This window comes from Acomys russatus, chromosome 3 (genome assembly GCF_903995435.1).
Source record: "Acomys russatus chromosome 3, mAcoRus1.1, whole genome shotgun sequence".
In the NCBI taxonomy this organism is placed as follows: Eukaryota; Metazoa; Chordata; class Mammalia; order Rodentia; family Muridae; genus Acomys; species Acomys russatus.
This window is the reverse complement of record NC_067139.1, coordinates 42485863-42557951: the sequence shown is the minus strand read 5'-3', so window position 1 is coordinate 42557951 and position 72089 is coordinate 42485863. Positions and strand designations below refer to the sequence as shown.

Genomic DNA, 72089 nt, shown 5'->3' with positions numbered 1-72089 from the left:
AGGGATTATGTTTAAGTCCAAAGCACAGTGGAGGGTATTAAATGGCTTTGTAAACACTGAAAATCTTACTAGAGTTTAAAACTTTCAAATGAATTGGAAGCATTTTCCTTTAATGGGAAAAAACAAATGAGCATAGGGGATACAGACTGCCTTTGGGACATTTTTACACCGGATTAGTTGTTTTGTTGTTTGTTTGTTTGTGTTTTTTCATTGCTGTGACAAAGCAGAGGAAGGCCCTTGTTTTAGGTTGTGGGGTAAGAAGGGACTGGAGCCTTTGTGGAGGAAAAGGTGTGGAGGAGGAGCGTGAGCTGGCTGGTCACATGATGCCACTGGAAGCAGACACTACCGAGCTGGTACCCTGTTCACTGTTTTGTTTTTGTTCAGCTGGGTCCGCAGCCCATGAGATGGTGTCACTCACATAGAGGGTGGTCTCTGCTTCAGCAAAATCTTCCTGGTAACAGCCACACAGAGATGCAGGCCCAGTCAAGCTAGCACTGAAGAGGAAGCACCATAGTGGAAGAGGGATGGAAGATTCCGCACTTATGTGGGATGGGGGCCTACTCTACTTTGCTCTTCTCTCACCAAGCGGTTGGCAGTACCTCTCCTGATTCCAGGACCCCCCCCCCCCCACTCATGCAAAAGTTACTGGAAGCCCTCTCTATTTCTGCCTTCCATTGCAGGCTTTGTCCGTTGTTTAGCTGGGTTCTGCTGGAGAATTAGGGAAAGGGGAATGGGGATGGGAGAGAGAGTGGCGGTGAGGTGCCAGTACCCTTCCAGTAGCTGAAAAAGACACAGGGTTTGAGCTCACCAGTGTATCACCTAAGACAGCCCCTTGAGCTCATAAATGTATCACTGAGGATGGTGTGTCTCCTTGCTAGGCTTTAGGTGTACCACAGCAGTCTTCTATCTCCTCAGACAGAGCAGCTCTAAGGATGCTTGAGAAGAAAATACATACACACTGAAATACTTCTCCATGTATGCTAGTTTATTTCTCATGATTATAATGAAATGCATGAGGCTGGATAACATTCATCCTCTGCGAGGGCTGCCCTGGTGGCCCAGCCACTTTGATGCAGCGTCGAACTGGGAGGCAAATCTGCAAGAGATGAGACTTCACTGTCCACGTCCACAGCACATTCAGTGGAATTTTGAAAAATTTTAAAGGGTTTCTGGGAAGATAAAGTCTGCGCGGGTCCTCTTGTGCTTCCAGAACAACTAACAGACAGCAATGAATGTCAAATTATAGGGTGTACCTTAAGGCGTGTATTCCTCTGTGTGTGTTGAAAAATGATCTTATTTCTCCTAAGTTGGCCATTTTCTTTGGGGGGGGATGTGATTTTGGAATCCATGAGAATCCATGAGGGGGAAAAGCACGAAGTGATTTCTTTTGTGGCCTCCGGCAGCCATATGTCAATACCTTCTCCCCCTGTCCCTAAGTCCCAGAACGTATTGGGGAGCAACAAGAAGGATGCAGAGTCAATGTGATTTCTCTTTGACACCCAAAATAGCTCTGGGCTGAGGTATGGGTCCTTAGACAAAGAGCCTGCCATGTAGGTCTGAGGAGTTGGGCGCAGAGCCCTGGCATCAGCATAAAAAGCCGCATGTGGCTGTATGTGCTTGCAATCCAAGCCCAGTGGAGGAGGAGGAGGAAGAAGCAGGTCCCTCGAACTCATTGGCCAGACAACCTAGTTAAGTCAGTCGCGGACTCTGTCTCAAATAAATAATGTGGAAAGCAATGGAAGTAAGACACATACTTCCACCCGAGCCTCCACATACATGCAAACATGTACATATACACTGTTAGAGAAGAGAAAGCCAGGCTGGATAACTTTTCGTGAAACAAGTGTCTATAGAGTACAACTTACCATGAACCAACATTAAAGCATGCTCAAAGAAATAAAGCATTCTGGAAGAAAATCTTTAGAAAACATGTAACTGCATAAGACAAAAAATGCCATAGAAAAAGGGGTGCAGGGTGTGAGTATGAATCCACAGAGACAAAAAAAAAAAAAAAAAAAAAAAAAAAAAAAAGAAAGAAAGAAAGAAAGAAAAGAGAAGACGGAGAACCTCAAGTATTAGTCTACTGCAGACTCTGTCTTAGCTGCTGTTCTATTGCTGAGACAAAAACCACAACAAAGGCAAGTTGTAAAACAGATAAAGCATTTGATGGATGCTTCTGTTTCTGGAGTGTTAGAGTGCATGGCATGCTTTTTAGCATGTTCCTCAGTTCTGTGAAGTTACTGGAACACAGGACACTGACCACAGCCTCCCTGGAAATTTACTCCTTTGTCCCAGAAACAACAGAGAAATGTGAGGAAACAGAACCTCCATCCTTCCCACTGCTCAGCCCCAAAGGCCTTTGACTGTGTCCTCTTTATCACCTCCAATCCCTTAGCGCACCCTTCACCACACACTCAGGATCCTGCCACTCTTCTTCAAACACCTAAATCAGAACTCATACACTCAACCTCCAACGGCCTCTCAACTAGTCAGCTGGGTTGTGTCAGATGGCCATCTCAAGTTCCACACTTGCTTTCTGTAAATCACACTAAAGGTCAAGAGCCCTACAGTGGCCCAGGGAACTCCATCAAACTGGTACCCATCCACCCCATGATCTGTCTGACCTCATCATCCCCACAGTACCTCAAAATCTCCACAGCACCCCATCATTTCATAGTCCCCCATCATCCCACAGCACACCATCACCCTACAGTGCCCCAACATCCTTGCGGCACCCCATCATCACCACAGCACCCCAGCACCCCTACAGCACCCCATCATCCTCGCAGCACCCCATCATCCACAGCACCCCATCATCCCCACAGCACCGCATCATCCCACAGCACCCCATCATCCCCACAGCACCGCATCATCCACGCAGCACCCCCCCATCCCTGCAACATCCCATTATCCCACAGCCCCCCATCATCCCCGCAGCACCCATCATCCACGCAGCACCCTATCATCCCCACAGCACCCCATAATCCCACAGCACCGCCTCATCCACCAGCACCCCCCCATCCCTGCAACATCCCATTATTCCCACAGCCCCCCATCATCCCCGCAGGCACCCACCATCCCCACACCTTCAGCCTCACTGCTACTCTACCCCATAGCCCTGACCCCCTCTTCTGTCTGCTTTCATCATTTCCTTTTCTTGGCTACCTACTTTCTTTTACAAGCCTGTGAAAGTCACCTTCTCAAGGGACACTGGCCCAGATCTCTTTCTGTGATTTAAAGGTGTTTCCCACCCCCAAATCCATATACTAAAACATCTCCAATTCATATATCCATGGTATTGTAGGTGGAGGCTCAGGAGATAATAAGCTGTGATGAGATCATGGGAGTTGGGCTCCCCAATAGCACGGATGGCTTTTTAAGAAGAAAACAAGGGGCCTGGGGAGGGTTTGTGTTGTCTCAGTGTTAAGGTGCAGGAAGAAGGCCTCCACAGAGCTGAACGGGTTGCAGCACAGCCTCTGACAAGCTAGTGGACACCTCACACTCCAAAACTTAAAGGCAGTTAAAGCGCTCTGTAAATGACTCTGCCTTGGGGCATTTCGTACAGCAACAAATAGTGAGCAAAAACATAAAGTGCAGACTGCTCTCCTGGGATCTCCTTCCATCCTTTCTTTTCCGGTGCAGACTAAAATATAACTCCCTTTCTGTTTTATACTCTACAGCCCCTAGAATTAAGTGGGGACTCCCTGTGCCTTGTTCCCCGGTGTGGACAGTCCAGAGGACTTAGAATAGTGAAAAAAGAAGTGAAAGCCAGAGGGAGAGAGTGAAGACACCATTAACAACGGCAAACTTGTTGAGCGTCTAGGAGCATCGAGAGGCATCAATTAGTACAAATGGAACATGTAATGAAGATCTGATGTTTTTGTAAATATAACAAGCATCTCTAAGGCGGGAGGGCTTGATTTAAGGGCTCCTTTGTTCGTTCAGGTTGACTTCTTGCAGTTCTGAGGTAAATGAACACAATTTCAAACCCTGCTCTTCAGAATGAAGGCAACACTCGGTTCCTGACCCCTTTTCGGACTCGGGTGTTTGTTTATCCAAGCGAATAGATTGGCCCATTAGAAGCAGACATTTGGAATTCCATTTTAAAGTTGCACGTTGGAGTCCATACTGCGTTTAATCACTGCTATGATCACTAAGCAAAGGAGATAACTTGAGAAGGAGGGTGGCCCGTTTCAGCACAGCCTGACGTTGGATTCCGGTGCTTGTAAGATGAGCCTCCATTTTTCTACTTCCCAGCTGTGTTAATCTCAAAGTGCAGCTGGGCATCCTGAGACGTGTGTTCCTACAGCAGAGGTCATTGGCATCCGCTGGAATACTCAGGTTGGCTCCAAAGTGGCGAATCTCAGAACCATGGCAATGGGCCGAGGTTGGGGGTGGGGGTCCCCATCATAAGAGGAGATCAAAACTATGAAGGGAAGGAAAGGTAAAGAAAGAGGGAGATGGTGTTCTAGAAATATAGCCTCGGTTAAAGAGAGAAAAGGCATCTGACAGATGACACAAGCCCTTCCTTCATCCACAGACACTGCCTTGTCCCAGGCTGTGAAACATTTGAAAGCAGAGACCAATGGTGGCCATCTTGAATTTGGATCCACTTACTTCTCATGGCTTCTGTTGATTGTAGTCTGCTTATGGTTTCTATATTTGAGTGTTACACTTGTTTAAAAGCATTTTTACCAATGCTTAGGAGGGGGTTGTACATGTTTTAACAGTGCAATTGCTTTCTCAGTGTAAAATAAATGCATATGATCATTTTAAAGAAGTTGTATTTTAGGGTATAAAGAAACAATGAAATCAACAGTTCATTTCACCACTTCATCAATGTGACATTATTTCTTCTGCCTTGTTTTTCCGTGTGTATTTGCATAGTGACTCTAGGTGACCATCGGAATTATCATCAGGTGGTTTTCCTGGCCTGCCCAGGGGCCTCTGTGCACTTTTGACAGCAATCAAGTTAGTTCCCTTTATTTGTCACCATATTCCAGAGAGACTAACAGAACTTCAACATACATAAACAACCTTCTTTGGAGGAAATTGCTTTTTTCGTGAGGAGTCCAGGAAGCCTGTCCTAAGGGGAAGTTCAGAAGGAAGTCCTGGAAGTAGGAAAAGACATGAGAGCCAGTCAGATGGGATGCTCTGATGGTCTTAGAACATTCACGGCTTTAGGAAATATGAGTTTCCCCCACATTGGTCACTGAGGGTCTCTAGAGGAGGGCTCAGAAGCAAGGAAGCCACTTTGTTGATCTTTTAAAAATATTTTATTAATTTATTCATTTACATCTCAATTGTTTATCCCGTCTTTTATATCCTCCTATTCCTCCCTCCTTCCTGCTTTCCCCCTACTCCCCTCTCCTATGACTGTGACTGAAGGGGACCTCTTCCCCTGTATATGGTCATAGGGTATCAGGTCTCTTCTTAGTAGCTTGCTATCTTTCCTCTGAGTACCACCAGGCCTCCCCTTCCAGGGGATGTGGTCAAATATGGGGCACCAGAGTTCATGTGAAAGTCATACCCCACTCTCCACTCAGCTGTGGAGAATGTCCTGTCCATTGGCTAGATCTGGGTAGGGGTTCGAAGTTTACTGCACGTATTATCCTTGGCTGGTGCCGGAGTTTGAGCAGGACCCTGGGCCCAGATCTGCCCATCATAATGTTCTTCTTGTAGGTTTCTAGGACCCTCTGGATCCTTCTATTTCCCCATTCTCCCATGCTTCTATCACCTAAAGTCCCAATAGAATGTCCTCCCCTCTGTCCCACTTTCCTGGTAAGTGAATACTTTCATGGACATGCCCCTTGGGCTAAGTGTCCAGATATAAGTGAGTATATACCATTTGACTCTTTCTGCTTCTGGGTGAACTCACTCATTATGATCATTTCTAGTTCAATCCATTTGCCCACAAATTTTGGGAATTCCTTGTTTTTAATAGCTGAGTAGTATTCCATAGTGTAAATGTTAGAGGAAAAAGTGGAGAAGAACCTGGAACACATTGGCACAGGAGACAACTTCCTGAACAGGACACCAACAGCCCAGGCCTTCAGGTCAACAATTAACAAATGGGACCTCATGAGGCTGAGAAGCTTCTGTAAGGCAGGAAACGCTGTCAACAGAACAAAGCGACAGCCTACAGACTGGGAAAAGATCTTCACCAACCCTAGATCTGACAAACGTCAAATATCCAAAATATATAAAGAACTCAAGAAATTAAACACCACCACACCAAATAACCCAATTAAGAAATGGGGCTTAGAACCAAACAGAATTCTCAACAGAGGAATGTCGAATGGCCGAGAAACACTTAAAGAAATGCTCAATGTCGTTAGTCATCAGAGAAATGCAAATCTGAAATTTCATCTTACACCATAGAATGGCTAAAATCAAAAATTCAAGTGACACCACATGCTGGCGAGGATGTGGAGAAAGAGGAACACTCCTTTCTTGCTGGTGGGAATGCAAACTGGTACAACCACTTTGGAAATCTATCTGGCACTATCTCAGAAAACTGGGAATAGGGATTACTCAAGACCCAGCTATTCCACTCTTGGAATATACCCAGAAAATGCCCCACCACACAACAGGGACGTATGCTCAACATGTTCATAGTGGCCTTATTCATAATAGCCAGAACCTGGAAACAGCCCAAGTGCCCCTCAGTAGAAGAATGGATAAAGAAACTGTGGTACTCTTTGTTGATCTTAATCCCATAGATTTGAGGAAAAAAAACACTGACTCAAACCATGACCAAATTAATTAAAGCAAGCTTTGTTTGTGTACACTGGCTATCTGTCCCTAAGGTAGGTTACAAGAGACCAGAATTGGGCATGGAGAAGATGAGGGTTTTTATAGCTCATGAGGAGGAGGTTTCCAGATGGAGGATTTGACAGGCAAATAGGCAGGCACAGAAGGACAGCATACATAAGCACAACCACTTACTAAAACAAAGACAGGGTTGCAAGGTGGTCATGACAACTTTTGAAACAACTTTCCGTTCTTTGGAACAGGCAGTACAGAAACCATTTGTAGTTAAGGTTCCAGGTGAGGCATCGCCCGATCCTGGTGTAACAGATTTAATCATAAACAGAAATGAACCTGGTTTTTCTTTACTGTAAGATGACTTTCAAGCCCAAGATGGAGGCAGGTTGGTTTTTCATCCTCCCCAGGAAGGCTTGCTGCTCAGGCCTGGCAACTGGAGCCCTGCTTCCCCTTAGCTGTACATTCCTCTTTTCCAGCTCCCCATGAGCTGCACTTGGTTTCGGGCAAGGGAGCCCTATGAGCTGGAGTAGCTAGGCAAAGAGGGATTGACATCTGCCATGGTTTGTGCCTGGTGGTACACCTGCAGTCTTGACCGGACACCAAGAACAAACAGCATCATCTGCAGAACGTCTGTGCGGGCGCGCGAGACCCTGGAGTACTGGAGAGGCTTCCCCACAGAGGCATCTGAAGATCTCAACACGCAGGGGGTGAACAGCCCTATCCAGAGGGGCGTGTAAGGGGGGAGAGAGGCTGGAGAAAGGGAAGAGGTAGGGAGAGGAAAAGGTGGGGAGGGGAAAGGAGGAGAGTGTGGGGAGGAGAAAAGGGAAGGGAGTGTGGGGAGGGAGGAGAGAGGGCAGGGAGTAAAGGGGAGCGGAAGAGGGCGTCATCAATGTCTAGTAAGTGTTATTGACCCACCCCCCAGTTGTTCGTTTCTTATCCTATCACATCAACCAGTGCCATACTCTCCTTCTTCTCTGAGACAATTCAGATATTGTTAAAAGAGAATTATTTTAAATCATCTTTTCCTCCTTAAAAAAATCATTAAAGATAAAATTATAATGAGACAGCAATTTGAAGAAAAAAAAAAAGTAAGCCATAATGGACTAAACATGTTAGCATTGCTCTACCAGAGCTGACTCTGATGGCACAGACAGGCTGATCAAGCTCTGTTAGGGAAATGTCTTAAAATAAACTAGTTATGCACAGGCATCTACTGTCCAAGCATTTGTACGTAGGAATGGCCCTTTCTTCCTTAATTATTTCATTAAAAGTGTAAAATTGTTTTATTGTATTTCAATTTTATTATTGTTTATTACTAGCTAGAAAGTACAATTAATATAACTAGAAGTTACAATTTGTATAATACAATTATGCAAATATAATTTACCTTTTATTTGTCTCCAAAGTAATGAATTTTATATTTTCTCAAATTTAACCCATGTGTGTGATGATGTATTTGTTACTAAATAGCCATGAATTTAAACTTCATTTTTTTTCTTTCTTTGAATAGTTAGTATGATTTTAAGATATTTAACCCTTAAAACTATAGAAAATAAGGTTGTAGGTGTCTCAGCTATGTCATATGCTAATTAAACTTTAAATAATATATTAAGAATATTTGCATATGTTCTAAAATATTTTAAAATGAAAGGCATAAAATATATACATGTGCACATATATGTGTATATATATATATGTATATATATATATATATATATATGTTTCTGTGAATAGAATATAGATAAGGGCATTGTTGCAGGAAGTCCACGCAAACAGCAACCAATGCCCATGAATAAACAAACAAAATATATACAAGATGTTTACATACATGAAATACATAAGCAGCCAAGTGATGGCAATGGCAGAGTTCAGATCCAAGGTGTCCACATAAGGAAAAGAGCAGAGACAAAGCCTTTTTTGTTCAGAGACTCACTAGTGTTTTGGGAAACCTGTGCAGGAAGAATGAAAGCGGTGGGCAAATGCCATGCGGAGGGAATTACTGGCTTAAAGGTTGTGGGACGACCTGGTCTTGAGAATGAAAAACCACACGGGCACAATCAAACAGCAGCTGACCTGAGAGGAGTGCCATGGCTTACAGTCCCAGGAAGAGCCAGGTTCTCTGCAGAGTAGAATGCTTCGGGTTTCAATCTACACGATTTTTATAGGGTTCCTTTCAGTAGCTTCTCTTCAAATCAAGTTTTTCCAGAAAAAGGAATGCAGTTTCTTTGCTATTAAGGAAAGTTATAAGGATTTTGCCTAGTAACTTCCTTCCCCTGAAGACATTTTTGTCCTGGGAGCTAAAAGGCAGAGGCACCCTGCTGTGAGGTAAGTGCCTTTGCCTGAACAAGTTTGGGGATTCCATGCTGTGATTTCAACCCTAACCCCAATCACAACTCTTTCTTCTCTGTGCTCTTCACCTTTCTTTGGGCCCAGTGAAGATGACCATGAGCAAAGACCTGGAAACTTGGCCTTTCTCCCAGGCTGAATCTTTCTCTCTTCCTTTGCTATCAGAGTCCACTGAGAATGGCCGCCTGACTGGGTTTTATTGGCCCCCAGAGAAACAGAGACACAGCCCTGTGGGGAAGCACCAGCTCCATCTAACTTTGGGAACCTTTTCTGAGACATGTCCATGGTCGGCACCTGGACCCATCCGCTTTCCCTTTGCAAATTTCAGAGCTTTCTTCTGTTGCTGCTGCTTGGGTCTCACTTCCTGCCTTGGGATAGATGAGTTTTCCACCCAGAGACCACATGAAGCTCCGGGGCAGCGCTCTATCCCAGGCTATCTTGCCATTTGTCTACAGTCTTCGGAGGCTTATTTTTCCGTGATCTTGACTCCTGTCTTCTATAGTGCCATTTCCACACGGAGCTTCCTCCCTGTGCTAACCGTGACCTCATTCCGTCTCTCCAGTGTTCACGTTATGCAGAGGGGATCACGTGGTAGAAACATCTGGCAATCTTCGGGCCAAAGCGAAGATTGGATTTCGCTCAGCCCTATCAGTGCATCCCCACATCAGTGGCTTCGACCAACCACAGATACAAACATTTGCAAAGAAACTGCATCTGTCCCAAATGTGTTCAGACTTTTTTTCTTGTCTTTGATCTGGAAACAATACAGCAAAACAACTATTTACCCGGTTACACTAGGCTTTATAAATAGCCTAGGGAGGATGCGTGGAAACGGTGTACTGTGTCGCCTTGGAAGACTGACGTCAGTCTTTGATGTCTGTGGGAGATCCTGGGGTGAGTCCTCTGCGTGATGACTCTTACCCATCTTTTTAGTTTACCATATAGGACAGCTTCGTCTTTACTGGATGCCTGTATTCCATCGCTACACAAAGCAAGCATTATGCAAGTCTGCCTTCTCAGGACTGTCAGTCCTGGAATAAAGAGCTGTCTGGAGACTTGGCTGTTGGTATTCGAGAGCCTGGAGAGGCCGTCGTCCATCCTAGTCCTTAGATGGGACACCACAAGAGATGTATGCCTTTGGGTTATAAGTAATAACATGTCAAACCCTCAAGTTTATGCTAGGAGGCATTGTGAATAGTGCTCAAAAATATAACAACCAAAGAGGAAAAAAGCCCTAGCTTTAAAATATATTTTAAAAATTACTTGAAGTTGTACGCTCCATTAATACTAGTCATCCTTATTAAACGTTTTTGTAAATTTCACTTTAGATGTCAGGTGTTTTTTGTTTTTGTTTGTTTGCTTGTTTTGCTTTTGTTGTTGTCGTTTTGCTTTGTTTTTGGTTAAGGTTGGTTTTTGGTTTTTCAAGACAGGGTTTCTCTGTGGAGCCCTAGTTATCCTGAAACTCTCTTTGTAGACCAGACTGGCCTCTAACTGACAGCGATCTGCCTGCCTCTGCCTCTCTAGTACTGGGATTAAAGGCACCCACCTCCGCGCCCAGCAGGAGTAAGGTGTTTGTCTGTATATATGTGTACCATATGTGTGCAGTGCCTGCAGAGGCCAGAAGAGGGCATCATAATTTCCCTGGAGCTAGAGTCCCAGATATTGGGGTGGGAATTAAACTCTGGTCCTCTGCAAGAGCAGCCGCTGCTCTTAACGCTGAGCTGCCTCACAAGCTTCAGTCACTTACCATATGGGAGCTAGTTTTGTTGTGTGAGGGCTCACTGCTTTCCCACAGGGGCACTATGGGAAAGGCCTTTTATTAACGAAACAAAAACAATTGTGAATCACAGAGCTTTGCCCTCAGCAAACCAGTTTGTGGCAGGATGTACCAACATCTGACACAATGGCCAGACGATCAGGTAGAAGGGAGAATTTACAGTCCATGAAGAAGCCATGCTGTACACAAAAACCAATGCCTTCCCTCGGGATCATAGTCTTCAGAGACGTGAGAGTAATCATTGTTGGCTGTGAGCGGGATGTCCCTGTCTTCCCTCTCCTGTCTCAGCACAGAGTGAACTCATGGCAATCCACCTGCCTCTGCCTTCCAAAAGCTGGCCATCACAGACTTAAAATCACCTCTCTCTCTCTCTCTCTCTCTCTCTCTCTCTCTCTCTCTCTCTCTCTCTCTTTCCCTCTTTCTCTCTCTCTCTCTCCCTCCCTCTCTCTCTCTCCCGCCCCCCCCCCAAAGGCATTTTTCCCTTCAATGGTGTCATTTACTGCTTTGTCTAAGAGGAGACAGTCTTTCATTCTCTTGTGAGAAAAAGAAGCAGGGAGTCTGAAGATGGGAAACCAATTCCGATTCTGAAGGAATGATGGCCGCCGGTCTTACTGGCCCCGCTGGCTGAGGGACTGAGCCTTGGAAATGCTGTTTATTAGATTACGTGTGCCTCTTAAAACTCCAGAGAACTCTTACTTTGATGAAGCATTTTTCCATCATCTGGTTAGAATTTCTGGGCCAGTGAGCTCACATCGACTTTTCCTTGTGCAGCAGTCTGCAAGCCAGTGGGGGGAGAGGCTACAGGAATGAGATGCAATTATGGGGCCTGCACAGGGCAATAGATGATATCTCTCCCAGAGCCAGCAAGCACAGAAGGCTGCTTGTCTGCACTTGGGGGCCACTGATTGGATGTGACCTGTGTGTCTTCCAAGTGACTTATCGGGTGCTCTCTCCGTCTGTCTGTTTATTTAGAAAGAAACCATTGTATGCTGTTGTCCCAACAAGACAGAGCAACTGCCACTCTTGGTGCGAAGAATTTTCCAGGCGCACACAAGACTGCACCTCTCTATGCAGACATGTGCACGTGCACATACATGGGCATGCACACACACACACACACACACACACACACACACACACACACACACACACAGTCCCCCAAGGCCTCCTGCCTAGTGCCAGGGGAAATCCTCTGAGATTTTAGCAGAAGGCTCTGGAGCTAGCTGGAGGATCTACACTGTTGAGTTTCTCCTTAACAGTGGGGACAGAGTGTACCCAGAAACTGCACTGGAATATGGGCAAGGGGGTCTAGTCTCACGTGTGCTTTCTTTGGCCTAAGCTGCTTAATTGAGACCTGCTCTCTGGCTGGGCGCCAGCGTTCACAGTGCATGTGGGCACCAGACTGACTTGCCTCTAGCTCTGTTGCCTGAGTGATGCCATACTTCCCACCCCAGCCTCCTGCCCTGGGGGGGGGGGGGAGTTGTGTGTCCTACCAACTTACCTGGAAATGATTTGAAATGTGTAGTGCATAAAGATAAGGGATTGTGCGCCTGTTTGTATGTGGATCCCTGTGCTCCACTGATGGAGATGTTTTCCTTCACAAAGCATGCTGGGAAAAGGGTGACCAGTAGGTGGTAAACACTGTTTCTCGCTTGCCAGAGAGATTCAAACTCATATTCATCTGGGAGTGACTGCCGTCAACATAGTTCGCAAGTGTATCTGTGATAGAACTATAAGCAACAAGCTCAAGAGAGGGATTCATCTTGAGCTGGGAGGCAAGAAAGGGGGGCCGCGGAAGAAGTCACTTCTACCTGAAAACTCTGTGAAGACTGCCAATGTGCACAGGCACAGGCCTGCTGTGTGCACTTCCTGGGTGAGAACTTGACTTTAAATTGCATATATTAAGCATTCATATGTTCCAATGTGTGTGCCCACAAATATACCTGATCATGGGAATTTAGTTGTCAGCATGTAACAGAACCGCTGAGTAGAGGCAGTGGGGCCTGTCCTCGTACAACTGTCATTGTAACACATTCTTAGAAAAAAAAAAAACACTCTATTTCATTATTCGCCATTGTTGTTAGTCACTTACTGTGACCAATGTACGAGGTAAACCAAACCTGACTGCATATGTCTTTACATAGGGAGATAGACAGCTGTTTAAGGAGTTTGGCACCATCAAGGGCTGCAGACATCCATGGGGAATCTTGAAGCATGCCCCTTGCAGTTCAGTATATGGGGGTGGGGTCGGGGTGGAGGAATGGAAAGGAAGAAGGGGAGGGAGAGGGAGAAAGTTTACAGTCTCTATACAAATATACAGGTATAAGCATGTGTGTTTGTATTTAAGGAGAGAAAATATTAGGATCTCTAAAATTATATTTTTAATTATTAAAGCCATGTGGTAAGTTTACCAACAAAATAAAAACAACTTAGTTGAGCTAATTTTGTTTTGTATGTACGTCCCTATTGGCCAGGTGTTTCAGTGTCTACCAAGAAGAGAGAACGATGTTTCCGTGCACATGAGCTGTGTACACGCCATAAGGGAGATGCTGCCCTTTTGTTGGGGTTCACATTTGCTCCTTTTAACTGCAGTGCTGACCTGTTTTACTTTCAAGGGACAGTGGGAACAGGGCAGCCTCTCCAGCAGACAGCCGTCCCTGTGGTCCATACAGTGTCTCTCCAGCAGACAGCCATGCCTGTGGCCTGTGCAGAGGGCACCTGCAGGCAGAGAGGCTGACTTTTTGCCTTCGAATCCTATCTCCACCCACCCACAGGACCTGGCCTTGTACACTGAACTCGAACACAACATGATGCACCCAACATTTGGGTCTATTTTCCAGAACCTTCTTACCACGGTGCTGAGGTGTCATTAACACTAGACTGAAGACTTCTGTGACTCTGCCTGACGAGTCTTAAAATAAGATCTAGGAGGATCAAACTACCCCCAAGTAATAGAACCACATCCCAAAAAATTTAAAAGAAGGCAACTCTTCCCAGCCCCCACCAAGTTTAAAGCCACACTCACTGGCCAGTGTCTACACAAGTATTACAAGTGTTGCCAGGCGGCTGGTGAGTTAGCTCAGTGGGGGAAGCACCTGCTTTGCAAGGCCAGGAAGCCGGATCTAATGTGCAGAACCCGCATAAGGCTGGGCACAAATGTAATCCCAGCATTCCTGCAGTGAGACAAGACGCAGAACCCAGGACGTTTACCTGCCTGCACGACAGCAAAGCAACAGAGACTTCCTGTGTGCACCTGCACTCACACACAGGACCATGCACACACACACACAAACACACACACACACACACACACACACACACACAGTGGAGGGGAGACTGTTGGGCATGCCAATAAGCAGGAAAACATGAAGTTTAATGAGGAAAAAAAATCAACCAACGGATTAGATTTTACAAAAAGACTGTTGATGTTCTTAAATTTTTATTTTAGAAACCAATTTCTTAGATTAGCAAGTAAATAACTGGCTTAATTACATCATTTACATAAGCATGCATCATTAATTACAGCATTTGCATATGCGTGTATCATTAATCACATCATTTGCATATGCATGTATCATTATACTTTGTGCTCATTTGTTTCCCTCCCCAGTTTTTCCCCCCCATGTTCCCTCCCCGACCTGGCGGATTCCCATCTGCCACTGGGATAGTTTCCCCCTTCTGCTTCCGTATCACACGTTCCATTCCAGTCTCTTCCTCACCTTAAGATCTCTCCCTACAGCCAGGCTCAGTGGTGCACACCTGTAATCCTGGTCTACAGAGAGATGCCAGGACAGCCGAGGCCACAGAGAAAAATCCTGTCTCAGAAAACAAAACAAACAAAACTCTTCCTACTCACCCGACCCCCCCTTCCCGACCTACACACAAATGCGCGCACACACACACACACACACACACACACACACAACTAAGTCTATGTTCTTCATGTGAACCAAAGTGTGCAGTGTTTTCTCTCCCCTAGTCTGGCGTATTATACTTGTTGAAATAACTTATAATTCTATCCCTTTACCTGTAAGCATAATAGTTTTATCTTTCTTGTAGCTGTATAAAATGCAAGACATTTTCTTTATTCATTCATCTGTCAATGGACACCTAGGCTGGTCCCATCTGCTAACAACTGTGAACAGTGCCATAATGACCATGGACAAGCATCTCTGTGGTATGTTGAGATACACGTATATGCAGCCAAACGGGGTGTGAGTGGATCATGCCATAGATTGGTTTCCAGTGGATGCAGAAGAATCTCCATACTGATTTCTGTGTAAGTTTCTATTCCTGCCGCTAGAGGTGAGTTCCTCTCCTCGCTTGCCATTTCCTTGACAGTCAGCATTCTGACTGGAATGCGATGCCATGTCAAGGCAGCCTTCATTTGTATTCCCTGATGGACAGGGATGTTGAACACTTTGAAGTATTTGTTGGCTCAAAAAATACTCAAACAATTGCTCAAAAGTATTTCTGCTTTTGAGAGTGGTGACTCAAGTTTATCAGCCTGTTTACTGATTGGGTTGGCTTTCTGGTGTCTGGTTTTATAGTTCTTTATATGTACATATTAGCCCATGACGGGGAAGCCTTCCTCTACTCCAGAGGCGGTTTCTTCGCTCTGGTGACCTTTCTCTGCCACTGCTGTCCATTCTGCTTCTATTCCTGTGCACTGGAGCCTTGGGCAGAGCAGCCTGGCCTAGGCCTGTCTTGACTGTTTCCCCTGACAGTTTTAAGACCTCCAGGTTCTATATGAAGGTGCTATGTTCAAGAACGGATCAAGCATTATTCTTCCACCCGTGGAAGCCAGTTTTCTGAGCACATCTGTGGTGGTAGCTAACTCTGAGATCGAGGAGACAATCTTTTGTCAAATGTATGTTCTTGACAACATTGTTAAAAAGCAGGTGACTTACGGCTGTGAGGTTATTTCTGGGTCTTCTCCGTTATTTTACTGTGTATGTGGCCGTGTTTCTGCCAGTACCATGCTGATGTTGTTACCATGTCTCTGTGATGCTGATGTTGTTACTATGGCTCTGTGATGCAGTAAAGATCAAGTATTGCAGCATCTCCTGCATCTTCTGCTAAGGGTTATCATGACTTTGGTAAGTCTGTATGGTTCCTTGTGAATTTAGGGCTGTTGTTCTGATATTTCTGTCATTGTGGCATTTATTCTCTTATGAGTTTTAATATTTTTATTTCCTCTGTGGTTTTTTTTCATATCTGACAAATGCCATGAGGATGTTCCTTTCTGGTCATTTTTATTTTGGCTTCTCTATGGCTCTTGTGTTTGCATGACTTTTTCGCCTCTACCCCTTGGGGAATTTTCTGCCAGAATTTCCTTGACTAGCTTCTCTATGCTTTCAGTGTTTATCTCAGCTCCAACCAGCCCATAGGTCTCAAGTCTGGCTTCCTGATATCATCCCAGAGTTCTTGGACATGGTGGCCATGCGTATTTTGTCCTTACTGCTGCTGTTTGCACATAGTATCCTGGCAACGCAGCTCTCCACCCTAATGACCCTCTCTTGGGAAAGCCCTCTGGTACTATTTTCCCTTCACTTTTTATTTGATTCACTATGGGTTATTTGTTTTCTAACATTTCCAGCAGTTCTATATGCTTGTTTTTATCTCAAAACCCCATTTTTCCCTGTAAAACATCCTCCCACGCCGATGACCTTTCGCTCATGCGTTTTGTTCATGTTTCTCATACCTTTTACTAACCTTTCCCTTTATGCTGCAAATTCTCCTCTCCAAGTCCTGGACAGACTTCATCTGCTTCTCAGATCTCCTTTCAGGTCCGTGTACACTTTTTTTTTTTTTTAAATAGCAACACTTTTCTCTATTTTAAAGGTTTATTTACTTTATTTGAATGAATGCTCTATCTGCATATACACCTGCATGTCAGAAGAGGGCACCAGATCTCATTATAGATGGTTGTGAGCCACCATGTGGTTGCTGGGAAGTGAACTCAGGACCTCTGGAAGAGCAAACAATGCTCTGAACCACTGAGCCATCTCTCAGCGCCCCCCATGGACACTTTTTACCAGTTCATTTTTAAAGTATTTTCCTGGCATTGCATGCACGTCAATGTGTTTGAATTCAGGAGTTAAGGATCTTTTGGAGGAGCCAACCAAAGGCAATAACAGTAGTGTATAAAGTTTTGGGAGCCTCTTGGACAACAGTGACCAAAGACTCAAAAAGGGGCTTCTGATGCTTGCTGATGATGTTTTATTAGATGGTCAGTGGCTCTCGGTGGGAACATTACAGCCCAGTTTCTTTTAAACTGTATATGTGTATTATCACTGGCAACCTTTAGGCACAAAGAAAATGACACCAGATAAAATTATGAATCTATACAAGAAGTGAGACTTAGTCATATAACTACATGATAAATATATTTTTCCTACAATTTATTCTTAAATCTCATTGTTTAAACAAAAATTATTTTTAAATTATGTGAGGTTTATAACATGTAATAACAAAATGAACTGGCGCCAAACTACCTTCTAAATATTTACGCTTATACCCAGTGACAAATGCTACTCTCAGCCTCACTCGGGGAGCTTCTGTTTGCAGAGAGTAGTGGCCACTGCAAAATTCATGGCATCTTTCAGTGTTCAGCCTTAAAGATGACAGTTGTACCATCTTCTGTAAGGCTTATCGGGCAACAGAGAAGAGGGAGCAGAAAGAATCTATAGGCTAGCTACAGAGAGAAGGGCTGCAAAGTGTGCTGACTTCTGGGCATTACACATCCATTGCCAACGTGGCCTCGCAGCAGTGGGGTTGCCTGCACAGGACCTGACCCGACAACAGTCAACTACGCATCTGGGAGGGACTTATACATCACACCCCCTCCTGCTGAGCTTCTGGTGGATTCTGGGAGAGCACAGTCATTGCCTGTAGTTGGGCACCCATTGGTCAACCACCAGGTGCCAGCAGACAGCTCCAAACCTGGGATCACACACAGCAAACAAAAGAGTATGAGTGTGTGATTCCGAACTGGGAAATGTGGGGAAGAAGAGGGAAGATGACAGGTGTTGGAGAGAGAGGAAGGGGATGGTGAGAGTCAGCAGGAGGCATTGTATGCATACACGAAAATGTATGGCACAATAGCACAATTATGGAAGGATAAAAGTGCAGCGTGATAATGTCCTTTCGTTACAGGTAAGTGGTACATGTGCTGGTAAGTGGACCATGGTAAGTTAGATACAGACTATATCCTGTAACCAACCGCCCACTTGACAAAGCAAAGATTTCAAGGTAATACGTGAACAAAGGAAACAGTGGAACAGAAGTTCATGCCATACAAAATGGAATGTTAGAGGGATGCTTTGCGTTTGGCTTGGCTTTGCTTTTGGGATAAGCAATAAGGCAAACAAGAGCCAGCTCCCAAGGTGGTAACTTTGAACTTAATCCACAGTAATAACCAAACTGAGCGTAAACAACTGAGGTGTCCCACAATAAAGCGGCAAGGCCCTTGAAGAGCTGAGGGTTCAGTTCAGTGGGAGAACATCTGTCTCACCTGAGCGAGACCCTGGTGTGCGCCTCCGGCACCACGGAAGCAGAACAAGATCTGAAAATATAAGCTGGAGTAAGAAGTGAGGCTCAAGCCAACGATGACATAAGACTCGGGCTTGTGTGTGATATAGATCCAGTGTGTGGTCCAAATGTAAAGATGCGTCAATTAAACAGAGATAGGGGCATATGATCTGCGACACTGACACTACAGAATCTGTAAGCTGATCACACAAATCCAGTGACACGATTAGAAAAAAATACCAGTGATAACTAATATAAATGCGTGACCGAAAAGACTTGACCAACATTGTCAGCATCACCCACGTGATACCGGCCACTCAGTGACAGCAGGGAACACCTTGTAAGGTGTACGGAGAACAATCACCAATGCAGGCTCTACTGTGAACAGACGTCAAAGCTTGGAAGGCACACCAGGAGCTGTCTCTGACTGAAACGAAGCCAAACTAAGAACAGTAGAATATTATCTGGGAGGGAAAGGACAAAAAAAGGGCATCTTAAGAAATAATTTACAACCAGATTGGAAGATGTTAACGAAATCTCTAGAAAGAATAAAACGTGCTTATAGAAGTAGAATAACTGTTTGGAAGAACAGATTCATTATTTAAATAAAACATTTGCAAAGGTATTTAGAAGTGAATGGCTTTACTGTGAGTCCAGCTAGGTATTTAAAGAAAAACTAATTCTCATAATAAAGACATTATTCCAGCTTGAAGACGGGGAGCCTAAAGAGTATAATGTACAGAACGTACGCTTCATTTATGGGGTTCAGTAACAGGCAAGGCCAGACAAGTGGAAACAGAACCAGGAAGGCATTTCACCCGGAATAGAACACATGAATGACTGGTGCAGGGCGGTGGACCCAAAGCCAGCGAGACTCTGTTTCCCACACCTCACATAAGCAAGCAACTCAGAAGCCAGAAAACAGCAAGTATTAGTGAGAAGGACCCTGCCATATAGGTGGGAACTCAGCTTGGTTCAACCATGTTGACAGTAGCCTGAAGTGGGTGCTGGAGAGGTAGCTCGGTGGTTAGCAGCGCAGGCTACTCTTGCAGAGGACTTGGGTTCAAGTCCCAGCACCCACACGGCAGCTCACAATTGTCTACAATTCTAGTGCCAGAGGATCTGGATCTTTCTTCTGGCCTCCACAGGTGCTGCATGTGCACGTGTTGCACAGACATACATGCAGGCAAAACATCAATACCTAAAATACTTTCAAAGTTTAAAAAAAGTCCAAATTTATTATTAACAAAGGGCATCAGAACATTCAAATACCCCATGACATAAACATTCTAAGTATACGTGCCAGAGAAATCCCTTGCTTTAAAAAAAAAAAAAATTTATCATTACTGAGTGTGTGCACGGAGGGCGGGAGTTCAGATGGCGGGGTCTCTCCTTTCACTTTCGTGTGTGTTCCGCAATGAATTCATGCTGTCGGGTTTGAAAGCTAAGCTTTCTCGCTGAGGTGTCTCTCCGGCCTCTGAGAATTTCTTATGTATGTTCAATAGAAACTGTACTAAGAATCTTGTAGTTGCTGCTTTACTCAATGTGGCAACAAATCTATAGTTATTACACATGTGCACCAACAACCACCAAACAGGCCAATGGTCCCACCCTATAGGTCACTGCAAGACAACAAAAAGTTAGTGTACCCCACCCACCACCAGTGGAGAAGCATGGAAGATGTCATGCTAGACACAAAGCAGGACTTCACTGCAGAATCCATCATCCTGGTTTATTGATACATTTTACAGCCAAAGAGTAAAACTAAGCAATTTTCTTAAAAGGCAAGGTTGGCACAGAGCTCAGGGGGGCTGCTGTCCCTGAAGGAGAGAAGAGTGGGTAGGACAGTGGCATCTGAGGCGGGGCGTGCCAGTGCTTTCCACAGAGTCAGGGGACTTGCCCTGGTGGGGTGGGTTCTGTTGTGAGTTTTTATCTCCATCACATCAAGAAAACACAGGCAACTCGCAAAGATTAGCCATGGCTGTGTATCAGTCAAGTACTCCTTACAAAAGCAGAAAGCAAGCAGGAGGCTGGACTGGCCTTTGGCCTATGAATTTCCCGATACATATTAGAACAAATCAGCCATGTATTTACGAGTGCTCAATAATTGATCACTTAAAAGATATACACATATCCATATGTGCATACATACGTGCTATGCTTCAAAGCAAAAACTCTAAAACATGTTATTAGATTATTTAAACTAAACCAATACTTGGTGTATATATTAAATCCCCAAGAGTACCTGGTCAGAGCCACCATCATCAGGTGCTCTGGGATGCCTTAGTGTGGCATCTGCAGTTGGATGCTTCATGTCCATCTGATACTCCACTGTACCATAGTGTCCCCTGAAAAACCTGTCTTCTCATCTGATAGTGGCTGTAGGACATGACTGTAGAGCTGATCTCAGGCTCACATCCAGGTAGGTAATTTAACACGCGTAGAGTTTAGAAACGTTACATGTTGGTTTTAGTTATTGCTTTTATCAACGGATTAAGTTGATTGTGTTATCCTCAAATGTTTAACACTATTGCTTCCACTCCAGAGATACTGCCTCTTAGAAACTGTGACCTCTTTGAAAATTTGAGATCTACCCTAGAATAATTTGATCTTTATTTTCATGAGTGTTGCTCCACTCCCTGACCTCCTCGTCTCTTATTTTTCTATTATTGTTCAGCACAAGTATGATAAAAATTACCCACATCTGTTATTTATCTTTCTGCCCGGGGCAAGGCAAATGTGTATAGTTTCCCTCGAGATAACAGGAACCATATGGACCCAGTGGAATTATATGTATTATCAGTTTACAAATTTGAATTTTTCTAAAGATTGTCCACAGCCTGCCCTGGAGTCTTGGGTGTAAGAGTTTGCTCTGGCGTGTTTATGCTCAGCAAAACATTGGTGTGAAACACGCTTGCAGCCAGCACCTCCCCCAAGTGAGGGGCTTGGCTGTGGTGTGCAGTGGGTTCTTAGACTTTATGCCTTAGCACTGCCTTGCAGGCCTTAAAAAGCCCCAGTTCCCAGGCCATACCTTACCCAACGTAAGGTATAATCTGCAGAGCAGAACCAGGGGGATCAGGTTTTGTTTGTGTGTTTGTTTGTTTTTGTTGTTGTCCCTTCCAGATAATAAATACTATTGGTCAGAAACCCTATGCCAAGAGCTTCAGAAGTCACTGCAGAGGAGATGCAGTGACTTGTGTGGCCTAATTCCATCACGTCTGATAAAAGTTTTACCTTACCCAAATCCCAACTAACCCTAAAATAATGTCCCCCAAGAATATGCTTAGAAACATAAGCATTGATTTGACCAGGCGCAAAGAATTCAATCTTGTCTATGAGAGGTAGGGGGTGTGGGGTGGGGTGGTGGGGAGGGAACTCAATCCATTCATCCAATTTTCAACTCAGTTGCTATTCATTCAACGAGTTCCGTCCTGGACTTAACACAGCTTTCTATCTGTCACCCTTAATCACATGCAGTTGGCCTTCAAACGGAGACCAGAAATGACCCAGGAGTCACGTTCCGGACACCAGCTGGCTCCAATTCCGCATCCGAGAGGGAGCTGAGCCCGACAGTGGGTCACTTTTCAGAGGATGCCCCCGTGGACGCCTCTCTGAGGACAGTCGGCTTTGATCTCCAGTGGGCATTTTTCACCCTTGTGGCAACCTCTGGGGCTATGGCTCCTGACAATGGTCTCAGTGTCTACAAAGCATTTTCCCAAGCTGTCTCTCATTGCGGAGGAACAATGACGTATTTGAAATCTAACCCACAACTTCATTGCCTTCCAAAGTCAGCTTCCTCATCTTGCATTTTTGAAATTTTATTTATTTTTTTAAAGTTTTCATACAAGTATACACTGAGCATATTCCTACTTTTCTTTTCTCACCTCTGTCCCCTTTCATTAGTTTTTCATTCTTTGAGAATTTTATATGTGTATATAATGAAATATGCTTATATCTAAGCTCCATCTCCCCCTCCCCTTCGTCTATATCTCCCAAACACCTCCACCTCCTGAGTCCATGTCTCAGCTTTTATTTTGATAACTCACTACGTTTAGCTGTCCCCAGTATGCATGGGTGTGGAACCCCCAATCGGAGTATAGGAAACTCATCAGTGGCCACATGCTTAGAGAAAGATGGTTAGTGCCTGGGCAGACTGTCAACTGACAGTAGCTCACCAGTGTGCATGGGCCTGGCAGTCAGCTAGCCATGTGTGCTGGCTCCAACTTGTGGGGTCATGTGAAGCTGCTGTGAGCTCAAGAGAGCCAGAGCCACATCATGTGCAGAAGACAGCCTTCCGTGGCCCTCGCCCCATCATCCAGCTATTACTGTCTTTATGTTTCCCCTCCCGTGATGTTCCCTTAGCTTCGGTGCCAGGGAGGGGAACATAGATGTCCCACTTATGGTTGGTCACTCAACATCTTGGCTCAATTCCTGCACAGCTATCTGCAGTCATTCGCCCCCAGCACTTTGACCAGCTGTGACTCCGCACGCAATATCTGCTGCCTGCTGGAGAAAGACACTTCTCCACCCAAGGCCCTTTAACCCATTCAATGGCTGATCTTGTTTGTCAGCTTGACACACCTGGAATGGTTACCTACTTCCCTGTGCTTTAAAAAAGAAATCATATTTGGCCTCTGAATCTCTTGTCCCTGGTCTAAGGCACACAACCGTAACCCTTTGCTCTCATCGACAACCTTTTATTCAGGACTGTCAAGCACTTCAGCAGGATAAATAGTTCTATGACGTCCCCAGGTCCCTCAAGTCTCATCATCATCACAGGGCACTGAGGGTTTTCTGGTGCCTGTGCCAGTTCAGGCTGTACTCTGCGTCATCCTTGACCTTTCATGTTAGATAATGACCTGAGAGCCACGTGCCGCTCATGCCCTTGTGGGAAGCCCTTCCTCCTATTTTTCTTCACCCTCCTCTCTCCTATTTTCTTTCTTTTGGGGCCGGCCGTGATGCACTGCTTTCTCCTTTCAAGCTCAAATGTCTTCGACAACTTAGTTATAATGATGATGATGACAACGACGACGATGATGATGATGACGACGATGAGCTTTGAAGGATTCAGATGTGAATTCCAGCTGCTCCACCAGCAAATAGTGCCCATCTGGGTCTCAGTGGGTTGATATCCAAAGCAGCTGTGACAGTGGGACTGACCACACAGAACTGTCACAAAACAACCACAGTGTATACCTAAAGTCACAACTCAGGGCAGGACGAGCAAGAAGGAGCCTTTGAAGTTAAGCAGCTTGAGCCAGTGTGGCCAAAACCCCAAGACCTCAGATACAAAGAGGTAGATAAGTAAGTAAGTAAGTAAAGGGTGTAGGAGTGATCCTCGCCTTATTTGGGCTTCTTCGTTCCCGAGATTACACTGTTGGGAGACAGCAGGAGCTTTTGCACACACTTGTTGGCACACCATCTCTGCTAGCTTCTCCAAGCCCCATGATCCCAGGGACTGCTTGTTTGACCTTGCTCTCAGCACCCAGCATATGGCCCTACGTGTTGGCTGTATCTGGAGGAACCATGCTTGCTCACAGATTAGTTTTCAGTCTCTTGTCCTCTAGACAACTCATCCACAGACACTACTGAATAAAGGGGAGACTCTATCTCAACGTCCTTTTTCATGGACAGATCTAAAATCCAGCAACTTTAGTCAAGAGAAAAGTTGATGAGCTAAGTCAGGGAAGGGGACAGATGACTGGAAGCCAAAGAGAAGACCCAGATGTGCCCAGAGGATGGTCTCTTTGCTGCTGTTCCCTTCTTAGCTGTGTTGCTAAACTTTAAGGTGTGGGACTTAAGGACCATGGGGACAGTACTTACTTTCCTCCCTGCCATGAGCAAGTGAGACTCTGGATGCATACTGGATGGCAAGTGATTGCTGGGTTCTGTGTGGGTCACCTAGAGTTTCACACGGTTCTGGGGACGGTGACGCCTTTCATCACAGCTAGGAGACTATTTCAGTTCACTAGCAGCTTAAACATTAATTGTTCCATAGAGAAGAAAAGGAAAAGGAACAGCCGAGGTCTCAGCAATTCTGCAACGTCACCCAAGACTCAGGCTCTTTCCCAGCATCCATCCCACCATGATTAGCAAACTGGTCTCCATTCCTGTTCTCATCCATCACCTCACAGATTCCAGATGGCTCTCCAGGTGCCATAAACAAGACATCGAGTGGCTGCTAAACAAGGCCCCAAGTCTCTAAATATAAGCAGATCACTAAATATAAGCTGTCACTAACTTGTAGATCAGAAAAATTAAACTATATCCTTGTCAGTCTGCGAATGGCTCGGGAGCAGGACAGAGATATTATTTTCAATACTACCTCCAAAAAGTACGCAACAATGAAAGACGTAAGGATGAAGTGAAGTAGGGTGGGCATTCTTTAAGATTAGAGGCCAGAGCATTCCAGAGGAAAAAAGGTGAAGAGAAAAAAGGTAATTTTTAAGATTCTCATGCTAACCTAAGACAATATGCTATTTACAGGGTTTAAGACTTAGCAGAACTGACTAGAGAGAGGGTCACAGACAGATGTTAGGTAAGACATGAAGGTCACAGTGAGCCAGCACAGCCATTCCACAGCCTAGCCTTGGCATGCTATTGCTCTCTTTTTTTAAGTGTGCGTGGGCAAAATGTGGAGTTTGGAATTAACACCTAATGCCATGAACTGCCAAGTCCAAAACCAAGTGAGGAGTTCCTGGGCAGAAGAAGGAAGTGAAGCCATAGGTGCCCAAGAATTCCTCCAGGTGTCCAGCTGAAGTGGTCTTTGTCCCTCAAAGACAAGCCTGATACCTCCCCACAAACCTACCACAGTCCAAATTACTACTGAAAATGAGCCACACATCTAAAGTCCCACGAGCAGTGTGTGATTCAGTGGCATGCCAGTGAACAGGTCACCTAGACTCTCTGGATATCTTCACCTTCCACCCTTCATGGTTGGCAGAGAGGGGTGGTCTGGGTTTGAAGGTGGAATTTTGAGTTGAGGCACATTGGTCATTATTTATATCTGCAAAGCTCTTCCTACTGCATGTGGGTGTCCGTTTGGGAATTCTCTATGACAAGGAATGATAGGAGGGATCAGTTTCAAAAAGCAAACATCGAAGTGCTCTCTAGAAGTTTCTATTGACTAAGAATGAAGTTTTGTGGGCCAGTAAAGCTTCAGAGGTAGGAAGCTTTGGTTCGGCATTGCAGCTTTGCACGTCCTGTCAGCTATCAAGGGATGGTTCCCCTCTGTACTCCTTATTTGTTCAAGACATGCCTGCCAACCTGGCATGCTGAGGGTTTGCAGGCAAGGGAAAGTCAGCACACTGGCAGGGTATGGTAGGCACAGGTAGCCACCTTGACTTTCCCTGAATTCTTGTCTTGGCTGGCACAGCTCTGCCCATCAGATCAAAACTGAGGAGCAGACTGTTCCAGACCTCTGAGGTCCTGCCTATGAGTAGAGATGAGTGAAGAAGATGTCTCTGAATGGCAGGAGCACCACACACATCCCCGGGATGCCGCAGGTCAGACCTCTGCACGATGCCTGAAGAACACGGTTGCCTGCAGTGTCTGGTGACTAAGAAAGTATATAGATACTTCTAAAACTTTGGGGGGGCCAGGATTGGAGACGAGAGGGTAGTGCGGGGGGACGTGGGATGGTGTTATATACTTTATAAAAAGTTCAAATTAATCCGGATCCAGTTAGAACCTAAGATGGCAAAGAACAAGTAAGTAACAGAAAGACAGAAGTGGCCTCCCAGAGCCAGCACCCAGTACTCATGCCTATGGCGTTCCTTTGTCCACCTCCCCTGGCTCTCTCTTGTTTTTCATCTGCAGTCTCTGCAGGAAAGCCTTGGGAGACCTTGGTAATCAGAGGGTGGGATAGCATCTCCCTCTGAAATCCAGAGAGCAGCTGGTTTTTGACTCTGCAGCAAACAGGAATGCCATTTACTTATTTCTCCAGGCATGTCTGCACCATAGAAATAGCTGGCTCTACCCGATGAATATTCCTCCGCACAGGCTTCTAACTTAATAAGGAACGGCTGGATACTGTAACTTTTTGGCAGAGAGAGAGAAAAAAAAGAGAGGAGGGGAGAGAGCCAGAGGGAGGGGAAAAGGAAGGGAGGGAGGAAGGGAGGGGAAGAGGGGGCGTCTTTTTCAAGCCCGAATTGTTTGCGCTCTTTGTCTGGCTGGTGCCACCTGACCCCCTGGGAAGGGTAGGGTTTCTCCACATCCATCACGCCTACAGAGGGTTGTGTCAAGAGCCCTGAGGCCCTCCCCCTGCCCATCTATGACTGATGAGTCACTACACTGTGCTCCGGAGACACCCAGGCTGGGATGGAGAAGGTGCATTCCTGCCTCGCTGTTCAGGACACTGTTGCCTTTGTGATCACACTCCTCCCTTGTCTCTCCATCTACAGCCTCGCATCTCAGTAGCTGTGGAGACCTTTCTAGTGCGCATGTGCAAGGCATGGCACCTCCAAAACTGTGGCCTATAACAATCAGCACTCCGCTGTGAGAAAAAGGGACTCGAACGTAACAACGCATCAGAATCCCAAAGGAGCATTTCGCAACACAGGCCTGGGGAGGCTGATGTCAGGCCTGCCATGATATCCATCTGGTTAGAGTACAGACATTTTTCCAGCCTGGCTCTGCACCCAAGAAAACACCGGGGATGGCTGGCCTTCCTTTGTTTTGTTGGAGCTCAGTGTCTAGTGTGTTGGCAGAGTCCCAGCCTGATTTAGAAACCTTCTGAAGCTCCCCTGCTTAACTGTTCAAGTGAGATTTAGATAAGTTTCTCTGCAAGTAGAAATCAGGCTGAGCAGAATTACAGCCGTTAAACAGGCCTAGAAACTCCCTCTCAGGCACCAAAGCCAGCCCTGGTACTGCCTAGAAGAGTCTGGAAGGACTGGGGGACCTGGCCACACCATTTCATCTCTAAGAATCTCGCCCCTGAAATTAATAAAACTACTCTTTACTATCACACCTGGGAAGATGCTGAAGGCTGCTGCTGTGTGGCCTTCAGTTTTCCCCAGTTACAACAGTTCTAGAGAGTCCTGTGCACACAACCCATGTGCTGGGAACTACAAACTAGGGGTTGGACCCAACACTGGAGTATACAGTGATGATATGAGACAGTGGCAGACAGAGGGAACTCGTCCTGTGGAAAGGGACACTCACTATTCCACACCCTGAGGAACACAAAGTCTGACTATTTATTTTCCAGGAAAAGTCATCTATGACGATGCTTGTGTGAGAGCTTTGAGTGTTAGCCTCCGACTCAACTACAAGCCAAACAGCATGTGTGCAGAAGGGGCTGTCTCACACATAGTACACAGATATGGCCTTAGCAATTCATACTGTGTTTCTAAATGATTGCAAGTGTGTGAAATTCCCCAACATGGAGACATGGTACGCACAAGATGGTAGCACTAATTACCTCAGTTTGATTGTTACACATTGTACACACATATGTCGGGTTATCAAATTGCACCAAAAAGTACACTTGGGTGTGCAGGTATAGGCCTGCAGATCTCAACACTTGGGAGACTGAGGTGCAAGAATTGTGACTTCAAGATAAATAGCGAGTTCTAGGCCAGCCTGGTCTACATAGTGAGCCTCAAAAACCAGCCAGTCAATTAGCCTGTCAGTCCATAACAAACGTATGTGACTTTGAGACCATAGAACATCAGTTTTAAATCTCTCCCAACAGAGTAAGACTTGGGATTATGTCTCTGTCACAATCTGGGGCTTCTTGAGTCAGGAGAAATGCCGCTATTTTCATGGAATGTCAATCACCACATCCTGTGTGGAGAATGGCTGAAGTGGGCCTGCCTTGCATAGGTACTCCATGTCCCTTTACTGGTCAAGAAGGATGTACTCTGCTTGTGCCTTGACCAGACTAGGAGAACCATGCCAACTTCCAACCCACTAAGACCTGGGTGTAATTTCTTGCAAGAGATGTGGAGAGCAAAGAGCCACATAGGAAATCTACTTTACTAAGCTCTGGCTGATAAAACACTAGGGATACTGAAACTGTAGTTTGAGAGTCCCCTCCTCCCCCATCTCCAGACATCCTAAGGACACGGGCGAGGGGAGCTTTGGTCCCATGAACGTCACTTCTGTGGGTTAGGCCTGTGTTTGTATTGTATGATAAAGGCTGGTGATCATATGGTCTTGAAATAAAAAGGCTCCCGGGGACTAGAAGGTTGAATCCTAAAGACCAGAGGACGCCTGGTAGAATTGTGTCACATTGTTCCTATTTCTGAGCTGTAGGGACCATAGACAAGGAATGGCAGAGGCTTTGGGGGACAAGGGTCGCTCCAGGTAATTGCTAAAAAGGATAACGGGGCCCACAGTCTTACAAACATGACCATGTGAAGCTAAGCTTTGTCAGTGTCTTTGATATTTTCCTATCGCTGCCATAAAACCACACGACCAAGACAACTTAGCGAGGAAAGAATTTAACTGGGTCTTTAGTTCCAGAGGGTGAGTTCAGGATGGCCGAGAAGATGCATGGAGCAGGTGGCTGCAGGAGCAGCTGGGAGCTCACGACTCTATCGGCAGGAGGAGGAGTTAACGCAGGAAGCAGAGAGGCCTTTGAAACCTCTCAAAGCCCATACACTCCCAGTGACACGCCTCCACCACAAGGCCACACTTCTAATCCTTCCCAAACAGTTCCACCGACTGGGGATCAAGTATTTAAACATATGAGTCTATGGGGGCCTTTTTCATTCAAACCACCACAGCCAAGAACCTAAATATGGCGTAGAGGGGGCTCTGCAGTCCTCCGACCCCCTGATTCTAGACAGATGATATTACACAATGCTGAGAACCAGTGAGGATATCACACCCCCACCCTGTATACTTGTTTGTTGTTATCCACTTAGCTGATGGTAATGTGTTGCTGCAGAAAGGATTATGAATAAAAACACCATTTGTGGACCCTGAAAACCTTTAGAACCACTGTGGACTCACGCTTTCTCTTGAGAAGAACAACTCCCGACTCTTGTTGTTTCGGAGGTTTGGGATTTTGGGGGGGGTTGTTTCGTTTTGTTTGTTTTAACTTTTTATCGATTCTTTGTGAGTTTCACATCATGCACCCCAGTCCTGTTCATTTTCCCCTTTGTTCTTGAACCCGTTCCAAAATAAAACACACACACACACACAAACAAACAAACAAGCAAAACAACAACAACCAAAGCACAGAAAAACGTCTCATCATGGAAGCTGTAGGGTGCTGCAGTGTGTACCGTCTTTAAGACAAGCTTCTAACAATGCACTGCTGCTAGTGTTCCTGATATTAATTCTCCCTCCCAAAGAGATCTGGAGTCTAAAGAGATAGCTAACTAAGCCTGGGTGCATTTCCGCATACCTTAATCTAGGAAAGCTTCAAAAACAAGAGGCCCCACCCCACCCTGAACACACACAACAAGAGCCCCACCCTACCTTGAACACATACACACAAGAGCCTCCACCCCACCTTGAACACACACAAGAGCCCCCACCCCACCCTGTACACACACAAGAGCCTCCACCCCACCCTGTACACACATAAGAGCCCCCACCCCACCCTGTACACACACACACACGAGTTTCCACCTCACCCTGTGCACACATAAGAGCCTCCACCTCACCCTGTGCACACACAAGAGCTTCCACCCCACCCTGTATATATACACACACACACACACACACACACACAAGAGCCCCCACCCCACCCTGTACACACACACAAGAGCCTCCACCCCACCCTGTACACACACAAGAGCCCCCACCCCACCCTGTATATATATATATATATACACACACACACACACACACACAAGAGCCTCCACCCCACCCTGTACACACACAAGAGCCCCCACCCCACCCTTTATACACACACACACACACACACACACAAGAGCCTCCACCCCACCCTGTACACACACAAGAGCCCCCACCCCACCCTGTGCACACACACGAGTTTCCACCTCACCCTGTGCACACACAAGAGCTTCCACCTCACCCTGTGCACACACAAGAGCCCCCACCCAACCCTGTATACACACACACACACACACACACACACACACAAGAGCCCCCACCCTACCCTACCCATACACACAGTTGGTCTCAACTGGAGAACCTGCTCACAGACCCAGGCCTCCCTTCAGATCTCAGCCAGTCCCAGCAGCGTCTTGTGGTTGTCTCTCAGAAACACAAACCATCCCCAAATCAAACTTTTTTTTTTAGCTCCCCAATCCTCAGTGGTGGCTTCTCCAGCCAAGGCACCCCTATAAACCTATTTTAAACTCTTTTAGCAGAGAAAAATATTTGGATCTCTGCCTATTTGCAAAGGCTTAGCATCACATTACATCGTCGGAGCTTCTGTTTTTTTAATATTATGTGTCTGTGCTATTTAAACACACATAGAAAGTAGGGCTTCTTCGCTAGCAGACTGAAGCTGGCTGGCGCCAGCTCTGCAACAAGAACTGTGACCGTTGTATGAGCTGTTGTCCCCACAAACTGTAGGACACAGCCATCTGGATGTGCAGGGTAGAGCCAGGGTGGACCCTGAAATGCGGTCCTTCCTCTTTGCCCTTCTGAAAAGTTAGGCAACTAGAACACTTACGAAGAGTTTCCACTAATTACTCAAATGTCACAGCCTGTGTCTCACAGTGGACCACAGGGCTAGCCCTTGGACACTGAAATGTTTATTCTCCTTATATTTCTGGAGGCTCTTTTTTAATTAGAAAGCTTTTTTCCTTTCTGTAATCTTTGCTTAAGTTTGTCTTAGTCGTTGTACTATTGCTGTGAAGAGACACCATGACCAAGGCAACTCTTATGAGCAAAACCGTTTCATTTGGAGTTTCCTTACATGTTAGGTAAGTCCACTATCATCATGGAAGGGAGCATGATGGGAGCTCGGCGGCACTCGGGGAAAAAGCTGATAGTTGTCAAAATAGCAACGGGCTATTAGCCTATTATTATTGTTGCTATCTGATAAAAACATCTGAATAGCAATGGGCTTTTGGGACCTCACAGCTCCCCTCCCCCAGTAACACACGTCCTCATGCAAGGCCTCCTAATTCTTCTGATCCTTCTCAAACGGCAGCACTCCTTGATGAGTATGCACTCGAGTAGACGAGCTTACAGTATCATTCTTATCCAAACCATAAGTTTAAATAGCATTCTTAACCTCGGCGTGTAGGCTGTGTGAACACGTGTGCTCTGTAATGCTCCGTGCTTCAAGAAAGAGCTGATCAGGACAGTTACAACGATTCTCAATCAATCAAGAGTCTGTTTCGTAGGAACTAGATAGATGGCTCAACAATTCAGAGCACTGTCTGCTCTTCCAGACGACCCTGGCTCAATTCCCAGCACCTACATGGTGGCTCACATACACCTGTAGCTCTAGTCCCCCCATGGGATCTGACATTCACATCTGGTCTCCACAGGCATTAGGCACGAAAGCGGTTCACAGACAGAAATACAGACAAAAGACTCATACACATAAAATAAATATTTGTAAAGGAATCTGTTTTATCTCCTATGCATGTGAATAGTTTCCCAGTGATATGACCAAAGTCTTCCACTCCTAGACAGCACAAGGTATCATCCGTGCAGAAACAGCCTGAAGGTCCCAGACTCAGTCCAGGAAAGATAAGCCAACTAATGCAATGCTATGAATTATATTTCAGAAGTGTGTGTGTGTGTGTGTGTGTGTGTGTGTGTGTGTGTGTGTGTGCACGCGTGCATGCGTGCAACCATGAATTTGTATGCACACAGGCACATCTAAGTGTGTCAATATCGGGCACCTTTCTTGATGTCTCTCCGCATGACTCTTGAGACAGAGGCTTTCATTGGTTGGCTGGTTTAGGCCTTACTGTTTGGGCTGGAGTGGCTGACATCACCTCCTATGTAATTTCTGGACTGTTTATAATACCCAATATAATGCAAAGAGCAATAAACTATTGTAGAGAATGATGACAGAAAGTATTCTGACTCTGCCTACTACAAACATCCTGTGTGTGTGTGTGTGTGTGTGTGTGTGTGTGTGTGTGTGTGTGTGTGTCAGTGTGCATGCATCCAAGGCCCTGCATGTGTGTGTGCCTGCCCAGAGGACCATATTGTATGTCAGCCCTTGCCTTTACCTTATTTTGAGAGTAGGTTTCTTGGTTGTTTTTCTACTGCATACACCAGGTTAACTGTCACACAGCTTCTGGGAATATTCCAGTTTCAATTTCACATCTTCCCATAAAAGACCACCGGGTTCATGGAGGTTGCCATTACCTACGTGGCTTTTATGTGGCTTGTAGGAATTCAAACTCATGTCATCAGGTATGTAGAGCAAGCTCTTTTACCCACTGATCCATCTCCTAAGCAGCCAGTCATTCATTTTGAGATGTTTTTATTTATTATTATCTCATGCACACGTGTGTGTGTGCCTGAGTATATGTCTGTGTACCACCAATGTTCAAGGGAATAGGAGTCAGAGGAGGGCACTGGACATCCTGGAACTGGAGTTATAGACAAGCATGAGCTGCCTTGTGGGTGCTGGAATCTGAACCCTGGTTCTCTGCAAGAGAAGCCAGTGTGCTTAACTGCAGTGGCATCTCCCCAGCCTATCCCACAGCATTAAATTTTTAGAACTTATTTCAATCCATAGTTGGTTGGATCTAAACCTACAGACATGCAGAGGTAGCTGTTCACATAAAGGAATTAATCCTGTTAATACAGCAAAAGATCTGATCAATTGCAACATCTTTAAAGGAAAAGAAGAAAGGATTTCACAAGTTACCCAGTGCGGGATAGAACTTGCCGTTTATAGAAAGAACTGTGTTACATGTAGTGCTGTAAATTGTTACAAGGTGACAATGAGGGTGGAGCCAGGCTTAGCTTTAGAGAGTGGGCTTCTGATTCGCCCCTCAAGAAAGACAGTTTTGCCCTTCTGATAAGACAGCCAGTCCTGGGTAGCTGTCAAAGAAAGCATGCAGTTGTCAGAGCATCTTAGAGTACACGCAGTCCAGTCCTGACCCCTGCTCCAAACACTCCCGGGCTCCCTGCATCCTGTAGGAAATTAAATGCAGCTCCTTGGTAGAGCAGACAAGGGCTCCCTGCTCCCATCCTGCCTTGTTGTAAGCCTTGTTCTAGCACCTACTATTCTTCCTTGTGTTACAGAGACACTGCCCAACCCCCTACCCCATCCTTGATGCTCTTTCCTGTACATGAAGAGCCAAGTCTGCTGCCACTCCAAGCACCATATAGCTCTATGCTATTTATGGGAGTTTCCCCTGCCTGCACCATATAGCTTTGTGCTATGGGAGTGCCCCTGCCTGCACCATATAGCTCTATGCTATTTATGGGAGTTTCCCCTGCCTGCACCATATAGCTTTGTGCTATGGGAGTGCCCCTGCCTGCACCATATAGCTCTATGCTATCTATGGGGGTGCTCCCTGCCTGCACCATATAGCTCAACCCTATGGGAGTGCACCTGCCTGTACCATATAGCTCTACTCTACAGGAGTGCCTCTGCCTGCCTGGGGTTCTGCACCACCTCAGGGCACTACCTCATGACATAAAAATCCCTGGTCTGCCTGATGGTTTTTATCCAGATGTTAATCTTCCCAGGGTAGAGGCAAGCCTTTCAGTTTATTGTTCCTACAGCTCTATTGAGTGGGGGCTGGTGAATGCGTCCCATTTGAAACCCTTCTGAGGTTCATAAACCCAGGTTTAAACAGCACAAGAAGGGAGCAAATGACAGAATGAGGAAATGGACTTATTTGCTTGTTTGACTTTTGGGGCAGGATCTCGTGTACCCCAGGCTGGACTCACACTTGCTAAGAAGTCCCGGGTAGCCTTGAATTTCCTTCATCTTCCTGACTGTGCCTCTCCAGTGCTGGGATGAGAGGCTCACACCATTATGCCCCACTTATATAGTTCTGGGATCTGACCCAGAGCTTTGAGCATGCTAGGTAAGTGCTCTGTCTCCTGAGATGCATCGCCTGTGCTCCAACTTGACTTTTAAGTTGGTGGTGGAATTCTCGGCACTGATGTAGTTTGGGGTAGCCAGGCCCTGGTGACCTCAACCAGGAAGATTTAAGGCTTTCCTGAGTCCAGATGATGTCACCAACATCTTGAAATGGGCTCCCCCTCTATATAATTTGGTTTCCATTACCCTACCACTGAAGTCATTCTCACCTTTACGGTTCAGTCAAGATCTTAGTGATGTGAGCTATAGCAAAACATCAGAGCCCTAAATCTCCATTCCCAACATTTTCTTAATTAATTCTGTTGGAAGGAACGGCCGGTAGAAGTCTTGTGACTGTACAATGAAGGCGGCTTATTGTGACAGGTACTTAGGAAGCGCCGGGTTGTAGAGATAAAAGGTAGTTTAGTCTCACGGTGTTTTAGTGGCCAGTCTGTGATCCGGTGGTCCTACCACATCTGCACCTGTGGGGACACCGCACAAGGCGAAACCACTCACCCCATAGAAGGGAAGTGAAAGAAGAGAGTGGGGCCTGGGCCTCAATATCCTCTCAAAGGGAGCCTCTCAGGACCAGGAGATTTCTCACTTGACCCACCTCTGCAAACACCCCACCATCTTCCAGCAGTATCAACAGTTATTGTCCGGGCCTTTAGCACAGGGACTGCAGGGGGCGCTGTAACTAGCAAGTACAAAGAAAATCTTTCTCCTTGCTTACCAATGTATAAGGTGTGACTGCTGTCAAAATTGTGTTTGAGTATAAGGTAGTAGTAAACAGATATACCACCCTGAAGTGCATGACTTTTTAAAATGAAGAAATAGTTAGAAGAAGAACGTGATCTAAGGCAAGAAGGTTGCTGTTTTGTTATTGGTTTGAACAGTTTACCACCTGTGTGCCTGTAGGTTCCACAGCTGTGGATTCAACCACCGTAATTTGGAAAATATTTAAGAAATAAAATTTCATCTGCACTGAAAAGTAAAAACAAGTTTTTGTGATTATTTTCTGAGTAATTTATTACATACCCACTTATGTGATTAAGAAATAGAAACAGTCCAGTGACTCAAAGTATTCAGGGGGATGTACACATCATGTGCGACTTCTCCACTTTATCATCTAAAGACAGCATTCCTGCAGGGTTCCTGGCAACTAAACCCTGGATGTAATGTGACTACCTTCAATGTGATGTTCACCATACAGAACAGCGTGCGAACTCATCTCATAAATCTAACCAATAAAGTGTGTGGGAAAATGTGTTGACTTAGGAGAGAATTTCGGTCCAAATTCAAACTGCAAGTATCAAGAAAGAAAAAGTAACTTCAGAGCATGTCACAGCCAGTCCAAAAGGGCTCTCCTGCCCTCTCAGGAAACCAAAGCATTTGATAAATTACAAGACACTGAAGTGTCTGAATTCAGGATCACGGCAAAAAACACACACCGCTCAGTCTGTTACGAAGCTGTTTGCTGTGAATCTGGAGGGATGAGGTCTGTTCTCTTTTTGTCCAAACGAGGTACACTTTCATGATTTCCCACAAAACAGCTGCAAAAACACCCGCAGCCAAGCATCTGGATTTCTTAAGGCTGACTTGAGGGTTTGTGGCTAATGAAACATTGTGAAATAACACTCACCATGTTGTAAAAAAATACCCTTAGCCATTCGTTAGGATTTTAAAGGCAGAAATTAAAGGTGTGCTGAGCACATTAGTCTAGCCTGATTAGGAGAAAATACTAACGTGACAAAGAAGTGTGATGTGAAGGGATGGCTGACCAGAGCACACTCTGGTGCCCACTAACCTCCACCAAAGGTTATGGAGCCCCTTGTGATGGCAGGAGCGTAAGGTAGTGATCGGTTGGCAGAACATCATCAACAATGAACTTGTATGTCCTTTTAAAATGCAGTTTTTATATGGACAGCAAGCATTGATCTAGAGGCTGTGTGTAGGAGGCTAGCGGGGATGGAGAAACAGAAAGACACCTCCTAAAGATGTTTTTCATTTTTACCCCTCACAAAAGAGGACTGCCGGAGTGAGAAAAATAGTCATTCCTCAAGACCTTGGGTTGAACAGACTATGAATTGTCTTACCTGAAGAAGGAATATCTGCTGAGTTTAGGAGATAAGAAACTTCATTATTCTAAGAGAGGGCTTAACTTCCAAATCTACATGTCTTTCCAAGCTAAAAACACAGAGGATAAAAACAAACAAACAAACAAAAACCCTACCAAGTGGTTTAAAGTCAATCTGGAGGTAACATGGTGAACGCAAATTACTATTGACAAGGAAAGACATAATTTACTCTCCCAGTGAGTCTTTCTATGAGTGGGTTACCTGGAACTGTCAGCAGGAAAGGGTATTTAGGTGACTGCAAACTGAAAGCCTAAAGGACAGCTTGTGAGACTCCGTGGAGAATTTTATTTTCTCAGCTGAATCATAGGAGTGAAATTGTGAAGTGTAGATTCAGGTGAAGCAGAGGCGACAGCAGGTGGGCAGGATGGAAGGACACCTGCCCATCTTTTGGAGCCCCGTGTTCATTTCTTCCTTCTGGGATGGCTGTCTGCCTGTACATCCTGTATCTTCTCTAATAGTCTCCCCCCCCCCCCCATCACTCCTTCCTTTGACCTAGACCTTGGCTCACGCTGCATGCCGCCACCTGCTGCAGTTTGCCTGGCTGCATCTGTGGACCAGGAAAAAGTGGAATGAGATGTTGACTTGGGACCTGGCCACACACATCCTTGATGGAAGGATGATCAGATCCCCTTAAACATAGGAAGGATCTTTAAAGAAATTACACCCTAAGAAAACACATTCATGCCTTGACTCTCTGGCCTGCCCTCGCTCCACCACTCCTCACACCTGCGGAACAAAGCTCTGTGGCTCTTTTGGGAAGCCTGATCCTCCCCTCGGTTCATCTCAGTCTGCACATTGCTGTCTCCTCACATTTAGGAAACTTTCTGTGTGAGAGGAAGAGATCAGACACTGGCAACTCATGCATGCTGCCTCTTGACCTCCAGGGCTAGTGAGCCACTGGCATGGATGAACCAGAGTCAGTCTAACATGGTTACTAAGGTGGTTTACAAGCATAACTGTGAAGTCCCCAAGTCTTGTCTAAGCTTGTAGAAACAGGAATTGTTCCAGGCTCTCTCTCTCTCTCTCTCTCTCTCTCTCTCTCTCTCTCTCTCTCTCTCTCTCTCTCTCTGAGTCATACTTGGCTGTTGTATTCAGAGAGGCTTACCACTGTCTTCCTTAGTGTCCAACCACCTTCTCTCTCTCTCTCTCTCTCTCTCTCTCTCTCTCTCTCTCTCTCTCTCTCTCTCTCTCTCTCCTGGGAATGGCCATGCATCTTTGGTTAGAACCCTGTGAGTTACAGAGATATGCAGAAGACTCATTGGGTAGTTCAAACTTACGTTCAAGAGTCATCACAGTCTCTTTCTGGGGTAAGGACGTTAGCTGACCATTGAGACGATTTTGTTGATAAACAACCAGTAGCCATCAATCATGTCTTTGTATGTTGTGTGTGGTCCTATGCAAAGTCAAAAATACTTTATACTTATTAATGTAGTGGTATATGTGGGCTGGGAGGGATATATGTTTAAAATATGTAAATCTTCCATAAGTCAAAGACATCAATACTCTAGTCTAAAAACAAAACAAGGCTCCAAAAAGCCATCAGCACAATTGCAAGGACTTCTGGGAACTTCTGTATTCCTAATCTTAGAGTCAGAATAATCTGTAACTTGGGCAGGGCCTATGTTCAGCTCTGTGAATCCTGTATTTTCTAGAGAGGTGAGTGTATAAGTGTGGGGGAGTGCGAATGTGTGTGTGAGTGAATGCCTGTGTGTGTTTGTGTGTGTGATTGCATGCGTGTGGGGGGGGGTAGGGGGACATGTATGTGTGTGTGTAGAGGGGGCATGCATGTGTGTGTGTGTTTGTATGAGTCTGTTTGAAAGCACTTGTATTTAAGGCTTACACACATGCACCACATCAGAGAAATTATTTTTCTTAGAGGAAATCAATTAGAAAAGTCCATGAGTTGGATTCAATCTTTAATTATACTATAAAAGTTAGGAACTAGAAATAAAGACATTTAGACTTCATTCAAAGTTGGGTATTAGCTTAAAGCTCAAATTATTAACAACTGGATTATGAAATGACCTAGTGATTTTAATATTAATCTGCTCAGAAAATCTTAAAAGCAAACTTTTGCTTTTGGGTAAGAACACTTATTTGATGCTTAGTTATCGGCTGAGTTGTTTTCAAGACTCTGTGAACATTCCAGTAACTGGCTAGGAGCTCTCCATCTTCTGAAAAATATCTAAGTCATCATTACTTGGTATTTGATCCCTGGGGGAGTGCCAGCATAGGTGGAGCCACGAACAACCCCAGACAGCTTAGTGCCACATCTCACCTAATAAAAGTAAACAAAACATACAAGTCACCAAGTCCGAACAGCTTTCTGGAAGCCAGTGCAGTGAGACAGGCCCTCAGAACCCTCCTCTAAGGCATCTGGAAGCCGGTCCAGGGAGACAGGCCCTTGGAATCCTGCCTCTAAGGCATAACATGGTTCTGGGGAGAAAAGCAGCTTTGTGCCTTCTTCAAATTTATCTTTATAGCATAAAAAAAAAAAGAGAGAACACAGGGAGAGCTGAAGCCAGAGAAAGAGAAGAGGCAAGATCAACACGTGTGCCACATGAGTTAAAAAAGGGAGGAGGGGCTCTGTTGCGTACTCTGCAAACTCCACCACAAACCAACAGGTACAGCTTTAACAGTGATCAGGTCAAGCTGTTTGCAGAATTCTAGCCACCAGTACTTTCTACTCTCAGGTCAGACACTTCTTTAAAGAAGTGGGAATGCCCACTTCCCACCCATTCACTCCGCTCGGCTAAGTGACAAAGCACACAAGCACATGCACACTCAGTCAGTCCTCAGAGCCTATGATGGTGCCTGGCTTGTGGCTAGACCACACCACTGCAGTGTCGGAGAACCACCGTGATGCTATCAAAGCTGGGGCAGTCTCAGCACGCTGATGCCAAAGCCAGCCCACTCCTCCAACTTAATTTATCTGCTGGCTGAAAGAACTGGCCAACATTAAGCCAAGGGCTTATTTAAGGGCTACACAGCCTGCCTTCCCAGTGCCAGCTGTACCAGCTAAGCCCTGTATAGCATGTTGTGTATGTGGGGGCAAGATTTCGGAGACAGACGATTTGCACTCCAACCCCCAGCTCTTCGCTTGCCAGCTATAAGGCACAGGTCACAAGTCTTTAATCTGTAAAGTGGAAAGAATGGGGTGAGGGTTAGGGACCCAGAAAAGCCGGTCAGGCTTCCTACGTGTTTGACCAGTGACACCTTCTGTAAGTGCCCTGGATCTCATTAAAGATTAATAATTGATAAAAATTAGAGCTATAATGAGTGCTTAGTAATTTTATAGGATTCCTTTGTGTGCAAATGAGTGGACCTCTGAGTCTTGTGTCTCCTTTTGGGCTCTTTTTCTTCTGTTGGTTTGTTTTGTCCAATTCTGATGTGTTAGTTTCTGTTTTATCATGTATCATGCTGTTTCCCAGCAATTTTTTGAAACAACTGGTGCAGCTATATTTCCTGCACTCTCCCCTCCCTGCCCTTTATTGAAAAGATTTCCCCTGCGTAATATATCCTCCTCCCGGTACCTCTCCACCTCCCCTCCCATGCAGATCTACTCCCTTACTGTCTCTCATTTAAAAAGAAACAGGCTTCCAAAGAATATTAATATAATTAATATAACATAATATTATATATGATAAAACAAAAACTAACACATCAGAATTGGACAAAACTAACCAACAGAAGAAAAAGAGCCCAAAAGAAGACACAAGACTCAGAGGCCCACTCATTTGCACACAAAGGAATCCCATAAAATCACTAAACTGGAAGCCATAATACAATCAGAGAGGACACAGGGCAGACACATGCAGTTCCCATGCATGCTGCCTCAGTTTCTGTGAGTTCATTGAGAGCTTTCATCATGCTGATTTACAGGGAGATGCTCCTTTGCAAGCTCAGTGTTCCAAACATCTCTCACTCTTCATGACGGTCCTGACCCAGAAGTCAGCAGACCCTGCAGGAACCTATCAAAGCAAGAGAATAAACAAGGAGCCACTAGCAATGCTGGCCTCCCCTCAACCAGGTTCGGTGTCGCTGGCAAAGACGCACTGTGGGTATCTTTCACTCTCATCCTGTAGAGTGTACAACACCGCGCACGCCTGAAAATGGTGGCAGAGCCTCTCTGTTCCTGCTGTCAAAATCTGCATGCGAGAACTACAGTTAAGCTGACATTGGCAAACATGGCCTTTCTCTCTTCCCTCTTTTTGATGACTTGCTTTGTCCTTCTCCTGGGTTCTCTTCTCCCACTCTTCTGCCTCAGGTACATCAGAACCTCGACCCCCAGCCCCCGTGGAGTGAAACCCACTGAATATTGTGGAACAAAGCTTCCAAGAAGCTTTCTTAAAACTGTGGTGCATAGCCAAACACTTGTTTAAGGATCTTCTTATTTCCATTTCTGAGAAGGACGCACATGAAAAGAGTTCCAAAACCCTGGCCAACTGTTTTTCTTTGAGGGTGTACGTTGACATATCCAGAAAATAATTTCCACTGTGAGATGTTTGAAGTTGTTTATCTATCTGGACAGTGTGTATGGCTTGAAGAGCACATTTTCTGAGTGTGTGTTCTTAGTGGCCTTGCCAGGTGATTGGAAATAAGAAACAGGTTCTGTAAGATCACTGCCTCTGATGCCTATTGCCCTCTCCCCCTCAGCCAAGAGCTTTGGCACATTCCAACTGTACAGTTTTTTTTTTTTTTAACTTTAACGACCTGTGTGGCCTTGCTCAGTTTAGATTTGAACTCAGTTCAAAAAGAGCCCAAGTGGAGAAAAGGATTGTGCAAGAGGTGTGTGTTTATATTGCACCGTACGTTCTTGACAGTCTGGCTACGTGATCCATAAACATGAATCTTAAATTTTATGAGATTACCAATCAACTTTTCAGCAAATATTATAGATTGCAAGTCTAAAATGGAGAAAATGCTAGATAAGCCAATATGAGCCCTGAAGGAGTTTATATAAGACAGTGAACACAGAGCATTTATCAAGCCAGTAAAGCAAACACCGATGGAGTGTCTACTTGGGGCATCATCCTGTTGCTAGGTAATCAGGGGACACATACATGAGCAGGAGCCGCCTCTGAGCTCTCAAGCAGAAAACCAGGGGCTGGAGAGATGGCTCAGTGGTTACGAGTGCCGCCTGCTTTTCCAGAGGTCCTGAGTTCAATTCCCAGCAACCACATGGTGGCTCACAATCATCCATAATGTGATCTGATGCCCTCTTTGGCAGATAAAGCACTCATATACAAATAAAATTTAAAAAAAAAAAAAGAGCACCAAGCAGAAAACCAGAACTCACTCCACACGTTCATAGAGAGTTTGGCTGTCTCTGACAGGTTTTCATGAAAATGGAATCAGTGCAGAATTGACCCAAAGGAAAAAAAAAAAAAACGAACAAATAACAGTAAAAATAAAGACCCTAAGTTTTTGGTACAGTCACACAAAGCCAAGAGCAGTTACTATGTAGCCTTGGCTGGTCTATTTCTAAGCCCCTTCATATACAGCTATGGGTCTCTACCTTCCTAACGCTTCAACTCTTTAATGCAGTTCCTCATGTTGTTGTGACCTCCTCCCACCCAACCGTGAAATTATTTGTATTGCTACTTAACTACAATTTGGCTACTGTTGTGAATTGTAATGTACATATCTGTGTTTTCTGGTGGCCTTAGGCAATGCCTATGAAAGAGGTCTCAACCCATAGGTTGGGAACCATTGACATACAGCAAGCTCTTGGATCTCAGAACAGTCCTCAAGGTGAGACGCGAGGATCTAGATTGTTTTGTTTTGTTTTTTTGCCAGGTAGCCTGTTTAAACTCAGTTGTACAAGGTAGCAGCCACTTGCCTGTGCTCACAGGTTTCCTGGACGCAGAGAGGAAATGGTAAGAGAGAAGCAACTGGGAGGCAGAGACCCCGGTTGGTCTGACCACTGCACATCACGCCCCAGGCCTGAAATCATCTGAACATGTCCTTCCTGGCCTTGACCTGGGAAGATACAAGGCAGGTTGGAGTTTCCATGAGTGTCCATCAGTGTGGCGCAGGGACCTCACTGGGAGGCCACCAGCATCTTCCACAACAGCTCCAGATGCAGGGGCAAGTATTCCCCAAGGAGGAGAAGCATGGGCAGCTTTGGAAATATGGATTCCACCACCTCCTGCTGCAAAGCGGTCAGAAGCCTGCTCATGGCCGAGGAGGTGAGGTAAGGAAAATAGCATTTATTCCAGGTGGTCAAATTCCAGGTGATTGGGTCTGAAAAATAAAATGGAAATACTTGCATATGGGACCATGAGAGAAAGGGACAAATCAAAACCTGCTACAGACCTTGTTCTGAGGACCCCTAGGCATGGCTATCATTTACGAAGACGGGAAGCCTGAGAAGGAGACCATGACTCAGATTTGTGGTGTGGGCATGCCATCTTGGCCATGACTGTGGTGTGGGCATGCCATCTTGGCCATGACTATGGTGTGGGCATGCCATCTTAGCTGTGACTGTTGAAGTTACCAATGAAATAATTGGATAATCGAGGGGGGGGGGGGCGAAGGGTATGCCAGGAGAAGGGGAGCAGGGTCTTAAATCTCTTTCTTCCTTCAGTCAATATTTCTGACCAGCTGCTAACCACTCTCAGCTTGTCCTTGGAAGCCCACGCCTTTATTTCTCACTCCCCTTTTCTATCCGAGCTGCTCTCTGGTCATGGCATTAGCTGTGCCACCATGGCTGAATGGCAGCTTCATCTCCATCGTTGTTACAGTTGGTAACTCTTACAATGCTGACATCTTGTCATCCACCTTCCCAGCGATGTCCACAGCATCCAAAGTGTCTTCACCAAGATTCCAGTGTGCAGATGACAGTACCAAGTACAAAATCCAGGCTGACATTCAAGATATGCTCTGTGTGTGTGTGTGTGTGTGTGTGTGTGTAAGAGAGAGAGAGAGAGAGAGAGAGAGAGAGAGAGAGAGAGAGAGAGAGAGAGAGAGAGAGAGAGAGAGGGAGGGAGAGGAGTGGAATGGAGGTGTTCTTCCTTAGCTGAGAGCCATCTCCTCAGAGAAGAGACTGCCTCAAAGTCACCTGGGCAGCACAGCTCAGCACTGTAGCTCATGATGGTAAAATGGTCCTTGTGGGTTTCTATCCACAGCCACTTTGAGTGCCTATGGCCACTCAAGTGTTTTAAATCTATGTCTTTATATGATTTCTATGTCTATGTATCTAAACATTTGTTTTTTGTGTGTGTTTTTTGTTTTTGTTTTTTGTTTTTTAATCTCAAACGTGCCCCATCCCCAAAACCTTCTCAGATTTGAATCCCGAAAGTCAGAGCTCAGCATAGACTCTCAGAGGGCAGCAGACAGGGGCCCGGTCGGCAGTTCACCTGAGCAGCAGATGTGATCTGGGGACATTTTTTTTTCCTGTGAGTAGCACCTCGAATCTCAAATCTGATTAGGCTTGGTGGCGTGTTTCTGAGACTTCCTGTTTCCCCGAGAAGACAGGAACAAATGTCCTCCTCACTCCTTGTAGACCACCAGCCGCAGACCCAAGTAACAGTCTCACTTCAACTGAACCTGTAGTGACATTTTTATGAATTCTGGAATTTTTGGTTTTTTTTTTTTTTTAAAGCAGAAGTGTTGTAAGAATGTGCTCTCATTGTACCCCCAGGTGTGGGGATGCAGGGCTTTGTGTCTGCAGCAGCTGCTCATAACTTGCCCCATGCTCTAGTTGAGGTGCATTTTGCCAGCTGCAGATAGTTTCTGTGACATTTGGAATTCTGGGGATTTTCCAGGGGGTATATAAATGCTACAGCACTGAGAGGCTGGAGGGTTGTTGGTTATTGTTGGTGAGTTGTTGGTTGCTGTTGGTCATGGTTTATTAAGTAGTTGTGACAAAAGAAGAAACAACAAGAAGAAAGTAGATATCCTGGTGGCAAAGACCAAACTTGCCCCAAGGAACTCGATGATCCTGATCAGCATCAAGCAGTCTAGTGATGAGGACACCCCCTTTCTGACCCCTGCCTTTACTCAGGGATCTCTTGACCTTTTTCTCTATCCTTTTCTTCCTCTCTTATCTAGTGTTAGAAGGTTGAGAAGATGAAAGAAAAGGGGTGGAGAAGGATGAAAAAATAACCCATAGAGTAGGAGACACCGGTTGCTAGCTTGCTGATCAGTAAGCTTACTAGGTTCATGTCCAAGAATCTGGGTGAGGAACATCTTACAGAAGCGTGGGTTCCCCCCACCCAAAAAGACTGCATCACTGCAAGTCCTACTTTGGCATGAATGAAAACCTTGGGGGAAACTACAGCATGAGGTCCTGCCTTGAACTAAACCACTTCCTATGTATAGTAGCACCACCCAACTTCAAGTGCAGCTGAGGGCAGGAGGTAGCAAAGGCTATAACCCCAGGTGACGGTCTTGGGACCCTATGTGCTGGATAATCTCAGCTGTCACCATGACTGCATCAGAATCAACTAAAACCCAAGCCACTGGGTGCTCCTTTGAGGGCCTGCCTTTCTTCTTTTCTTTTTCTTTCTTTCTTTCTTTCTTTCTTTCTTTCTTTCTTTCTTTCTTTCTTTCTTTCTTTCTCCCCCACCTTCCCCAAACAGGGGTTCTCTGTGTAGCCTTTGACTGTCCTGGACTCACTTTGTAGACCAGGTTGGCCTCAAACTCACAGCAATCCACCTGCCTCTGCCTCCCTGAGTGCTGGGATTACAGGTGTGCACCACCACACCTGGCTGTGCAGGCTTTTCTTAATGAGATTATTTGAAGCAGGAAAACCCACTCTAAATTTGGGCCTCTCCTTCTGGTGGCAGCTGATATAAAAGGGCATGGAAGAAGGAATCTTTGCTTTTTGCCCGTTTACTCTCACTCTTGCTGACAAGTTCATCTATTCTATTACTGCTGCCAGTATTAAACCCAGCATCTTCAGGGTACCAACACAGACTGAAGACAAGCAGCTCTCAGGACTTCCTTGGGACATCAGTGCTAGATCTAGACTGCAGAGACATCAAGGACTGAACAATTACTGATTCTCAGCCTCTCAGAAGTGAGACAGCCATGGTTGGCATATCCAGACCACATCCTGCAAACCAATTTAACAAATCCCCTTTTCGTATATATTCCTTGTAACCATTTGGTTCCTTTAGAGATCCCTGACCAACATGTGCCCTCTCGCCTCTTTTTCTTTCAGAGAGTGTTAATCACCCATCACCACTGCCATGGACCACCCTGTCACTCTGTCCTTTCCTTTTTCCATCCCTGTGACTGACTATGGCATGAGCACATTATTCCCAGAGGACAAAACCAGACAGCAACACACATCATAGAGGAGGTGGGCATTACTGGGCAGAGGTATAGAGAGGAGCTCTAACTGACCCATCTGTCCCGTTGTCCACTGGCACACATCCTCCCTCTCGTTAGGTCACAACAGCACTGTCATAGTTCCACAGCTGGAGTAGAGATGGTCTTGTGAGAAATGAGGCCAAGGAGAATGCAGTGCCTCTTTCCTCCCTCTGGAGTGTGGTTGTCGGTTGGTTGCTTCCCTTTGACTCTGAACCACAGGGTCCTCCTCCTCAGCCGTCTCCCCTCCTGTTGGCCCCTGAAAGCCACCCTTGGTCTATGCTGCCTACAAGCCCAGTGTCTGTCACTGGATTCATCTCCTCAAAGAGGGGAATCAGACTGGTTGGCAAGTACCAACCAGCAGGCTAGCCTTGGGTCAGAAGCCACCCCTGTGGCTGGTAAGAGCATAGTGGGGGCTCTTTAAATGCAACATCTGGATGACAATATCCATGGCCTTTCTCTGTGCAACAGGCTCTTGGAGACTTTTCCACCTTTGTGTATTACGTCATTGCTTGTAGCAAAGAAGAAGTGCTTGTTTTCCTGATAAATACTCTCTGAAAGTAAACCTTTCACATGCTAATTAGTGAAAAATACAGAAGCAAGAATCAAGTACAGTTTATTAAAAACAAAACACAATACTAAGGAGAAAAGGGGAGAAAGGCGTTGGGAATAAAAAGGAAATGTGGAAACATAATGACAAAGACACACTATCCATGGGAAATGGCTCCCTGTGTGCACGTGCCCACGAGAGATTCGGTTCAGTAGAGGAAGAACGCGCCTATTCTTAGAGAAACAATAATATGAATGTGAAAAGTAAATAAAAGGGAAATCCTGGCTGGATCGGAGCCAGTTTCTCAGCTCCACACATCTGGAGCAGAGACAGGAGCAGGTGAGGTGCTGTCCCCCTCTGCAGCTCTGGGCTGCCTGGCGTATTTACATTACACGAGCGACTGTGGCTGGCTGAGGCTGTGCCCGGCACTTGGATGTGTAGTTAAATAATCTGTGGTTTGGCTGCTGGTTTCTTTGGTTAAATAATTGGTGTTGTCTTGGTTGCTAGCTACTTTAAAAATGTCTGTGTGCACTTGTCTCTCCCTCGCTCACTTTTTTTTTCTTCCTCTTGAGCAATTCTGAGGAGTCCCTGACAGAAGCTGGCTGCCAGCTTTTAAAGAGATGTCCTGTTGTCACATACCCTTACCAGCTTTGAAGAGCTGAGCATCTCAGAAATCCAAAGAAGGAATTCAGTTATCTTCTGCTTCTAAAGTGACAAGGCTGTGGAACCCACACTTTCTCAGAAGCTTTTAAAGCAACTGTTCACATGCTTCCCAGGCTCACCCTGAGAACTAGGATAAAAAAATACACTGACCTTTGGATAAATGACCCCAAGGGCAGGGCTTCCTCTGTGACTTGATCTGTAGGATCTGGGATGGGCCTTGACACGCAGAGGTGCCGGTGTTTGCTGAATGAAGGATAATGAGAGTGAAATTTCAGGCTACAGAGTTGACTTACCTACTGTTTAATGTGTTTTATTGGTTTGTTTAATGGTCACCAAACTGCCAAAAACTACTGTGTCTTGGAACAAGAAAAAAACCCATCTCCTCTTAGGACATCTCTTTGCCTTGCAGTCTCCCAGTCCTACTCTTGACCCAGATAAATGACAGGCAACTCAGCCATCTTCCAACAGCAAGCTGCTGCCTGGTGCAGCTGCAATGTAGATGTCAGAAGTCGATGCAAGCTACATCTGCCAGACTCAAGACATACGCACACTCACACAGACACACAGACACACAAACACACACATGCACACAGACATACATACCAATCTCCTCCCACACCCTGCCCCTCACAGAGACACTCACAAACACAGACATACACACACAGACACAAAACAGAATACACACACAGAAACACACACATACACCACATCATACATACACACATAGGCAGATACACACACACATGCACAGACATAGACACACACACACACACATCACACACACACACACACAGAGTTGTTATAAGAAAAGAAAATCTCAAGTGTTCAGTTTTACCAATGAAGACTCAGGAGCCAGATGCTGGGGTGAAAACTTGCTAGCTCAGAGAAGCAGAGAAAGCACCCAGCTGCTCACATCCCAGAAGGAAAACCAAAAGCCAAAAAAGCCTGCTAGCTCTGCTGACAGACCAGGAGGAAATGGCCTACTATGTCACTAGACAGCCCAGGAGGAAAAAGCCAAGATCTAAAAGCCAGAGCTAAAGAGCCCCTTTTTCTTCTCCATGCTGTCTCTCAACATCCCTCCTTTCTACTTAATTCCTGTCAGCTGGTTTCTTGCTCCACCTCTTGACCTAGGGTTAACTGAATTAAATCCTGTATACAGAAAGCTCTGGATTAAAGGTGTGTGCTAGGGATGAGCCACACCATAATCGCCTGTTTACAAGAAACAGAAAGGTCTTGGATTAAAGGTGTGTGCTAGGGCTGAACCACACCAAACAAGAAACAGGTTTTTATAGTTCACAATCTTGGGGTTCACAGTGGGATCAAATATCCTGGAACACACATATAGATACACCATATACAGACATATACACCCACAATACACACACACACACACACACACACACACACACACACACACACCCTGGATGGACCAAAATCTTCACGTGCCACAGGCAGCTTCTAGTCAGTGACAGACTCCACACGCCCAAACACAGATACCCAAACACAGCATGCACCACACACATCTGTTCCTTTTGGTTATATGATTTATAATATTTGTCAGTTGTTAGGAGTGTGAATTTTTTAGCACAAGATATGTATTTTATGACAATTACTGATTTTTAGCAACAAAAATGTCAGCAGTTATGACTTGCTTCTCCCAGATTGCTTAAGAAGAGTCCAGAAGACACACACAGACAAACTGTTTATCAGTTTGTTGACAGCATTTTGTTGCTAGCGGTGTTTGTTTGCCATCTTCTTGTAAAGATGTTACCCAAAAGAGAAGTTCTCTCCAAAGTGATGTCTTTTGTCTAGAATGTTTGTACGAGTTTATGAAGCATCAACATGTTCTGTCTAGTTGCGGTGGTTAGAAATATAGAGTTGAAAACAAGGCCCAGGACAGCCTGAAACACTCTGCAACACCCACTGTAGAACTTGGCCCTGGTTGTTGAGTAACACGAGGCTAACACCATGAGGTCTGCTCATGAAAAAAAAAATTGTCAACTTGCTTGAAAACTAGATTGCTAACTGTGAGCAACCAAGAGTGAGAGGCTGAAGAGCCTCTGTGTGGTGCAGGGGGTCCTCACTGTTCAAATCAAACCTAGTTTCATTATCAGATAGCATGAAAGCCATGGTTCCTGGGCACTGGAATATACTGGTTTTGTGGGGGATTTCCTGGAGTTATAAATGTCATGAACCCCTCCAAGATCTTGAGCTCTCAAGTTCCTCTATGGTTCAAGGGAGGACACCAGGAGGCTGATGACGTTAGACAGCTGCTCTCCTGTATATGCTCCTGAAATGATGACTCCGCTGTCAGTTAGCAACCTGTGTGCAACAGCACTGCCTGAACAATTAGAACTCTCCTTAATCTTCACATGGTGTTGGGGTTGATATGGACCTACTATGCACTGAAATGGTAGTTGCTTGCCCACCGAGATTCTTATTGTCCTGTGAGCAAATTCTCAGATTTCCAAAATGACATTCTGTGAACCTTGCCTTCCAAATTATCCCCGATTGGCTAATAAAGTTGCCTACATCCTGGGATGAGTAGAAGAGAGGTAGGCTGAGCGAGGTTCATGGGCTTGTGGGGTTGGAGAAGGACCATGAGATAGACAGAGGAAAAAGGAAGAAAGGAGCGGGTTGTCATGGGTTAGCATAGCCAGGAGCACATGGCCAAGAGCAGCTTGCTCTGAGGACTGGCCTGATGATGCAGAAGCAGCCCAAGTGAACATGTGCAGGTATTTATGGGAATTCTGAATGGAAAGTAGACAAGATAGGTTAGAGAGCTGATATCTGCCCAGCCCTAGTGTATTAATGCTTATTATAAATCTGTGTCTTTTATTTATAAAATACCTGGCTAAGGAATAGCTGCTGCTGTATTAATAACAGGATTAATTAAAGTTAATATAATAATTAATTCCTTTTATAACATGGTGCCAAATCCTTAAGTTCTTGGACACAACAACTCACTCTTCAAACCAGAGAAAATCACAAGCATCAATTCCTTCTGTGCCTAGAAGAGAAGAGGCAGCTCCGTACTCCTCAGGTTGTCTTTGGGGCCAGGCTAGATTATGTTTTTTCATCTGTCACAGAAGCGCTCCTAACAACAAAACGGGAAAAACTTCTATTATATAAAATGCAATAACACATGCAAAAACAAAGGCACCCAATTTTGTTATTAAACTCAAATCAATATGGAAGTACACAGGTCCTCAGACGAACAAGCACCCTTCCTCTCACTGGGCCTGGGGTGTGCACACTGTCCTGAGCATTTGTGGTGGCTCTTCCAGCTCTTACTGTCAAAAAGACTCTCAGGAATGGCTGCATAAGTGTTGAACATTTTAGAGGCATTTCTCAATCACCAGCAATGTTTGGGGGATCCACATCTGGGGCCCGTGCTCAGCACTAGCATCCATGTCTTTGTTGACAGCATGAGGTCACACCCCCTGTGGATTCTTCTATTCTGTTATTTTTCTATAACTCCATGAGAGCTTTTAACTCAATAGGTCTCTGGCACCTATGTTGTAAGTGTAACAGAAACACTCACATATCACAGTTAAAATTCAAGGCCAGAGGCTTGCCTGCCAGACTGGGTTTCGGGGATCTCTGATGGCTGCCTCTGTGCTGTGCAGTCACATGGGAGAGAGCCTTCTACCTCACCCTTTTAAGAAGGCTTCATCACTGCCATGGCCTGGATCTAGAATTTTCCCAAAAGCATAGGTGATAAAAGGGTCACTCTACAGTTTGACAGTGTAGTGGTTTGAACAGGAATGGCCCCCACACACTCATGTGTTTGAAGGCTTGGTCAAAGGGAGGGGGACTTCTAGAAGGTGTGGCCTTGCTGGAGGAAGTGTGTCAGTGTAGGGGCTGCCTTTAGATTTCATGCTGCCATGCTTTACACCTTGATGATAATGAACTAAACCTCTGAAACTGTAATCCAGCCCCAGTAAAACGTTCTTTTTAAGAGTTGCCATGGTCATGGTGTCTCTTCACAGCAATAAAGCCCTAAGACAGGTGGCTTGGTGCCATTGGGAGATGATGGAAAATTCCAAGAGTAGGGCCTACTGGGAATTCTTCCAGCCACTGGGAGAGTGTCCTTGAATGGCCCCCTTTACTCTCACTCTCTTTTTGAACAAGAACTGAACGGCTCTAGGACATGTTCTCCATACAAAGCCACAGGAGCAACATCAGCAAGGACACCAAACCTCAAACTCCGTGAGCCAAGGGAACCTCTTCTGTGCTTTGGGAGATTCATCCAGTAGTTTGTTATGGTAATGACAAGCTGATCCACACAACCTTACAACTTCAGCTAAACTTGATTGCTCCCAATGGCCTCGGCTGCCAGTACATGGCACAGGGACTGGGTTTCAGACTAAGAGTACCGTCAGGACACACTCAGTTTCTTAGCACCCACTTCTTCCATGTTCCAGGATGCAGACAGAGCTGACCTGGGACCAGGCCCTGGGCTTTGTATGACCTTTAAAGGCCTGCCCCTAGTGTCTTTGGCCCCATCTCCTAGTGGACTTATCATCTCACAGAACAGAGCCACTAGCTATAGAACAAGAGTCTGTTTAAGATTCAAACCACAAATATTTACTAAAACTTCTTGGTTCCTTTGCTATTGCTTTTGAGCTAGGGTCTTCATGAGTGTCTTAGCCTGTTGGGATCCAGCCCTGGGTGAGGACAAGGCCTGAAGAAGGGTGAATATGAGAGTCTTCAGAGAGAAATGTATCAGGCACAAGGATGGGGAGTGGGGGGAGATTTACAGCCTGACTGATTGGCAGTCAGAATGCTGCTTTATCTATACATAATTCAGTAGGCATGGATAGATGCATGTTGTCCCAAAACATAGGTCAGATCATTTTTGTCCCTGAACATGTGTTTTAACTTCCTCTTGGTCATAAGTTTAGCCATCATTGGTAAACCATGACAGAACAGAATTATCTTTTACAATCATTTTTCCCTTATCAACCCGTAACTCAATTCTTAACAAGACTGTAGTTTCAAGGGCACATTTTTCCAAAGCATGACAACCTGTTTTCAGGCTGGTAGCTCTTGTCATTTCAAGGAAACTAGAAAGAAAGAAAATCTCCAAGCCAGTCTGAGCAGATTGCCATGTCACAAGCAATGTATTGTCAACTTTTAATAGTCAGAGCACTGATTGTCATTAGGCCCAGGAAGAGTCTTCAGGCCAAAGCTGCTGCAGTTATTATTCAATCTCCGCTTATATTTTATATATCTGTAAAATTTATTTATATGTCTAATCTTGGTATTCTTTTGTTCCTTGCTTATATGACACCACAGTGACCCTGCACAAGATAACTCTTCTAAAAGAGGAGGGAGAAAGAGAGAGAGAGAGAGAGAGAGAGAGAGAGAGAGAGAGAGAGAGAGAGGTCTTAATACTTCATTCTTTTATCATTTATCTACACTGTTCTTTGTCCATCAGTTGTAGGAAGAGGCTTTCAATTTGATCTGCTGCTAACTTCTCTAGCCCCCAAATCTTGTTTACCTTTTTAAGTTTACTTTGCTTTGATTATCTTGTTCCTGAGTAAGCACAGAGGCAGATGTACTAAGAGGATCTTTGAGTCAGAGCCTCATAAGGAGGTATCTAGAATATTTACTTGAGTCCCAACCCCCAGGGTGTAAGGAAGACCTTCAAGTAGGATCAGATAAGGACATCTCCCTAAAAGCAGGAGGGGTGTTATGGTTGGGACATTCCTGGGGAAGCTTAGAAGCAGTATTCTTGGGAAAGGCATTAATGAATCATAAGAAAATTTACATCAATCCACTATCCCCAAGTTGTATAAATAATAAAAGCCCCACCCCCTCCCGAGCCACATGCAACGCATGGAGATCAAGGGCAAAAAGTGAGAGACTACATACACCACAGCAACTGCATCCCTCGGCTCAGATTTGCTGTATCTTTCTCAAACAGCTGTGCTGGCTTTATGACTTTCTGCTGTTCCCATTAGATATGGCTGTGACCCTAGCTTACCCTCACAGTTACTATTGTTGGATTTGAGACCTGAGATGAGTGGCTGAGGTGCCTATTTAACGTGACAAAACAGACCCGGCCTCCAGTTTCTCCCAGCATCCCTCAGTCCCTATCTGTACAGGGTGTAGCTGGCATATCATGCCCTAACCCTGAACTTTCCAATGGGGGTGGGGGGGGGGCTGAGCTTCACTATATAATGCAGACACTTTGTACTCTCTATCTGTGTCTGTGTGTCTGTGTCTGTGTCTGTGTCTCTGCCTCTGTCTCTGTCTTTCTCTGTCTGCCACCATGCTCCCCACCATAATGATCGTGGACCAAAATTCTCAGAAACTGTAAACAAGGCCCCCACTTAAATGTTTCCTTTTATAAGTTGCCTTGGTCATGGTATTTCATCACAGCACTAGACCAATAACTAAGATGTACCTGTATCTTCAAGCTCTGGGTTTGACTGAGGGACCCTGCCTTAGAGAACAGGGTAGGAGCATCAACAAGAATGAATGCAGATACCACGCTGTGGCCTCCACATGCATGTGCATACATGTGCAGGGACATCCAGTGGCTTAGCTATCTTTCTACTGCTATGAAGAGACACCACGACCAAGGCAACTTATTAAAAAAATAAATAAAGCATTAATTGGGAGCTTACAGTTTCAGAGGGTGAGTCCATGACCATCACTGTGGGGATTGTGGCATCAGGCAGGCCAGCATGGGGCCAGGCAGTGGCTGAACGTTTACATGTTGAGACAACAACCAGGTGGCAAACAGCAAGACCGAACCTGGTGGGAGCTTTTGAAAACCTCAACACCCACTGACATAACTTCTCTAAGGCCATACCTCCTAATCCTTCCCAAACCAGGTCTACCATCTAGGAACCTACCACTCAAATATATGAACCTGTGGGGGCTATTCTCATTCAAACTAACCACACATACACACACACACACACACACACACACACACACACACACACACACACACACACACACAAACAGGGTCACTACATATACAAAATAAGTTTGGGCTCAACAGTTAAGAGCACAGGCTACTCTTGTAGAAGACCCAGGCTCAGTTCCCAGCACCCATATCATACAACTACCTCCAGTTCCAGCGCATCTGAGGCCCTCTTCTGGCCTCTGCAAGTACTACATTACGTGGTACACAGACATACACATAAAATAAATAAAATGCAAAAAAGAAAAAATGCTTTAAGAAAACCATTAGAAGAGAAACAGGAAAGTGGCAGGGAGCAGGGAGCAGGCAGTGAAATGGGCAACAGGAGAGCAGTGGGCCCCAGAGACCAGCCTACAAGAACCAAAACTGCATGTTGAGAAAGCGGGTGGTCAGGCCTAAGGAGGCTGTCCCATCAATGGGCTGGCTGAGACCCCACCGGTAGGCAAAGAGAGACTCTGTCCTGGGTGCCCTTGGGGAGTTAGATGACAGGTGGACTTCAGAAGTGGAGGGAGGAAGAGGGGTGGAAATAGTCACAGAGATAGTGTCCTTAATTCGTGGGACCCTGAGACCCAGAAAGGTCTGTGTATAAGATAGGAAAAGTGCAGCCTCCTGTGGCTGCCAGGCTCCTTCACCTTCCATGTCAAGGCCATGAGTCTGTAGAGATGTCTTCAGGGTGAGCAGAGCGCTTGGCCTCCCTTAACTCCCACTGAGACCCTGTGTCAAGGCTAAGATGGACCCATGTGACCAGTCACGGGACCAGTGAAGAGGACCCATTTATATATAATCTCTAGAACAGAGACTGTCAGAAAATATTCCCAATAATCAGCTAAGCAGTACCCTCCCCCCACCCAACCCCCTTAAATCTTGTCGGAAATGCAGATTTTCAGGCCCTCCAGGGTTTTAGCTGTCAGAGAGACTCCGGAAGCCTGGAATCCAGATCTGAACACATGGTCCCAGATGATCCTCCTGCCAGAACAAACACAAAGGTGAAGATGCATCCCAGGGCTGGGGCCTGGAACTCACGAGATGGAGCCAGCTGGCTGGCCTTGAACTTGCCGAGACCCTCCTGCGTGTGCCTGGGGCGAACGTGCTTCCTGCACCACGCCAGGCCAGTTTTTAAGGATAGATTTGTTTTCTGCTACTAAACTCAGAGCATGGTGGCTGGGCGCAGCTCAGTCTGGCTCAGGGTTCGAGGTGCTCGCAGGGGCGCACGCCTTCCTCAGCCTGGGTCTTGCCTTCTAGCCCTCACTTTGGCCCTCTCAAATTCTCTTGACCCTTTGGAGAGGTAGACAGTCCGTTTTCTGGTCGCGCTGCAGCTGGGAATCTCTTTGCTTCAGCAGCGATTTAGCCTTAAAATTTGTGACAGATGAAGTTGATAGTCTCACCACGGAAAGGGGAGGGAGAAAGCGCCAGTTTTTGACAGGGCGCAGACTGCCGGTGCCTCTAGTGGCCAAAGGCTGCGTTGCGCCACAGTTAAGGCAGCTTGTGAGAGTCCTGCTGAGATTGCAGAGCCAGCTCCGCCAGCAGCTTCGCTTTAAAGAGTGAGGAACTGAAACTTAAACTTTACTGCTTGTAGTGGGTAGGTTTACCTCCGTCCTCTGTGCTGTGCTTGCATTCTGGTAGTAGCGCTCAGCATTCTCAGTGTTTTTAATGCTACGATTTGTCATTGCTGTTCGTGTTATAATCGTGAGTTAAGAAATGGATTCGGTTCTTTTGGATTTCTTACAGTTTAAAAGCAACGGCCAGTGCAAGGACTTTTACCTGTAGGAAACGGAAGCCTAGAATTGGTGCAAAGTATTCTCGTGTGGTGGTTATGGTAGTGGTCGAGGTCATGGTGGTTGCGGGTGTGTGCGTGTGTGTAAGAGAGCAAGAGAGCGAGAGAGCGAGAGAGCGTGTGCCCGCGCGCGCCTTCTGTTTCTAAGTTTCTAAAGTCTCATATTAAAATTTCAGGACTCCCTCCCTTCGCTATACCCACCCCAAGGTGATCAGAACTCAAAGACCGGAAGCCTGAAAATTAAAGACTTTCGAACTCTCTTGAATGCAAAAATGGGGGATCAGTAAGAATTAATAAAAAAGTGCCCCCCAAACAAAAAGGGGGCGGGAGAAGCGAACAAAAAGGCCGGTGGCTGAGCCGGATGCAGGCAGCTGGCCCTAAGCCCTGCCCGCTGGCTCTGTGCGCGAGCTGGGGTTCGGTATCCCAGCCTCCTGAAGAGTGGGAGGAGCTGGGCCTGTGTCAGGCTCCCTAAGCCGTCCCTTTCAAGCCCTGAATGCCTGAATGTGAGCTGCCCATCGCCCTCCCCCACTCTGCAACCCCACTCTAGCGGCTCGTAAAAAAAAAAAAAAAAAAAAAAAAAAAGGAAAAAAAAAAAGAAAGAAGAAAAAGAAAGAAAGAAAAAAAGTTTCAACAACAACAGGCTGGACCAATAGCAGCGCTCAAAGACAGGGAAGGGGGCCGAGCAAAGGGCGCCGGAGAGTGGAGAAAGGAGAAAGCGGGCCAGCCTGGAGCGCGCGGGGCCGAGGCTAGGCGAGTCGGAGGAGCGTTGCTAATGTTTTTGTTTGTTTGCTTTTCTATGCATGCATAATGAGGGGGCGCCGCGGCACCACACGGGGGCTCCCGGCCCACTTTTGTATTTAAAGCCTTGCCGCGAGCAAGTCCGCAGCCGAGCTCCGCGGATCCGTTCCCCAGGCTCCGGGTCTCCGAGCAGGGCTGCAGCTCCAAGTTTCGGGGTCCTCTCTGCGCCTGGCGCCCAGAACTTCCCGGAGCGTGGCCCAGGCCAGGGCAGAGGGGGAGGGGACCGAGCGTCCTGGCCGCGGGAAGGCGGGATGCCAGAGCTGCGAAGTGCTACGCGCTGCTGAGCCCCGGACGGTCTGCAGGCGCCTAGCACCATGCACCCCGGGCGCCGCGCGCTCCTGCAGACTCGCCGCGTCCCACCGGGGCGGCACTGAGCGTCTCCAGTCGCCGACCAGAGCCGGACCTGAATCGCCTCGCCTCTCAGGGAGCCCCGGCCGCGGTGCCGGAGCAAACACCCGCCTCGACCAGCCGCCCGACCGCCGGCATGGATGGATGAGGACGCCCATGCCAGAACTGCGCGGAACTCAGACAAACTTTTCCAGCGGCCCGGCCGCCCGCGCCTCATCTCCGCTCCGCACCGCGTCGGGCGGCCGCTGCTGCCCGTGATGCTGGCCGCGCTGCTGGGCGGCGGCGGGGCCCGCACCGGGACTTTGCCGGGCGCCTTGCTGTGCCTGATGGCGCTGCTGCAGCTGCTGGTCTCGGCGCCGCGGGGCTCGGGGCTGGCGCACGGCCGCCGCCTCATCTGCTGGCAGGCACTGCTGCAGTGTCAGGGCGAGCCCGACTGCAGCTACGCCTACAGCCAGTACGCCGAGGCGTGTGCACCCGTGCTGGCGCAGCGCGGCGGGGCTGACGCTGCGGGACCCGCCGGCGCCTTCCCCTCCTCGGCCGCGTCTTTCTCGCCGCGCTGGCGCTGCCCGAGCCACTGCATCTCGGCGCTCATCCAGCTCAACCACACGCGCCGCGGGCCCGCGCTGGAGGACTGCGACTGCGCGCAGGACGAACACTGCCGGTCCACCAAGCGTGCCATCGAGCCCTGTCTTCCGCGCACCAGCGGCTTGGGCCCAGGAGCGGGAGCAGGCTCGGTCATGGGCTGCACTGAGGCCCGGAGGCGCTGCGACCGCGACAGCCGCTGCAACCTGGCGCTCAGCCGCTACCTAGCCTACTGCGGCAAGCTTTTCAACGGGCTGCGCTGCACGGACGAGTGCCGGGCGGTCATCGAGGACATGCTGGCCGTGCCCAAGGCGGCGCTGCTTAACGACTGCGTGTGTGACGGGCTGGAGCGGCCCATCTGCGAGTCGGTCAAGGAGAACATGGCCCGCCTGTGTTTCGGCCCAGACGCGGGCAACGGTCCGGGCAGCAGCGGCTCGGACGGAGGCCTAGATGACTACTACGACGAAGAATATGACGACGAGCCGCGCGCTGGAGCGGCGGGCGGCGAGCAGCCCCTGGACGACGACGACGGCCTGGCTCGCCCGGGCGGCGGCGCTGCTGCGGCGGGTGGCCGCGGGGACCTGCCGCATGGGCCCGGGCGCAGGAGCAGCAGCAGCGGCAGTGGGGGCCACTGGACAACCCGAGGCGCCTGGACACCGTTTGCCTGTTTGCTGCTGCTGCTACTGCTGCTCGGGTCACTGTTGTAGATCCTGGGCCGCGGCTGCTCAAAGCTGGTGCGCGCGGTGCGGCTGGTTCCCGAGCGGGGCACCTGTGGCTCGGAGGCCGGAGATTGTCCGGAACACTGACCCACACTCTCCTCGGCTGGACAGGGCCCAGCCCGAACCGCAGCCACCATGCTCGGCCCTCCTCTGAGCGGTTTCCAGGTTGCAGAGATACCGGCTGATCTATATATATTGCAGGCTCGAATCTGCAGAAAGTAGGACATCCTGCAAAAAAGCAAAGAGGCCTGGACTCTGTTAGAGTGCTGAACGGTGGGGGTCTTTTCAGCTCCAAGGGACTGGGGGGAGGGGATGTTGAAGGAATTAAGCTTGCAAAAAGGCCAGGGATTTTGTTTGTTTGTTTGTTTGTTTGTTTTGCTTTCAAACACTTTTTCTGGGTGCGTGGGGGGACACGGTACTGGTAACGACTTTAATTGCTTGTGGCCACTGAGAAACACAGCAATCGTAAGTAAATAGAAAAGTTCTTAGCGATTCATTCCTGTACTCTTGGTAGAGCAGCCAGCATTCGCCGAGTGTGGAGCCGGCGAGATTGCCTTGTTGGGGGTCCCTGAAATTACGCCAGCATTATAACCTTAACCCTTCCCCTTTAATTTCACTGCCACCGTTCTGATCCCTCAGCACCACGTGTCTTAGAATTAAGGGCCCAAAAAACGCTGGTCTAAAGAGTTACCACGGTGTTGAACAATACAAGTTTTCACCCTAAAGCTCGGTACTGCCATCTAGGAAAACCTCTATGATATTTGTTTTGTTGCCTTTTTTTTTTTTCCAAACCAAGAAATTCTAAGTATGAATATGCAGAGGTTGGATATTGCCTCTGCCCCTATCGGGGTCTTCCACCCTGGTACGTCGTATATAAGCTGTATTAAAACTGGGGTTTCTTACCAGTTGCTGTACTTTGTATATAGAATTTTTATAAATTGTATGCTTCAGAAAATAATTTATTTTTAAAAAGAAATTAAAAGTTTTAAATCTGCATCATTGTTACATCGACCCCATCCAAGAAATGTATAAAATACACCGGTCACCAGGAATCCACTCCTGCAGTCCGTTTTGAAGTGTGCCCTGTTTAGAACAGTCTTTAAAATGTACAGTGTATTTTACAGATTTGAAGTAACGTTCTTATTTTCAAGAGAATTTATGGACATTGTAGAAATGTATAATATGCATTTCCAACTGCCTTAAACATTGTATTTTTATAGACATCGTTTTTTTTTTAAATCCTGTGTTTTAAAAAAAACTATGACTTTGTGTATTTTTCGGTTGTTTTTATTAAAAATGCACACATCAGTAAAGTTTAATCGGTGGCTCTGGAGTAGTTGCTCTCCACAGTTACACTGCGGTTAGTTGGGTGGGAGGGGTGTGGCGGGGGCACTGGAAGTCCATCAAACACCAAGTGAAATTAAAGTGTGGTGCAAGACAGAATGTGAGCTAATGCTGCCTTTAATTTAATGAACAATTAGACGTCTGTAAGTGAGGCAGCTAAAACAATTTGTAACTGGCCTCTGCTGCTGTTGCCATTTGTGTAGAAAATTCACAAAGTACTGTCTCTTGTGTGAGGTTGCCCTCCCCCTCCTTTGGAGACCCACCCTGTACCACCACCCCCGTTTGCTCCTGACCCCCCCAGCAGTGTCCCCTCTGCCTTCTCATTCAGTCAAACACACCAATAACATCTGTTACCAATAGGTCTTGGAAGCCTCTGAGACTCAATACTTCAAAGCCATTTTCACACTTTTGGTGAGAAAAAAAAAAAAAAAACCAAAATTTTGTTACAAAACATTGAGGCGTGCAAAAGTAAACACACGGTGGAGGGGAATAATCACCAGGGCTGGTAATATTGTCCTGAGGAGCTGTTGAACAGTGGGTTGAAGGCTGGGCTTCCGCCAAGCTCCTGATGCACACTCAAACGCCCTTACATAAATAATTACACTCTTAAGCTGTGTCGAGTGCTGATACACTTGACCTTGTAAATAGAAATGTTTGCAGTAGGAATAAACTCCGGCATTGGAAAATCTTTTAAACATTAACACAAAAGAGAGCACTCTGTCCTCTGGGGGTTTGAGTCTGAACCTCTGCGAGCTAGGCACTTGCAAGGGGGGAAAAGTTTATTTATCTTCTATTCCTGGTGTTTATTTAAAGCTTTTCATTTTAAACTCGGTGATTGGAAGGCAAGTCAGGAGTTTAAAAGTCACCACAAATAAACTTTGTCTGAGGGGTCGACAGATTAGCCAAGATCTAGTGTCTCTTTATTTGATATTAGCATGTGCTGAGAAAACAACTAGACTTCTCTGCTGCCTAAAGTAATTAACCAAATTGTACCCTTTCCCACATGCTCCCACCTACTCCCACCCCTACTTTTGAGGCTTCCCCCCCCCTCTTTTCCCAGCTATCAGGGAGGAAATCCAAGCTCCTCGTGGTGTCCCTAAAACCAAGATTCCCACGTGTATGGTACCAGAAAGCCCAGGAGAGTGGTTGGACCTCGGTTACCTGGACGGTTCAGTGAACATAATTTTAAAACAAAGGCTGGAGCTTGTAAGGGAAATCAGCTTTTTTTTTTTTTTCCTTTTTTTTTTCTTTTTAACAAAAAGACTACAGATTAGTAGTACACCTGTGTTTTTGCTTACATATATGTAAATCTCCATCCCTCTTATTTTAACATAGTCTCCACTAAAAGCTGTCCTTGTCACAGGAAAAACAGCCCAGTCTTTCCCAGTAATAAGTTAATGGCAACACCAGAAAGGGCCTAACAAGTAACTGCTGCAGCAAGCTCATGACCTGACTTTACAGGAGCCTGTCAGAAGTATCTGCCTCTCAGGCAAAGTCACCACAACTCATCCTGGGCCAGAAAGGAACCTTGACGAAAGTGAACATTGGTCCAAGGCCCACTTGCTTAAACAAGGACACTCTCTAGCCTGGAGTCCCCCTGCCTCTGGATGGATCCAGTGGATTTCCAGCCAGGGCAGTGGGCTTCAAGACTGAGTGCGGTGGCTTTATTCCACAGTCAGCCATCTGCTTTGAGACAGAAAAAGGTTTTTACAGATGTTGACATCTGCAATATCTGGATGTCTCCAGGGAGGGCTTTGGAATTCTGGACATTTGGCAGGCTCAGATGTCTCCTGGAGTTGCCTGAAAGTGCCATTAATGAGAGAAAAGGGTAGTTTTTGGCTTTTCTGGAGAATTTCCAGGAAGTTCCCCCCACCGTATGAGAGGCAGGGTTTGGATTTCATGTCTAATCCGTCCTCCAGGCTGTTCCCATCTCCCCAGTTGGTAGGTTGTGACTCTCTGTGAAGGTTCATTTGTCTTTGGAGGCACTTCAGTGACAAATGTTTAAGGGAGTGTGGGACAATGGTCAAGAATAAGGGGGGCAGTTCATTGAGTTGAAGTGACCATACAGTAAATAGAAAGAGGTTCAGCTTCGCTGGTCACCCGAGCACACAGCAAGGCTTTTGTGTATGGTCACAATGGACATAGCATAAGGTCTCTGTTGATTTTTAACAATATAGAGCAATGTACATTCAAAAGCCCCATGTGTAAAATGGGAAAATGGCCCTAGGGAAGTGAACTTGTGTCCTCAACGGACACCCCATACTTGAGTCAAACTCCTGTAGTCACCTATAAGAATGGAAGCAGCTCCTGGCCCCAGGTGCCACATAGTGAAGGGGCTCTAAGGTGTCTCAAGGGGACCACAGGGGTCCAGTGCTGTCCATGTGGAACAGAGCAGCAGTCCTCTGTAGCCTGGAGAAGGACAGAGTGGGAGAAAGCAAGAGAGACCACAAGGCATGGAGTGGGGAGGGCGGGTCCTTTTCCGACGCTAAGGTCCTGCCTTTCTCTCATCCCAACATTACACAGGACCCAAAATCAGGAGACCCTGGAGTGCCATGAGAACTTCCAGAAATATCCAACAAATTCTCAGCTTTCCAACTGGGCTTTGCTGTATGAGCACTAAGGACCTACCGTGAACACTCCAGAATATATAGTCCATGTATTTTTTTTTCCAAAACACCAAAAGGAAAAGTATGCTATCATTGTTTTATGACCCCTCACACCAAGAAACAAGGGGTCCTTCCTCAGTTGACCTGGCTTTCCCCCAGCTACTCCAGGGAGGATGGTGAGGGAGCATCAGGTTACACAAGCAGTGTGGCCCCAGGGAGAGTTTCCAGTGGGGCTCACTGCCTGCCAGTTAAGTTGGACATCACTGTATTCTGTTTGAGAGATTGCTTCTGGAAGAGAGTTGACAAAAGTTCACCCTTGACTATCCCAATGACATAAGTAATGCGCTGTTAGCATCAATACCCCCTAAGGCACCCGTTTAATCAATTTTGTAAATAACACAATGATCTACTACAAAATAGTGGACTGTATACACTATATTTTGGCACAAAGATGGTCATTCTCCCACTAGTAACCAGGGGCTCTAAATAAATGATTTCAACAATGTTTTATTAAAGGCGACAAGAGCCCTCGAGCTGCATTAATCGGGGAGAAGTCGAGTGGCACCTTTGTTATGGAAATGTTGAGCACATAATGGCGGGGCCAGACAATGTGCGGCCACTTCATTCTTTCAGCCGCACTGACACCTCTTAAAGAGGAACTGCAGGGAAGGATGTGGGAAAGATTTGCTTTCCGAGGGAGCGTTCAGCTCATACTTTGGAGGGCTACCTCCAAACTCTGCGTAAAACGTGCCCAGGGAAGCCGAGAACAGAAGTGTTTCTACCTCTCATTTTGGGTGCCTGAGCTCCCTATAGAACTAGATACCTCCTTTCCTCTCTCTCTCCTCTCTCTCTCTCTCTCTCTCTCTCTCTCTCTCTCTCTCTCTCTCTCTCTCTCTCTCTCTCTCTGACATGGCATTTCCAGAAGACTATTTCTCCAATAGTTGTTGAGTTCAGGTTTTTAAATGGGTCAAAGATTCTTTCGTGCGTGTATTTGTCATGCACAACTTGAACAGAGTCTCTTTAAGGAAACTGAAAGGATTTGAAGTCTGGCCACAGGTGAATATACAAAATTACATCAAAGACATCATCTGTGACCAAAGATAAAACAGTAGCATCTACATCCAGACTCTCTACTGTGGACACCTTGTGATCTTTTGTTATCAGGTGCCTACAGTGTGTGAGATCCTGGGTATTGGTTCCTGAATGTGGGAGAGGGTAACAGTCCACAAGTGAGTCTTCATGTGTATTTCACTCACAATCAGACACTTTCTTAGATGTAATTCTTTTACTACATCGGTGCCCCGCCTCGTTGGTTTTAGGCCCTCACTTCATCCTCATCAAAGAGTTCCACCTACTTGGAGCATTTTTCTGCAAGAAGATTTGAAAAGAGCTTTTCTGGATGGGCATGGTGGCTCACGCCTTTGGTCCCTGATTCAGGAGGTGGCAGAGATGGATGGATCTCTGTGAGTTCAAGGCCAGCCTGGTTTACATGGTGAGTTACAGGACAGCCAGAGCTATGTACTAGAGAGGTCCTGTCTAAAAGGAGGAAGAGGAGGAGGAGAAAAGGAGAGAGGGAAGGAGGGAAGGAGAGACAGAGAGAGAGAGACACACACACACACACACACACACACAGAGAGAGAGAGAGAGAGAGAGAGAGAGAGAGAGAGAGAGAGAGAGAGAGAAGCTTTTCTTTTTGACTAAAACTTTTGTCTGTAATGCTGAACAGGTAGAAGGGCGTCTGGAAAAATTCACAGATAGCACTGAGGGAAACTAAGCACCTTAGTCAATGTGGGGGCAGATCATTTTAGCACACAACAAAAAAGATGGCTGAGCTCTATGTTACATTTAAGAAAAGCTAGAAGAAAGTGACTTAGAGGCAAAGCACAGGAATGACATATGTGCCATGTATATACATATATGTATGGCCACTTGTTACCAAAGCATGAAGTAGCAGACATGAGACTCGAATGGCAGGCTGTCGTCAGCATAGAAGCCTTGAAGGCCATGCCTGATACCAGCTTTACCTTTCACAATGTCCAAGACAGGGTGTTTCTGACTGAGTCTGGCTGGGAAAAGCTGGCTGGGTTCAGCTTTTTTAACAGAATAACAGGAAGATTTTTAAAGAGCTGAAGATGAGAACAGGGCCCAGCGGACACAGATCAGGGGAGGATAAAGGTGGACTCAAGCCATTATGACTGGCCCAATGTGGGTGTAAAGGAGGCAGAGGCAGTGCAGCAACCCTGGGCTTCTGGGTGAGATGTGGATAGACAGCTTCAGTCCTAAGGGGAGACATTGGGGGGAGGGGTGAGTGGAATTTGAGAAATGTCAGGATGTTCTGGGGCATCTGCAGGGAGCTGAAGTATGAGGCTGGAATCAGACTTGACTGGTGCTCATGACAGAAGCCTGACAGAGAGTTGTTAGGGAGAGTGGGATAAGGGCCAACTTTGACTGCTGATTCGCAGAGATACTTATGGTCTATCGTGGCAAGGAAGCCCTGGAGGCAGGAGCTTGAAGTCATCAATCACATCGCATCTGTCCTTGGGATGCAGAGAGAGATGTATGCTGGTGCTTTTCCGACTGGGACCTTAGCCTGTAAGATGGCATCAGCTACCTTCAGGTTACACTTTCCTTCTCCGGAAACATCCTCAGAAGCCAACCACTCGTGTGTCTCCTGGGTGATGCTCAATCCAGTCAAAGAGACAGTGAAGACGAACCTTCTTTCCAGGAGCCTAGAGCTACCCAGGCAGGAGGAAAATACAAAAGATCTAAAGAGCATCAGGAAAAGACTTGGGCACTAAGCTGCTTCAGAGACCAATACAATCTGTGTAGCTCAGCAAGCAGAATGGAGTCACCGGATGTCCACAAAAAAACATAGTATAGGAAATACTTCAGCTGGGTGCTGGAGATGAACACCTTTAATCCCAGCGCAGGCAGAGGCAGGCAGATTTCTGAGTTTAAGGCCAGCTTAGTTCCAGGATAGCCAGAAAAAAAAGACAGTCCTGAGTGAGGTAAGCTGGACCCAGAGAGACAAGCATGGTATGGATAGACGTTAGCTGTTAGTAAAAGATGAACATGCTACAATCCACAAGCCCAGAAAAGCTAAGTAATAAGGAGGGTTCAAAGTGGAATACATGGCTCTCCATTGGAAGGGGCAATAGAATAAGCTTTGTGAGTGGACTGGGGGTGAGTGGGGGATGGAAACAGGAAGGATCAGGCAGGGGATGGGGGAAGAGAGTACTGGGAGAGATGATTGGAATTGGGGGTACTAGGGGAAGCAATGTAGAACCGTAGTGCAGTGGAAACTCCCTAGAATCCACAACCCTAGTGAAGGCTCCTAATAATGGGTGACATGGAGCCCCGACTGGCTATCTTCTATAGCCTGGCTCCCAGCAGTGGAACTGGGACATCAACCCAGCCATAAGTCCTTCAACTTACAATCTCTCCAGCCTGCAAGATGTGCTGAGGTCATGGTGGTGCAGAATTTGTGGTAGTGGCCAACCCATGACTGAGACCCATATCATGAGAGGGAGCCCATGCCTGACACTGCCTGGATATCCAAAAACCAGAGGCTGGACAACCCAGAGATCCAGGCTAGAGCCAAACATGATTGGGAAAAACAATGAATAAAACAATTACTAAGGATATTCTGCTATGCTCATAGATTGGTGCATCAGAGCGATGTCATCCAGCAACCGATGGGAGCAGGTGCATAGACCCACAGCCAAACACCAGGCAGAGCCAGGAGACCCACCGAAGAGGGAGAGGACACCATGGAAACACAGCCCACAGAGCCAACTAAGCAGGGCTCATAGGGGCTCAAAGAGACTGAAGCAACAAACACCGACCCTGTAGGGGTCTGAGATAGGTCCTCTGAGTATAAGTTCTTGTGGGACTTTCAACAGTAGAGGTGTGGTAGGGGTGTCTCTGACTTTTTTGCTTACTCTTGGGACCCTTTTCCTCCTCCTACTGGGTTGCTTCGTCCAGTCTTTATATGAAGGTTTGTGCCTAGTCTTACTGTAACTTGTTATGCCATGTTCAGCTGATATCCCTGGGATGTCTGCTTTTTTTTTTTTTTTTAAAGAAACAGAGGAGGAGTGGATTTGGGGAAGAAGGAAGGTGGGGGAGGGGACTGGAAGGAGTGAAGGAAACTGGAGAAACTGGGGTTGGGATGTAATGTATGAGAGAAGAATACAAATAAAAAGAGAAAAGGAAAACCAAAAAAACCTTCATCATAACAATAATATTCAAACAACAACAACAATAATATATAACAGTTTTACCTACTACCAACTTTGCAAAAATAAAATGACCAAGATAATACAATTTTATTAAAAAATAATAGCCAATGATGACCAACATTACTGCATGTTATATACATGTGTTGAACACATAGATGCACTCCATGATTTAAGCATTAAGTCAGTATGAATAGTTGTTCAATCCGTAGAATCCACATAGAGGTAGAAGGAGAGAGGCAACTCCGCAGTGCTGTCCTCAGATCCACACAAGAGTCATGGCACCCTAAGATCTCACTCACACACTCGTATTGTGCACTCACACAGGCTTAATACATAAAACATATAATAAATAAAGCTCAGCTACAGCTATTCGATGCATAAGTTAGCAAACATACAACCTAAGTTGTTTTGTGTTTAGAGATTGTCACCCTGATCTCGTACTAATCCTCAAAGTGTAAAAAATAAGAAGGCTTCAAGAGTTTTTAAAAACAGTGTGCCAAGTTCAAATGACTCAATAGCCCTTTCTATAAGAACTCCAACACTTACCCATATGCAATCTGCTCTGAAAACTGCTCCTGAAAAGGACATGAGTGATTTTTGTTACCTGGTCTCTGCTGCACAATAGTCCTGCCAAAACTTCATCCCATCAGTTTTTAATCGTTTATCGGATCATAAAATTGTGAGTCAGCAATCGGGCCTGGGCTTTCTGCTAGGCTTTTCTGTCTTGCTTGCTTACCAATACCAGGTAGGTAAAGGAGTTGAATGTTGGTTCCATGTAAGTTGGATCATTTGATTGATGACTTATTGAGACACCCATGCCCTGTGTCTGTGATATCTGGTGAGGCTGGCTTTCATGGCACTGACGCTGGCCAAAGTGCCAACACAGGGGAACCCAAATGAGCAAACCCTTCCCAAACTTCTGTTTGGTCATATTTGCCAACGTCTCATTTGTCCTGGTAAATCACATGAATGTGTCTAACTTGAGGGAATAGAGAAATAGACTGACTCTTGGTTGCCTCCCCTTGGCGGAAAATGAGTCCCTACTGCTAAAGACACTGTGCTCTTTAGATCTAAGTTGGTTCTGAACGAAAAGCCTCTTCTCTAAGGAGTAGCTTTCATAATACCAAAAGGCTCCGTGAAAACTTCCAAGAGAAGGAATATTACAGTAATTTTTTTAAAGTAAAAATGTGTTTGTTTCTCTTAGCTTATTTCTTAACCCGGCTATCACACAAATAATTGAGACTCTTATAATACAAGGCTGCACAACACATTCTAAGCAGTTTAAGTCTGTTCTTAACCTCCTATATTATTTTGTCTTACTCCCAGCAAACATCCCAGCAATACTTGCACTTTGTAGCTTTCCTCAGCTCCAGCTCCTTCCTCCTGATCTTTGTTGGACCTCTATCATTGTTTAATCCTCTACTTCCTCTCCTAACTCCTCCCCAACTGGCTGGCAGGAAGTCCCGCCCTATCCTCCCCCCTGCTCTTCAATTAGCTGTAAGCTGTTTTATTGACATAACAGGGAACAATTGGGGAGCAGAGTTTATACAACATTTAGACAGGAAATCAGAATTTAAACCACACAATAGCCTTATGCCTATAAGGGAAGTAACCAATAGTCCTACCCAGCCATGACGCCTATGACCAGAATGGGATGATTGCCCTAAGGGTACGATAGCGGCACACATACCTTGGTGGTAACCAGCGTCTCTCTAATGGGAATTAAGGCCCACTCAACAAGAGAAAAGTCATTCCTGGTCCTGGAAACTTAGCCAGCTACCCAAGCCTAATGAAGTCATGGATCTTAGAGAAGAACCTACAAGTGACACTTTACTAAACCAACATACTCCTTAACTACATTCTAAATATTTATCCTTATACTAACAGATAAGTATGGATTTCACCTCTCCTCACGTAAATGTCCCCATGCCATGGACAGGGACCATTACAGAAAACCACTACCAATAAAAATGCAGAGAGCAAGAGATTGTGTGGTTCTCAAGCCCAACAGAAACATTTACTACATAATTCCTATACCTACGGTTCAGGGATCATATGGTAATAGTTGGTAGAAACATTGTAAGAGGACTGGAGAGGTGGTTCATTGGTTAAGAGCACTGGCTGCTCTCACAGATGACCTAGGTTGATTCTCAGAACCCATATGGTACCTCACAGCCATCTGTAACTCCAGTTCTAGGGATTCAATCCTCTTCTAGGCTCTGTGGGCATGCACAGACGCACCAATACACACATAATATAATAAAAAAAAAGTAAAGACTGTAAGAGGCTAGGATAAAAGGGCCTAGAGGTGACAAGAGCACCACAGAAAGACCAATAGAGCCAACTAACCAGGGCCCAGAGGGGCCTGTGGAATCTGAAGCACCAACCAAGGACCATGCATGGACTGGACCTAGGTCCTCTACATAGATGTAGCCTATGGGCAGCTCAGGCTTCATGTGGGTTCCCCTAGTAAGGGAAACAGGGGCTGTCTCTGTTGTGGACTCTGTTGCCTGTTTTTATCACTTTCCCTTGATACAACTGCTTTGCTAGGCCATGGGAGAAGAGGATGACCTCAGTCCTCAAGTGTCTTGATGAGCTGGGGTGGGTGGGTAGAGGGGGCTCCCCTTCTCCAAGGAATGGGGGAGGGGAGATTAGGAGGAGGGTGGGACTGGGAGAAGAGGAGGGAGGGAGCTACGACCAGGATGTAAAGTGAATAAGTAAATAAATTAATTGATTTTTAAGAAGGTTTTAAAAAGACTGTAAGAGCCAGCGATACAGGAGTCTTTATGTGAGAATGTGTCTCCTAGAGCTCTCAGGAAGTCACAACACCCATGAAATCTGACAATGTGACTTCCTAAACATTACCTGAACGAGGATGACACTAATAGACATGCCAACACAGAAATAGGAAGACTCAGGAGACAACAGTCTTAAACAAAGATCTACAGGCAACTAAGGGATGCTGAGAGTGGGAGAACTAGGGTTCACCAGCTAGGTATGGTCACATCAGTTGTTATCCAATACCAAACTATCATCCCTGAAAACATACATACAAGTAGCATTATACAGACTGAATAGATTCTATTAGGAAATACACACACACACACACACACACACACACACACACACACACACACACGTAACAACAATGAAAGAAACAGGGGTCCTGAATTTAAGAGAGAGCAGAAGGCGGGTCCTTGGGAAGGATTGGAGGGAAGAAGGGAAAGGATGAAAGAGCTAACTATATTTTAATTTCAAAAAATAAGTGTTTCGGTTTTCTGTTTTATTTGGTTATTTGGTTGGTTGGTTGGTTGTTGATTGTTGGTTTTGTTTTGTTTTGCTTTAAAATAGACCGCTCTTCTTTAAGAGAGGAGAGTTAAGTTGTCTTGCAAAGGGGTCTGTGTTGGGCACGGGAAGGATTACAGAAGCTGCTTAGTTTGGAATGTTGCCCAACACAAAGCTGCTTTCCCAGGTCTCTTCTGTGTCTTTCTCTAGATGGCAGAAAATAAATCAATAGCCTCAGTTTTCAGAATTTACAGAATTTAGAGATAAAAGTCCAGAAAGGACTCAAAATGCTACTCTGTTTTGCTCACTGAAAACATTCAGTGTGGTTTGACATCTTCCAGGATCGGATCTTCTACCTTAAAACGGTATATAGCATACTACAATTTTATTTTTCCCTCCAAAAGAGTCCCAGGATCAGCTTGTGAACACTCTTCACAATGCTTTTATTAAAACATTGATAAGGATTGGATATGATTTATTGGCCAAATTGGAGACAGTTGGCAGTGTGACAGCTTTATAAAGGTGAGCCTTTCCACATTTTCAATTAGATAAACACTGTATTGATCCATAGACAAATCGTAGACTTGTACGCCCTTTTTTCCTTATTATTCAGGTCTGGTTTATACCTTTTTACACTTATTCCTGGGTACTTGGGCATTTCTGCTGGATAATTATGATGACACTAATTCATTATTGAGTTGAGTGTCCAGTGGGGAGCTACTGGAGTTGAATTTTCAGCATGCTTTTAGGCACCTGGTCATTGGCAGTGAATCTGTATATAGAAAATACACAAAGTAACTTGAGTCTTCAGAAATCTGATGTTTTTAAAAACTAATGAGATTGGGACCAGGTCAATACAAAGACTTTGGTCGACAGTCCCCATCATTGCTCCAATTTCTGATACCAGCTGGTAATTTGGAGCCTACCTTCCCCCTTCACAACTGCAGGAAGCACAGGTCACTCAATTATGGGTTGTAACAAGGAAAGGATACAGATTAGAAGGGACAGGGTGGAGTTCATCCTCATCTCCGATCCAGGGACACTTGCTTGAGCCTTAGTGCTCAGTGTTTACGGTTCCCAAGATGCCAGTGGGCTACCCAGCTTCTCTGAGTATACTGGTTCCTGAGACTCCAGATTTCACATTGTCCAGCCTCCTCCCCACCTCCCAGTTCATTCATCGCTTCCATGTGATTAACCCAACTTCTCCTGTGGTCCCAGGCAGAAAGTCTTAGCTCCCTGAAACCAAAGACTAAGCTGACCTTTTGTGATACGACCAACATGTAATCCAGGGAGGCTGATACAACAGGACCATCAGGAGTTCCCAGGCCAGCCTGGGCTACATAGTCAGCTCCAGGCCAGCCTGGGCTACATAGTCAGCTCCAGGTCAGCCTGGGCCATGGTTCTCCAGCAAAACTTGTCTTAAAAAAAAAAAAAAAAAAAAAAAAAAGCAAGCAAGCAAATATCAACCTTTGGCAAGTATGGTTGTGCATGTCAGCACTTGGGAAGTTGAGGCAGAAGGATAATTGTGAGTTTAGACTACTCTGTGCTGTATAGGGAGACTGTTAAAAACAAAAGGGAGACTTTTTTTGGCCTGGGAGAATGGTAATAACTTCGCTATTATTATACAAAGAGTTTGTAAATACTTATTTACCATGTTCAGAATAGAGACATAAAATCTAAAGTATTAATTAATCTAAAACCTAACAAATATATTATCATAAACAACTCATTTTTAATGTAAAAAAATAACCAATTTTCAAAAACCCGTTACTCTTCCACATTTTTTCAAAGCTCTTTAACATCTGACTTAATGGCAAAGGCTGGGGTCTCTCTCCTCCCTCTCAGGCCTGCTTTAGTCTGTCTTCCACATACCAGCATGCTCACTTGTAAATCTCATCTTTTATACGTAGTTAGAAAAAGGAGGTGTCTTTTAATGCTCTGATACACAGGGTCTCTCTGTGTAGCCCAAGCTGGGGGGGGGGCATCCTGGTCTTCTTTCCCAGCAGTGGGATGACAGACATGTGCCACAGGCCTGGGTAGGCATTTGAAAGTTACTGTTAAGATGGAATTGTATCAGAGTTCATATACTCCTCCATTAATTCGCCTGTTCTGCTTTGCATTATGATGAGTCAGCGTAATGCTGTGGTCTGCTGCACATTCGCTGGACTCTCTGAGGAAGCAGATCTGAGCACTGACATACTTCCCTCTATCACATCAGTAGGTCGCATCTGTGAACATCACCACTGTCTTGTCCCAAAACTCTCCAACCACTGGAATGCTCTCAGGCTCCTTTACAAAGTTCTAATCTTTGCATTTTCGTTATTAGTAACAGATCCTATCTTTTCCTTGACATGTGCTTTTGTTTGTTTGCTTGCTTCTTTGTTGTTGCATTTAACTTAACTCTCATCTCTCTGTCTGTCTG

General features: G+C 45.9%; 1 protein-coding gene and 1 long non-coding RNA gene across 2 annotated transcripts; one reads left to right on the top strand and one right to left on the bottom strand.

The window, feature by feature from the left end:
* Positions 1 to 16583: 16583 nt before the first annotated feature.
* Positions 16584 to 50226, bottom strand: LOC127212725 (uncharacterized). The gene is made up of 3 exons (XR_007833600.1): positions 49998 to 50226; positions 47181 to 47273; positions 16584 to 16691 (listed from the first exon to the last, which is right to left on the bottom strand). It is a non-coding gene; the product is annotated as an uncharacterized LOC127212725 (long non-coding RNA).
* A 6129-nt stretch (positions 50227 to 56355) lies between these two features.
* Gas1 (growth arrest specific 1) lies at positions 56356 to 58978 on the top strand. The gene has a single exon (XM_051172839.1). It carries the CDS (start codon positions 57034 to 57036, stop codon positions 58180 to 58182), a length of 1149 nt encoding a protein of 382 aa, XP_051028796.1. The 5' UTR covers positions 56356 to 57033; the 3' UTR covers positions 58183 to 58978.
* The last annotated feature ends 13111 nt before the right edge of the window (positions 58979 to 72089 follow it).

Coding starts and splice junctions, on each gene's coding strand:
- Gas1 (XM_051172839.1), top strand. CDS start 57,034: ATGGATGAGGACGCCCATGCCAGAACTGCGCGGAACTCAGACAAACTT.